Raw genomic sequence first — 70,873 nt, 5'->3', positions numbered from 1 at the left:
GACCACAACTGGTGGGGTGGGGGGGGGGGATGGGGGTGCGGGGCTGGTCGTGCCCGTGCGCTCACAGCGTCTCCTCACTGCGGGCGCTGAGCAGCAGGTCAGTGAGGGCCCCCCCCTCTGGGGCCGGGCCGCCGCTCTCGCTGCTCAGCGTGCTGCCTGCCCGCGACCGGTACGGCGGCAGCTCGGGCTGGCTCCCAGGGTCCGTGAGGTCTGTGGGGTACGGCGGAGGTGGCAGGTCGTACCACGGTGGCCTGCTGGGGAGAGGGGGAGCGAGGAGAGAGTGAGACCACCGGCACCCGGCGCTGACAATCTCTGGATATAACAACAACAACAATAATCCTGGCATTTGATACAGCTCATCCTCCGCTCCACCCTCGGCGGCCGTGCCTTCAGCCACTATGCCCCGAGGCTCTAGAACTCCCTCCCTCAACCCCTTCGCCTCGTCCCCGGCCTTCCCCATCTTCAGGTCCCCTTCCCCCTCCCCCTGGCTCGGCCTCAGGCCGCGCCATTGTCAAGTGCTCCGAGATGCCGCCCGGCGTGGAGGGCGATATAAGTGCACGTTGTTGTTGTTGTTATCATCATATTTTCGAGAAGTCTCAAAGCGCTTCACAGAAAATATTGTAAAGTGTAGGGACTGTGTATTTTGGGGGAGAAACACGACAACCAATTGTGTACAGTGATGTCCCACAAACAGTGGTGGATCGAGTGATCCATTTTTGGGGGAAGGGATCATTGGTACGGAGTGAGCAAACTTGCCTGAGCTTTCAAATGCTCAGCGACGCCGGCTCCCAATTATCTACAGTAAACTGAGGTGAGGTCTGAAGTCCTGGAGCTTTGCAGTGAGCTCCCAATGATTGAACTCACACTCTCTCTCGCCTCAGAGTCAGAAGATTACGGGATAAAGCCCCCCCCCGCCCCCTCCCACGTCAGGACTTTGAGCTCACAGGCAGTCTAGGCAGATGCTCCAGTGGCGTGCTGTGGGTGGGGGGGGGGAAGGGGAGTGTCACATTGTCGGAGATGCCAAAAGACACAGTCACTTACACTTTACAGTGAATCCTGTGAAGAGCTTTGAGATATCCTCCTGACGTGATTATTAATAACAACAACCTGAGGTGCCGGCTGCCTGTTCAGGTGGATGTTAAGGAGAACGGTGAAATGGTGGATGTTAAGTAAGTTAAGGGGAGTTTTTTCTGGGGGTGATGAGGGGAGGATGAGTAGTGAGGGTTGCGAAGGGAAGGAGGAGACGAGGGGCGTGAGGGAGGAGCGGAGGGGATAAAGGGAGAGCGGGTTGTCCATCGCTCTGAAAGGCTAACCTGAGTGAGGGGGCGCTGTATAAATGCAAGTTGTTGCTGCTGTTCTTACCTGTGTTCCAGCACAGCCTGGGAGTAGGAGGGCGGCTCCTCTTGCAGCGGCGGGTGCTGGCGGTAGAAGGAGCCGGCGAGCTGGATGCCACGGGCCGGGGTGTAGGTGACGGTGGCGGTGTGGGGGGGCTCGAGGATGACGAGGCGGGAGAGCAGGAGGGGGTGCTGGAGACGCTGCAGCGGGGGGGGCACGTCCCCCAGCACCCCGCTGCTCCGCTTGCGGTGGTGATGCAGCATCATGGCCAGCAGCGCCACCAGCAGCACCAGGACCACCGAGCTGCCGATGATGGCGAAGATCACACTGGGATAGTACGGGAAGCGGAGCTCCGAGGGCCCGGGGCCCAGAACACCGTCTGGGAAGAGAAACACAGCCACAGCGTAGTAACAACCACCATAAAAATCATCCTGACGGTTGATATCACACCACCTTATGTTGCCGATCAGCGGGGAGTCCTGCAGCCCAGCGGTTAGAGCTCTCGCCTCGCGAGCGAGAGGACCCGGGTTCGATTCCCGGCCGGGGCGAAATATTGGGCAGGTTTCCTTTCTCCACACGCCTCTGTTTACCCAGCAGCAAGTAGCTGGTCGATTGTTGGATCGCTTTTCCGGGGGGAATAATTCCTCCAAAAAAATAAATAATAATAAGGTGGTCACTCAATCCACGGCTGTTTGTGGGGACGCTGCCGTGCGCAATTGGCTGCCGGGTTTCGCCCACAAAGTATACACTTGATTCACTTTACAGTATATGCCATAAAGCGCTTTAAGAGGTCTCGAAGACGTGATAAGGCGCTGTATCAAATGCGAGGATTATTATAATTTGAGTCCTCCCCAGTCCCAGCCCCTGTGGGACGCTGCTTTGCTTCACGCCTCTCATGAATTTTGATTGCGCTAATTACGCCCTCAATGGAGAATTCTAAACAAATTAGTCATCGTGGGAAGCCTGACATTTAAGCCAAATCTTTAGCTTTCAAACATTTTTGTGCACTCACAGAACGAGTGGTCCCCTGGGCACCACAGCCCCTCACCCCACACTTCACCCAAACCACCGTCTGCTCCAGTTTATCTGAAGCTCAGTTAAATCTCTCTACACTGTCCGTCCACACTCCCAGGTCAGTGACAGCACAGGTTAGTAAAGACACACTAAAGCTCCCTCTACACTGTCCGTCCATACAGGAGTAGGGCTCATGTCAGTGACTGGTGTGTGTTCTTGCCTGTAACTCCAAGTGTCACTCACGCCCAGTGCTGAGTGTGACAGGTCGTGGAGGCAGACTGTCTGCTTTGAGTGTAATAACTCAGGGGCTCTGGGAATCACAGCGGAGGTCAGGAATTATAGGATTATCACTACTGTACCTCTTCCTCTCTCACTCCTCCCTCCATCCCTTTGTCTCCCACTCCCTCCCTCTCGGTCTCTCCCTGTCCTCTTCTGTTATCACCTAGTGCCTTTTTGGCAGTTTTACCACAGTAGTGTGTGTGTGTGTGGGGGCTGGGGGTGGTGAGGTGGTGGGGGGGGGGGGGTGGTTGGTGCCTGGCGGAGCGGTATGTGTGTAGCACAATGTGAGTGTGTGTGTGGGGGGGAATGTGCTTGTGCACATTTGTTGGGGTGGGGATGGAACGCTGTGCTTGTGGAGGGGGAGCGCAGTTGCGTGTATATTGGGATGAGGGTGGGGATGGAGCAGTTTATGTGTGTGTGGGGCTGTGTGTGTGTGGGGGGTGGTGGGGAGGCAGTGTGTTTGTGTGGGGGTGAAGGTATGTGTGTGTATGTCTGGTGGGGGTGTGGGCAATGTCTGTGCGTGTGTGTGTGTATTGGGGAGGTGAAGCAGTGTATTTTTGTGTGTGTGGGAGGGGGGGGGGTGGTGGGGGGGTGTCAGGGTCAGGAAGGGGGGAACACAATCCTTGTTTCTATGGGGATGGCCTCGAGCCTCCTGTTTTTGCCGCACATTATCTGAGCCACTTACTGCAGCTCAATGGCTATTATTGTGCAGAGAAATAAGAGACCTTCACAACTCGGGACACAGCCATGAATGAGGGTAATAGAGCGTTTTAAAGGGATTGGCGCGTTGCCAACACAGAGAATAGCTATCTGTATAATGCCTGAAAGGCACAAGAGCCGTAACAAAGCAGTCACCAGTTTCCATGTGTAACTGAGACCCTCAGATTCTCAAGGTCTTAGCCCGGAGACCATCGCCTTGGAATGTAAGTAGCCCAGGAGAGGGCGTGAGGAGGTAAGAGAACAAGAGGGAATGTGTAACTGGGGGCCTGAGAGACAGGAACACGAGGAGCGAGTCCTGGCCGAGTGCTCCCCCTCCCACCCCCAACCCGTCCACTGAGATCAACTAACAGCACAGAGCAGCGTTACTGTGTAATGTGTAGTGACTGTGTAGAACGTATAGTGACCTTTGGGAACTCCATCCCACAATCTCTTCACCCTGTTCCCTCCCTTGCCTCCTTCGAGGCCAGTCTCAAGACCCTCCTCTTTGACCGCACATTTGGCCACCCTCTTACCCACCCACCTTCTCCAGCCTCTGTGATCCCAACCCCCAGCTCGGGTCCGAATCCCTGACTGTCACTGTGCAGAATGTGTAGTAACTGTGTGTGATGTGCAGGGTCTGTGTGTAATGTGCAGCAACTATGTCTAATGTGTCGTGACTATGTATTGTGTAGTAACTGTGTAATGTGTAGTGACTGTGTCAAAGGTGCAGTGACTGTGTATAATGTGTACTGACTTTGTGAAAGATCTAGCGACTGTGTGAAATGTGTAGTGACTGTGTAATGTGTAGTGATTGTATAATGTGTAGTGACTGTGTGCAAGGTGTACCTGGGGGTCCCTCGCAGCTGTCTTCATCGCTGTCGTCCCGACAGTTGTCCATCCCATCACACACAAAACTCTTGTCGATGCATCGTCCGTTCTTACAGTTGAAGCGGGTAGTGGAGCACAGGAGGGGGTTTGCTGCTGCGAGACACAGGAACAGACATCACACAACACAGGCAGCCAGTCACTACACATGGGGGCGACGGTATGGGGCTCTCGAGGCGGGGGTCACGATGATGATGTTTGGATTGATCGCTGAGTGAAGTCTGGCTTGCTCCATGTCCCCTATCCGGCCCACCCCACCATCGATGGTTGGGCCTTCAGCCTCTTCTGCCCCCATCCCCTGGAATTCCATCCCATATTCCCTTCACCTCGCTCCCTCCGTTGACTCCTTCAAGGCCCGTCTCAAGACCTTCCTCTTCGACCGCGCCTTCGGCCACCCTCCTACCCCTACCCTCCCTGCCCTCCAACCTCCCTGATCCCAACCCCCAGCTCGGGTCCAAATCCCTGACCCTTCCAGTGCCTTGGGACGTCCCCCCAACATGAAAGGTGCTGTGTAAATGTCATTTGTTGTTGTTGGTGGTGAAGGGGTGATGGTGTGGGTGTGGGAGTGACGAGGTGGGGTCTCTGAGCGGGGGTCACTCACTACAGTTATCCTCATCGCTACCGTCCGGACAGTCCTCGAAGCCGTTACACCGGAAGCGGCCGATGATACAGTGGAGGCCACTGGCACAGGGGAAGAAGGTGGGGGGGCACTTAGTGCGAATCCTCGCTGTCGGGGAGAGACACACGGATTCAGAGCCAGGAGCCGAGTGTGTCAGCAAATCAGCTACACCAACCCCAGAGCCAACCCGACCCCTCCCTCCCCGGTCTCTCCCTCCCCAGGCCGGTCCCTTCCTCCCCAGACCTGCCGCACCTTCTTGGCCCTGGCCCCTGGGTCCCTCGCCCAGCCCCTCTCCCCCCAGCGCCTTCCTCTCTCTAGCACCTCCCTCCCTGGCACGGCCCCTCTCTCCCAGCCTGAGTCCCTCCCTCCCTAATCTGGCTCCTCTCTTGCCTGGCCACTCCCTTCCTAGCCACTCTCCTCCCGGCCACTCCTCTGACTGGCCGCACCCCAGTCTGGTTCCTCCCTCCCAGCCTGGTCACACCCCCAGCCCGGACACACACCCATCCCACCCACCTGGTGGGCCGGAGGTGCAGAGCCAGTTAGTGGCTGGGGCTGGCTGGCACATTGGTGACCTGGTGACCAGCCAGTCCATGAGAACCACCCAGGAGATCGCCAGGGGCAGGAAGTTCCCAGGCGACGTTCTGGAACTCAAATCTGCCCGGGAAAAAAGGGGGAGTGAGTGACTCACGGCATTTCTGTTCATCGCTCCCGTCAAAGCAGTCGGGAAGGCCGTCGCACTGCCAGGCTCCCGGGATGCACGTCCCGTTGCTGCAGGCGAACGTCCCAGGAATGTTGCACTTATCACTCCCGTTCCTGACCGGAACAAGCTGGCTCTCTGTGTAACAACAGGAAGAGGCCATCAGTCAGTCACCCCTCTCCACTCCCCCAGGTACGTCCCTGATGCCTGGGTGTGGGACTTTCGCTGTGCGCAAATTGCTGTCTGCCATGCTCGCCCACAAAAACAGTTACTACACTTTACACTGAAGCCTGTGAAGCGATTTGAGACGTCCTCTCGAGACGGAAGGTGCTAGATCCACGGTTTCTTGCTATTATCATTTACAGATAATAACTATCCGATATTATCAGAGACAGAGCTCTTTCAGATAACAGATTTTTATTATCGCCCACAAAATGAATAGTGAATTCACTTTACAGTATATTCTGCGAGGCAACTCAACACAATATCAAATGCAAAGATTATTATGATGATGTTATCATTTAAGAGGGCAATCAGAGGCTGGAAGGGGTTGAGGCTGGTTCTAGGGCTGATCTAATTTAAAACGTGGATAGATTTAAGATGTGGATAGATATTTGTTGAGTAATGTTATGGGCATAGGCGAGTAATTAGAGTTGAGGTACAGATCAGCCATGATCAAATAGAACGGTGGAACAGGCTCGAGAGGCTAAATGGTCTAACCCTGTTCCTATGTTCCTAAGCAGTTGAGAAGGTTTAATAAGAACGGTAAGTGATGTAATGAATGGCTGGCAGCTAGGCTGACTGTGCGCTGGGAGTCCGAGAAGGATGGGCTGAAGCGGGCAGAAGGGTCTGCTTTATCCGTTGCTCAGAGAGCTGTCCTCAGGAGAATGAGAGCTCTCGCTGTGTAAGCAGGGGTGCTGGGTTAGGCAGACAGGAACAGTGACAGAGGCTAGCATCCAATGCTGGCAACCTTGGTGCATCAAAGAGGCTTGTGTTAGCCTGACCCAGTGAAGGGAATTTCTATCTTCTGGTGTCCTGGCCAACAATCTTCCAGATAAAAATTGGTCACTGACTCCATGGCTGTTTGTGTGCGCAATTGGCTGCCATGTTTCACCCACAAAATAATACACAAATGCAAGGATTATTATTATTGTTGTGAGTGATCCCAGCCTCTGGGGAGGATGTGCAGCCTGTGGTGACTGTGACACTGTTTCCCATTGTTTCCCAATGATCCCGTCATTGAGCCGAGCTCCGCACCAGGAATCACAAGCGGCAGCCTCGGGCAGGACATGTCACATTAACGTCAGCCCATTACGTGGGGTCAATGAAAGCTTCGCAGTTAGGAGAACGAACATAGAATTCTGCAGTGGAGGGTTTTGTGGAGAGAGTTGTGCCAGAGCCTTACAGAGCAGGAGCTTCACTAAGAACATAAGAATTTGCTAGGCGAACAAAGACCACGGTCACTGCACTTTACAGTATATCCCGTGAAGAGTTTTGAGACGTGTTAACAAAAGCGATCTCCCAGAAAGTGATCTGCCAATCGAATAACAACTGGTTTCCTATTTACTGCAACGTGAACAGAGGTGTGTGAAGCAAGGAAACCTACCTCATCTTTTGCCCCGCCCGGGAATCGAACCCGGGTCCACTCATTTGCGAGGCCAGTGCGCTAACCACTTTGCTACAGGAATCCACACACAATAAGGAATCCTATATTCTCTCTCTCTCTCTCTCTCTCTCACTCACTCACTCCATCAGTATCTCCCATGCTGAATGTGCCCCACACTCACTGGCTATGTGTAAAGTTGTTCACTGTAATCTGGGCACTCGGAGCTGTCACAGAAGTTGAGCATTCTCCAGGTCGCTGTGTGTCTGATATTTGCAAAGCTCACAGAATCCAGGAACACAGCAACAGGGAATTGCTGGCAGCTCGGACAAACTGTGCCTGCAAAGCATATTGGCCTGTCTCATGGGATCACTCCACATGTCACAGTGTGGGGCGTGATGGAAACTCGCCTTCTAAACAGCCATTCATTCTCTCCTCACTGAGCGACTGTGACACTGTGCTGTGTGTTACTGCCTGAGTAGGTGGGAGAGGGGAAAGGAGAGAGGGGGGAGAGGGGAAGGGAGAGAGGGGGGAGAGGGGAAGGGAGAGTGGGGAGAGTGGAAGGAATGGGAGAGAGGGGAGGGGTGGGGGGAAGGGACAAGAGAGAGAAAGTGGGGAAGGGATGGGAGGGAGAGCGGGAGAGGGGAAGGGAGTAGTGGAGAGGAACTATACAGAGATCTCAATATAATTGGTTGCCCCACAAAATATACAGTCAATCCACTTCACAATATATTCTGTGAAGGGTTTTAAGACATCTCAACGATGTGATAAGGCGCTATATCAAATGCAAGCATTATTATTATCTCTTACAGAGAGATGGCAAAGGCACGATAGGCTGAATGGCCTTCTGTGCTGTAAAATAGATTCAAATGTACGATTCTATTTTAAGTAGAAGCCACACTTTGTGAGGGCACAACATCAAGTTTAATACATTAAAATGTAACTGGCTGTGTAGGCCTGCCCCCTTCTGTATAATAATAATAATCCTTGCATTTCATATAGCGCCTTATGACATTTTCAAGACGTCTCAAAGTGCTTCACAGAGTGTAATGTAAAGTGAATTGACCGTATGTTTCGTGGGCAAAACATTATGCACAGCAGCGACCCACAAACAGCCGTGGATTGAGTGACCAAATTATTAATATTTTTATTTTTCTGCCAATCGACTAACGATCAGGTTCCTACAGAGGCCTCTGGAGTAAGGAAACTTGCCAAATATTTTGCACTGCCTGGGAATCAAACTCACCCACTACCCCACCCACAGGAACTAAACACTGCCATAATCTCAGCCTCACACCTGGCTCTGCCCTGCCACCGAGGAACCAGAATAATAGTAATAACAATACAACAAGATTGGATTTGTACAGTGCTTTTCACATTGAGAGGATAGCCCAAGGCGCTGATTTACTATAATAATAAATATCAGTCTCTATAATGTCAAAATGTCCCTAAGTGCTTCACGGGTAACTGCTGTCAAGTGTAGTGACTGTATTTATAGGCAAACATGGCCTTTGTTACAGGGACGGCCAGCCACACGGCCTCAGATTATTAACCACTCAGTCTTCATACCCGTGGTTCCTGACCAGACTCTCACCTCTCCAGTGCGGTTACTCTAACCACCACTGAGTAACACCACTAGTCACTGAATAACCACCATTAGTCACTGAGCAACCAGCGCTAGTCACTGAGCAACCACCGCTAGTCACTGAGTAACAAGCGCTAGTCACTGAGCAACCACCGCTAGTCACTGAGTAACAAGCGCTAGTCGCTGAGCAACCACCGCTAGTCACTGAGCAACCACTCAAACCATAGTTATGTGTGTGAATCACTGGCTAACCACACACGGTAACCACAGGAAATCCTGACACTGAGCTATTAAAACAGGTTCAATGAACGTAATAAAAACTAAACTGACTGATTGATTGTACAGCACTAATAACAACACTTATACCGAGTGTCTCGGTATAATTCCCATGTAAGTTAACATGTTACAGTCTGTCACATTCCCATATATGTTATAGTCAGTCACATTCCCATATATGTTATAGTCTGTCACATTCCCATGTATGTTCCTGTATGTCACAGTCTCACCTGGGAAAGCACAGGCCTTGGGCTAAGAGGCCTTTGCCTGTGTGTACAGTACAGTAACAGGGAGTCTTTGCTACTGTCCTGTCCTGTGCTATGTATAACAAACCCCACTGCTCGGTTTAGGCAGAACTCAGCCACAACTCGCACCAAACCTCATGAGAAAGTGAGGAGTCGCCTCAGCCAAGCGCAGAGAGAGAGAGAGGGGGGGAGAGGGACAGGGAGAGGGAGAGAGAGACGGGGAGACAGGGGGAGAGAGAGAGAGAGAGACAGGAAAGGGAGAGAGAGAGAGAAGGAGAGGGAGAGAGGGACAGGGAGAGAGAGACGGGGAGACGGGGGGGGAGAGAGAGACAGGGAGAGGGAGAGAGAGAGAGACAGGAAAGGGAGAGAGAGAAAGAGACAGGGAGAGGGAGAGAGAGAGAGAGACAGGAAAGGGAGAGAGAGAGAGAGAGAGAGAGAGGGAGAGAGAGAGAGACAGGGAGAGGGAGAGAGAGAGAGAGACAGGAGAGGGAGAGAGAGAAAGAGACAGAGGGAGAGAGAGAGAGACAGGAAGACAGAGAGAGAGAGAGAGAGACAGAGAGAGAGAGAGACAGGAAAGGGAGAGAGAGAAAGAGACAGGGAGAGGGAGAGAGAGAGAGACAGGAAAGGGACAGGAGAGAGAGAGAGAGAGACAGGGAGAGAGAGAGACAGGAAAGGGAGAGAGAGAAAGAGACAGGGAGAGGGAGAGAGAGAGAGACAGGAAAGGGACAGAGAGAGAGAGAGAGAGAGACAGGGAGAGAGAGAGACAGGAAAGGGAGAGAGAAGAAAGGGAGAGAGACGGGAGAGGGAGAAAGAGAGGGAGAGAGAAAGACAGGAAAGGGAGAGATAGAGACAGGAAAGGGAGAGAGAAGAAAGGGAGAGAGACGGGAGAGGGAGAGAGAGAGAGACAGGAAAGGGAGAGAGAGAGACAGGGAGAGGGAGGGAGAGAGAGAGGGTGAGAGAGGCGGTTGGTAGTGGTATAAAATCGGCAGAAACCACAACAAGTGGTGTCTGTGATTAGTTTAGTGCCGCGGGTTACGGGCTGTGGGAATGGACCGAGAGGCTGGAGAGCACCGGGGCCTCGGGAGGGGAGAGGAACCGTGATCAGTGTCACTGGGTAACACAACCACACCGCACACAGACAGACACACACACAGACAGACACACACACACAGACAGACAGAACACACAGACAGACACAGACAGACACACACAGACAGACAGAACACACAGACAGACACACACACAGACACACACACACACACGACACAGACAGACAGACACACACAGACAGACAGACACACACACAGACAGACACACACACACAAAGACAGACACACAGACAGACACACACACACAGACAGACAGAGACAGACACACACACACAGACAGACAGACACACAAGACACAGACAGACAGACAGACACACACAGACAGACACACACAGACAGACAGACACACAAGACACAGACAGACAGACAGACACACACAGACAGACACACACAGACAGACAGACACACAAGACACAGACAGACACACAGACAGACACACACACACACAGACACACACACATCATTAATGTGGTGGGAAGAGAAAGAGCGGCTAAAAAAAAAGCACAGCGACGGGAACCCCTCTCGGAGGCAATAAGACTCGCAATAAAGTCTTCAGAGAAAAAGGGAGAGGGATCTGTGGGGACGAGGAGCCGTTTATAAGGTCTCTCTCCCCCTCTATCGCTCTCTCTCTCTCTCCCCCATATGCGCTGTAATGTCGCGACCACCGCGGCTACATTTTGCTACAGTGTTGCCCGAGGCCCGGGGGGGGGGGGGGGGGGGGGGGGTCGCTACAGTGTTGCCCGAGGCCCGGGGGGGGGGGGGGGTCGCTACAGTGTTGCCCGAGGCCCGGGGGGGGGGGGGGGGGGGGTCGCTACAGTGTTGCCCGAGGCCCCGGGGGGGGGGGGGGTCGCTACAGTGTTGCCCGAGGCCCCGGGGGGGGGGGGGGGTCGCTACAGTGTTGCCCGAGCCCGGGGGGGGTCGAGTCGCTACAGTGTTGCCCGAGGCCCGGGGGGGGGGGTCGAGTCGCTACAGTGTTGCCCGAGGCCCGGGGGGGGGGGTCGCTACAGTGTTGCCCGAGGCCCGGGGGGGGGTCGAGTCGCTACAGTGTTGCCCGAGGCCCGGGGGGGGTCGAGTCGCTACAGTGTTGCCCGAGGCCCGGGGGGGGGGGTCGCTACAGTGTTGCCCGAGGCCCGGGGGGGGGTCGAGTCGCTACAGTGTTGCCCGAGGCCCGGGGGGGGGTCGAGTCGCTACAGTGTTGCCCGAGGCCCGGGGGGGGGGTCGCTACAGTGTTGCCCGAGGCCCGGGGGGGGGGGTCGAGTCGCTACAGTGTTGCCCGAGGCCCGGGGGGGGGAGTCGAGTCGCTACAGTGTTACTACCGTTTTGTATCCATTTTTGTATCGATCACTGACTTCACTCACCCACTGAGGCCACGAGAATGTAGAGCGGCCACATGGCACAGCCCGCACTGGGCTACAGGCAACAGGGACGGTCACCCCCCCCCCCTCAGCCTCTGCCCCCCCCTCCCCCCCTCTACCCCCCTCTACCCCCCCTCCCCCCCTCTGCCCCCCCTCGCCCCCCACCCACACCCAAACACACAACAAACTTTTCTGCTGTCAGAGCTCGGACCCCCCTCCCTCCCTCCCCCCACCACCACCAACTCCTGTCTCTATCTCCCACTGTTCTCTGTCTCCCTCACCCCCACCCCCTCCCTGTCTCCCCCTCTCTCTCCCCCACCCCCACTCTCTCTCAACACCACCACCCCCCCACCACACACTCTCTCTCACCACTCCCTCCCTCCCTCCCCCCACCGTCCCCTCTCTCTCCCCCCCCCACTCTCTCTCAACCACACACCCTCCCCCACACTCTCACCACTCCCTCCCTCCCCCCCCACCGTCCTCTCTCTCTCTCTCTCTCTTTCCCCCTCCCCCACACTCTCTCTCCCTCCCCCACACTCTCACCACTCCCTCCCCCCCCCACCGTCCCCCTCTCTCTCCCCCCCCACACTCTCACCACTCCCTCCCCCCACCGTCCCCCTATCTCTCCCCCCCCCCCCCCCCCGGATCGACACACTCTCAGCCCCTCTCCTGCTGTCAGAAACCATGAACCACCGCGGCTCAGACGGGAGGGACGAGTCTCTCAGCACAGCCCCAGTCTGCGGAGAGCGAGAGTCACAGAGGGAGAGAGAGAGGGAGGGAGAGGGGGAGAAAACTTGGGAGAGGATACACACAGAAGGGGAAGAGGGGAAAGAAGGACACAAGACAAAAAAAGGGAGAGAAACTGAGAGACAGAACAACACACACACGGGGGGTGGGGGGGTGGGGGGTGGGGGGAGATGTAGAAGCTCAGATACAAACCGATGCAGAGAGACACACAGAGAATGAGACAGATATAGAGAAACAGACTCGGAATCACAGTGACAACAACAACAATAACACCAAATTATATTTGTATAGTGCCTTTCGTGGCAGGAGGACGTCCTGAGATGCTGAGACAGACAGACAGACAGACAGACAAAGACAAGGACAGTTCCTCGCGGACAGCCCGGATGCTCAGCTCTCAGACAAACGCTTCTACAGATCCCAAAGCGCTTCTCAGAATGAGATTGATGAGAAGTGAATGCTGATATAACAACAACAAATTATATTTGGATAGCGCCTTTCCCGTCAGGAGGATGTCTCAAGGCGCTGGACAATCATTGTTTCCGACCTGAGCTGGGGGTCGGGATCAGGGAGGGTGGAGGGCGGGGGGGGTGGTGGTTTGGGAAGGAAGGTGACCGAGCGCACGGTCGAAGAGGAGAGCCCTGGGACGGGTCTCGAAAGAGGCAAAGGTGGGGGCAAGGTGGAGGGCCTGCGCGATGGAGTTCCAGCGGGTGGGGGCAGAGTGGCTGACAGCCCGCCAATATAGAGCAAACCCGCCCTCTAATCTGTGCCAGCGAGCTCCCACACTCAGCGCTGTGCCGAGCAGCTGAAGTCGGAGTAATTTGGACAAGCAGCAGAATAGGAAGCAGGAAAATCCCAGAGAAATCCATGGTTAAGCGAGTCGCCATCTGGCGTGAAGTGCGGTATATAAATGCAACTTGTTTTTCTGTCAAATACCCTAACCTGGCAGATGGTTGGGGGGGTGAGGGAGTTGTCTCTGTCCATTGACCTGCATCAAATAGCACTCAGACAGGACCTAATTAATAATAAACCTTTCATTTAATACAGCTCCTTGTGGAGACATCTCTGTGCTTCACAGGATATACTAACGTGTCAACTGGAATGACTGCGTGTTTATAGGTGAACGCAGCAGCCAGTTTGCACACAGCAATGTCCCCCAAACAGCCATGGAGTGAATGAACAAGTTTACCTTGGGGATTGCTGGCCAGGAAACCTTAGGGCGACAATAGAAGCAGAAAATATTTGTTTCAAGAACAAATTAGATTCAGAGAAACTCCCTTCTCTTTTCGAATAGTGTCACGGGATCTTTAACTTCCACCTGAACAGGCAGATGGTGTTGGCAGGAGTCAAGGTTTGGGGATCCCAGAGTTGGGATAACTGCTTGAGTCTAAAGAACTAAAGCAGTTCTAAAACAACACAGATTGGCATTAATTGGCGATGTCATCCACAGATGGGTAAACTTCCACATGTATGCGGATGACACACAAATCTACCTTGCCTGCTCCAGCATCGATTCCAGGTCTGCCAATGTTCTATCAGCTTGTCTGGCAGACATTATGGTCTGGATGGGTGCCACCTTCCTGCAGCTGAATGTGGACAAGATGGAATCCATTCTCTTTGACTCCTGTCAACGTCTTCACTTCTGTGGATCTGAACTCCTCAACCTCCCCAGATTTTCCCTCAGACTCACCAAACCAGTGCGCAATTTAGGCATTTGGTTTGACCCCCATCTGTCCTTTCTTCCCAACATCCGGTCCCTGACCAGGACTGCCTTCCTCTACCTCTGCCATTGCTCGCCTCCGACCATAGCTTATCCCAAAGGCAACCAAAATCCTCGTGCATGCCTTTGTCACCTCCCACTTGGATTACTCCTTGACAATCTCCCTAGCTCCACTATTCAAAAAATCCAACTCATTCAAAACTCTGTTGCCGGCACACTGACCTGGACCAACTCCAAACCCCCATCTCATCAGTTCTGGCCCAGGCTCCACTGGCTCCCCAACACCAAATCGATCGACTTCAAGATCCTCACAGTTGTGTTCAAATCCATTCACTCCCTGACACGTCCCGACCTCTCCGACCTCCTCACTCCCCAATCCACCACCCGGCGCCTCCGCTCAACTGGCACCGGCCTCTTGCTCATCCCTCCCCCCCTCCGCTCCACCATTGTAGGTTGCTCCTTCAGCCACTATGCCCTGAATCTTTGGAACACTCTCCCTCAATCCCTCTGCCTAGCACCCCCCCTCTCCCCTTTTTCAAATCCCCCCTGAAAACTTTCCTTTTTGACCTTGCTTACAGTCACCCCCCCACCTCCTGCGACTTGGGAGTCAGGCTCCGCCACTGTTAAGCGCTCTGAGACGCTACCCTGTGTGGAGAGCACTATATAAGTGGAAGTTGTTGCTGCTGTTGTTCTTGATATCGTTGTCTGGAAAGCTTTCCCACTGTTTGTCCACGCTAGGACCACCCTACCCATTAGGGCATTGGCTCGCAGGTTTAACAGGAGCTGAGTGGGAGGATTCCCTGCCTCCAGTGACAGGTCTGCCATTCCATAAACATAAGAATTGGCTAGGGTGAAAGAAGACCAAGGTCCATCTAGTTCGCCTTCCCCCATCCTGGTGGTCACTTGACATGTCGTGTCCCAAACTATATATTGTATCCTGAGATATTATTTTCTAGCGGAAATCTATCTAATTTGTTCTTGAAACAAACAACATTTTCTGCTTCCACTGTCTCTCGCTGGGGAGCCTGTTCCATATGTTTACTGCTCACTCACTGAAGTAGTGTTCTGAATTTATTCCCCTTCAATCACAAGTTGTGTCCTCTGGTTCTACTATTCAGTACAAGGTAAAACAGCTTATCATGGCCGACAGTATCTAATCCCTTCAGAATCTAAAAGATTATAATCATATTGCCCCTTGACCTTCACTTCTCCAGCATGTACATGCCCAGTTTATCTAAATCACTCCTCGTAGTCCAGGCTCTCCATCCCCTCAATCATTTTGGTAGCCTTCCTCTGTATTCTCGTTGTGATATCCTTTTTACATTGTGGTGACCAGAACAGCGCATGGTATTTCAAGTGATTTATAAAGATTTATTATTATAAATAATAATGATGATGGTTCAGACTGTATAGAGTTACTGTACAGAGTGAAGATATGGAATTGCTGTTTGTTTGGAAAGGAGAGGGTTAATGGCCGGCTGCCTGTTGAGTCTCAAACTGAGGCGGATGCTGATTGCTTGTTCCATTTCCCACCCGCTGAGAACACTGATTTCTTCAGGAACAGATAACATGTTGTGAAACGAGGCCACTGGAAAGCTCACAATTTGTGACAGCTTTTTGGAACATTACAGAAAGAGTGCGAGCGGTTCCAACATCCAATCGTGTGAAAAGGCCCGAATGATGAGAACAGCCCAGGAGCACTCCATGCACAGGACTCCTCTTATTCAGAGAATCGTTGTCATCTCGATTGGCAGAACATGAGTGGATCCCCGTGGCGTAGTGGTTAGTGCACTCGCCTCACAACCGAGAAGACCTGAGTTTGATTCCCGGGCAAGTTTTCTTACTCCATACCCCTGGCAGTAAGTAGGAACCCGGTTGTTAGTCAATTGTTGGATCAATCTCCCGGAGTAATAATCCCCTAAAAAAAAATAATCCTTGCATTTGATAATGTGGTTTATCACATGTTCGATGCGTCCCAAAAGCGCTGCACGGAATATACTATAAAGTGAATTGACTATATGTTTTGTGGGTGGAGTGCGGCAGCCAATTGAGCACAGCAGCGTCCCACAAACAGTCGTGGATCGAAGTGACCAATTTATAATTTTTTAAAAAAGGAATTATTACCCTCGGAAAAGCAATCCGCCAATCGACTAACAACCGGGTTCCTTCTTACTGCTAGATATACCCAACATTTCGTCCTGCTGGGAGTCGAACCCAGGTCTCTCACTTGCGAAGAGAGTGCTCTAACTACTGAGCTACAGGATTCCACATAGCTATGGCCCCTTATCGTGTCTTCGAGATGTCTTTAAGAGCTTCACAGCATATACTGTAAAGTGATTTGACTGTATATTTTGTGGCTGATGTGGCTGTGGAACCCTGCTGCATGCAATTGGCTGCCACATTTATCCTACAAAATACACAGTCAATTCACTTTACAGTATATTCTGTGAAGCGCTTTGAGATTTCTCAACAATGTGATAAGACGCTATATCAAATGCAACGATTATTATTATTATTACAAGTGGTGCGGTAATGGTTGGAGACAGTGAAACCTGTCTTCTCAGGGGTCAGATATCTGGTAGCAAAACAGCTCAAAATACACAGTATCGAGACAACAATAACTTGTATTTATTATAGCTCCTGCCCTTCACGCTGGGTTAGCGAGGCTCCTTCAGTAAAAGGGTCTTTGGGTCAAGAGAGAGACAACCGTGCCCCCCTGCACCCCCACCCCCATAAAAGGGGTCCTGACAGTGAGCGGTTAACGTTACGAGCTTAAATTAAGTGTTGCTATGGAGCCCACTTCCTGCTACCCAGTTTAATGGGACTGTAATGAGGCTGGGAGTCAGATGGCAATTGCACTCAGGGCATTGTTTGGTTCGGGCTGGAAATTTGAGAGAAATATGTTGCTCCATTGTGCAGGCTGGTGTAACATGAATGCTGCCTTGTGGTGAGAGGCCTCGTGTTACTGTTAGGTCATCGCGTGGAGAGGGGGAAACGTTATTCATTATTCATTCATTATTCATGGAACGCTTCCCAAAGCTTCGAGCCAATAACATTGCCCCCAAACTCTCCTCACTTTCCCGCTCCCCGTGACTGAGCCAGAATGGGGAAAGCCAGCACCCAGCTCCCTGATTAGCCCCCACAACACTGTCAGGAACAGAGAAGGAGTTTCTCCCACTGACCTGGCTAACATCAACCACTTGCATTTATATAGAGCCCCTCACGGAGGGTAGCATCCCAGAGCACCTGACAGTGGCGGAGCATGATGTCAAGCTAAGGGAAGGGAGGAGGTGACCTAGTCACGGTCGAAGAGGAAAGTCTTCAGGTGCAATCTGAAGATGGGGAAGGAAGGAAGGAAGCAAGGAAGGAAGGAAGGAACGGGCAAGGCGGAGAGATAGAGAATGACACTTTCAGAATTTCAGGGCATACTGGCTGAAAGTGCGGCCACTGATGGTGGAACGGAGGGCACAAGAGACATGCAGGAGGCCGGAGCCCCGAAGCCAGTTGAGTGGAGGCAATAGGTAGTGGGTTGAGGAGTAAGTAGGTCGGAGAAATAGGGTAGTGTCAGGGCGTGAAGGGATTTGAAAACCAACAAACCCCCCTCCCACCCCCTGGATACACTAGCCATTTTATTGCTCAATGTGGACTTTGCTGAGCTCAAAATGGCAGCTACATATATGATATAGGCTCAATATCACATTCTTCTCATTGTTGGTGTTATTATGCATTCATTTGACGTTGGGCTTTTAGAATGCTGTAAACAAAGTTATACATTGAATATCTGGCCTGAGTGGGGTGAGGGGAGATTACTCCCTGGGCAGAGTAACTGGGATAACACCGTTAGCAGATAGACAGAGACACCCACGCAGACAGGCAGAGATACACACACAGATAGACAGAGGCACACACAGACACAACACACACAGACACCATCACACACACATTCACACAGACACACACGCATAGCCACACACAGTCACAGACACAGTTACACACAGATGGAGAGCAGGAACAATATGTCTTTATATCAAAGCTCAAACTAGACTCTTACAAGATGAATGATCGCTTCAGTCACTCTTTTGTGAGGGAAAAGCTGTGTCCTTCACCGCGGTCTGTCATTGACGAGAGCTGCTTAGCGGTTCATCATCAGCCACTTCTCAGCCACTGACTCCAGTCACTGAGATCCAGCCTCAATTGGGAGGCAGGGTGAGGGGAGTCTGGATAGGGAGCTCCTGAATTGGGATTTGAACCCACAAGCGTCTGATATTAATAATAATAATAATCCTGTACCTTATCACTTGGTTGAGATGTCTCAAAGTGCTTTAGAATATATTGTTAAGTGGAGTGACTGTATATTTTGTGGGTGAAAGAAGTAAAAGCTTTTACCGCTGAGCCAGGCTGACACCACACTAACCCTGGCACTTTACACAGCAATGCACTTATTAACGCACTGTGCTCGCTCCCTCCTGAAATCCGCTTTGTCCGGGCCACAGCAATGTGATGTGATGCACAGAGTCATTAATGCTCAGGCAGGGATCCGTGCGTGAATGTCACCTGTCACCTCACAGCGAGGGTGTGTGTGTGTGTGACTGAGTGTGAGCATCAATCTGTCAGTGATGCACATCCAGCCCAGGGTAACCAGAGCATTACATCAGGCACTGTGATAGCCACTCTCATCGCCTTGAGCCTCAGTAACGAAGGAAAGCAGCGGGGCGGGGTGGAGGGGGTCTCTGAGCTCTGCTGGCATAACCTGCTAATGCTACAGGGACCCCTCCAGTCCATTTACTGTCACGCTGAGAGCTCTTTAATCACTAACTGCTCAGCTCATGGCAGCCAGCTCCACAGGCATCTGGGGGCGGGAGGGAGGGGGAACTCTCTGCCCAGCTCCTAACCACAGTGGCTGTGTGAAAACCGGCCGCTGGATTGTGCCGTTTCTCTACAAATAGAGTCACCACGCTTGACGGTAAATAATAATAATATAATAATCCTTGCATTTGGAACAGCACCTTATCATGTATTCGAGGCATCTCAAAGTGCTTCACAGGATAAAATAATAATAATCCTTGCATTTGATATAGCGCTTTTCACATCTAGATGTCGCAAAGTGTTTCACAGAATATACAGTAAAGTGAATTGACTGTATATTTGTGGGTGAAACACGGCAGCCAATTACACACAGCAGCGTCCCACAAACAGTCATGGATTGAAGTGACCAATTTATTATTGTTTTTATTCTTGAGGGACTATTATCAGGCATGTGGAGTAAGGAAACTTACCCAAGGTTGTGCCCTGCCGGGAATCGAACCCAGGTCTCTCGCTTGCGAGGCGAGTGCTCTAACACTGAGCTACAGGATTCTACACTATAAAGTGAATTGACTGTATATTTTGTGGGCGAAACGCTGCAGCCAATTGCCCACAGCAGTGTCCCACAGTCCTGGATTGAGTGACCATTTTATTATTATTATTTTGGAGGGAATATTACCCCCGGAAAGTGATCCGCCAATTGACTAACAACTGTGTTCCTACTTACTGCTAGGTAAACAGAGGCGTGTGGAACATTGCCCAATGTTTCAATCTGCCTAGGAATTGACCCAGGTCCTCTTGCTTGCGAGGCGAGCGCTTTAACCACTAAGCTGCAGGAATCCACACCCGGCCCTTTAATTTGCCACGAGCGTCCCCAGAGGAAATAACAGGTCTATATAGAAGTGGAACAATGATGGAAACACAGCTAGAGGGAGAGAGCGAGAGACGGGAATAAAAGGAGGCTGGAAAAAAAAACTAATTAGAATTCTTTTCAAATCTTCCTGTAACAGAGCGTCTCCAGGATTCTGCCTGTCCGTCTGGAAGCTGTTTGACACAGAGAAGGGGTGAACGTGAGGGCCGATAGGGTCCATTGTGTTGGATCTGAACTGATTCACTAAATCCCTTCATCATTCGCACACCCCAGCGCTACTGTAGCTCCTCACACTGGGAATTCATATGTTTTGAACACTCTCAAGTGCTCTGGGGCGCTACCCTGTGTTGAGGGGCGCTATTTAAGAGCAAATTGTTGTTGTTGACTTCCTCATAAAACAATCCGCCTGTCTATGGTTCATACCAAGGTCCCTTAGTGTAGTGGTCAGCGTGCTCGCCTTGCAAGCGAGAGGACCTGGGTTTGATTCCTTGGCGGGTCGGGACGAAACCTTAGGGATTCTTTACCCACACGCCTCTGTTTACCTAGTAGTAAGTAGGAACAATTGGCTGCCACGTTTCTACCACCAAAATACGCAGTCAATTCACTTTATAATTCAACATTGATTTCAACCACTTCAGACCTTTACAGCTACAGCTCCCATCTTCTCTAATCCTTTCCTCCCCCACACACCCCCTCTTCTATCCAAATCCATTCACTCCCTGGCACCTCCTTACCTCTCTGACCTCATCACACCCCAATCCACCACCCAGCACCTCCGCTCGACTGGCATCAGCCTCCTGCTCGTCCGTTGCACCCTCCGCTCCACCATAGGAGGTTGCTCTTTCATCCACTACGCCCCGAAGCTCTGGAACACTCTCCCTCAATGCCTCCGCCTTGCCCCCTCTCTCCCCTTTTTTAAATCCCGCCTGAAAACCTTCATTTTCAACCCGGCTCAGAGACAGGCTCCGCCACTGTTTAGCACTCACCGCACAGCTGATCTGCAGCTTGTTGCTAAAGTTCAGTCTCTTCTCAGCCTCCCTGGAGCCCAGTGCTGGTATCACCAGCAGACAGGATTACAGGGAGGAGTGAGCTGTGGGTCTTATGGAGACACAGTTCTGTGTATTTAGAGGCTGGTGACTGTTATTTATTTGGAAATGTAAATTCAGTGGCTCCTTCTTGCTCCCGAGGGCACAGTGTTAAAGTGTGTTAATGAGTGATTCCCTCACACACACAGCAGCTCTTGCTATTCTCAGCAGTGCAGACTGCTGGCCCTGTGCTGGGGGGAGTGTGTTCTTACAGGCGTTGTCCTTTGGGCGAGACTTTAAACGAGAAAGGTGCTATATCAAATGTGAGGATTGTTATTAGAATAATTGTGAAGCACTTTGAGATGTTTTGTTGTGATTAGGCGCTGTATCCAATGTGAGGATTATTATTTATTATTATCAACAATTATGAACAATGATTTTTTCACAGGCGCCACACACAAAGCACTTCTCATTTGGCTGGAAGGTAGAGAGCAGAAACCAGTGTTAAGTTTAGTCATCTCAGTAAAAAGGCACAGAAGACCAAACACCAACTTTGATTTGTGGAGTCCTGTAGCTCAGTGGTTAGAGCATTCACCTCGCAAGCGAGAGGACCTGGGTTTGATTCCCGGGTGGGACGAAACGTTGGGCAATTGTCCTTACTCCACATGCCTCTGTTTGCCCAGCAGCAAGTAGGAACCTGGTTCTTAGTCGATTGGCAGGTCATTTTTCCTTGAATCCAAAGTCGAGGGGATCCACTCAGCTGCCTCTGCCTTTCTGTTTATTTCCCCCTCCCTATCTCCTCCTCTCACCCTGGTCCCTACCCATCCCTCCCTCCACGCCTTCAAACCCCTTAATTTTTTTATAATAATAGTAATTCAGTCACTCAATCCACGACTGTTTGTGGGACATTGCTGTGTGCAATTGGCTGCCACCCATCGGCAGATCTGGCTGGACCTTACCAAATCTTACCACTCGGCCCTCGCCTCTGCTAAATCGTTGTTCTACTCCAAGACAATCTTGGAGGCCAAGGACAACCTCAGGCTCCTCTTCATCACCAACCGGCTCCTCCATCCACCTTCTCACACCTCCTCCATCCTCACCTCCAATGCCAACTGCGAGGCGATGCTGGACTTCCTTGAATCCAAAGTCGAGGGGATCCACTCACCTGCCTGTGCCTTTCTGTCTATTACTCCTCCCTATCTCCTCTTCTCACCCTGGTCCCTACCCATCCCTCCCTCCACACCTTCAAACCTGTCTCCCAATCCTCTCTCACCACCACTATAACCCGCATGAAACCGACCATCTGCTCCTTCCTCTCCCACCACTTACTTCACGAACCCTCTAATTCTGATTCTGTGCCGCCCACAGCATAGAAACAGCCCTGGTCAAAGTGACAAATTACTCTGTCCATCCTTTGCCTCCTCATCCTCCTTGACCTCTCTGCTGCCTTCGACACCGTTGACCACTCTCTCTTCCTCCACCGCTTCTTCTGTCACCTCAACCTTCATAGTTCTGTTCTTGAATGGGTCAGATTGTGCTTCTCACACCGCCTCTACTTCATCTTCACTAATGGTTTCTCCTCTCTCCCCCGCGCTGTTTTGTGTGGTGTTTCTCAGGGCTCTGTCCTTGGTCCCCTTCTTTTCAACATCCATATGCTCCCTCTTGGTGATATCATCCGCAGACATGGGGTCAACTTCCACATGTATGCGGATGACACCCAACTCTACCTCTCTGCCTCCACCCTCGACTCCAGGACCCACTGCTGTGCTGACAGAATGTCTGTCAGACATCAAGTCCTGGATGAGAGCAAACTTTCTTTAGTTGAAAGTCAACAAAACCGAGGTTCTCCTGATTGGCTCCCGTCAGCGCCTCCACACCTCAGGCCTAACAGCATCACCATCCAAGGATGCACACTCCACCTTACTGAGCCAGTCCAGAACCAAGGTGTCTTGATTGACCCTCAACTATCCTTTCTACCCCATATCCATGCCATGACCCACTCTGTCACCCCCTTGCACAATGTCGTCCGGCGCAAAACACTGTCTCAGACCGTAGGCCGCCGAAACCCGCATACATGCATTCATAACCTCATGGCTTGACTATGCAAACTCCTTCCTAGTCGGTCTCTCTAACTCCTTTGTGCATAGGCTGCAGATTATCCAGTACTCTGCAGCTCATGTCCTCTCCTGCACCAGGCTTTGTGACCCTATCAACCCCATCCTCGTCCGCCTCTACTGGCTTCCCATCACTCAGAAGATATAGTTCAAGATCCTGGTCCTTACTTTCAAAGCCCTCCGTGGCCTTGCTCCCCACTACCTCTGTGACCTGCTAACACCATACCAAACTGCTCCATCCCTCTGCTCAGCGGGCTCCGGCCTGCTTCACATCCCCCGCCTCGAAAACCCCACCATTGGTGGCTGTGCCATCTGCCACTCTGCTCCACCCTCTGGAACTCCATCCTGCAGTCCCTCCATCTCACCCCCTCCCATGCCTCCTTCAAGACCCATCTCAAGACCCTCCTCTTCAACTATGTTTTCGGTGCTATATCAATTGCAAGGATTACTATTATTATTTGTTATCTGGACACCGAGTGATTCACAGGCAGTAAAGCAGCGACGTAGGAAGAATTAATCCCTGAAATTCAATTCAGCGAAATTTCCATTTTGTTCGCCTCCGCTACCGAATGGCATTAAAGCCATGTTTGTATATTCCTGACAGCGCTTATCTCGCTGAGCGCCACCACACAAATAAAGCACACAGACAGGCAGTGGAGTCAAAGGAATTTTAAAAATAGAGTGAGGATTAATTAAAATAAGTTCCAACAGGGCTCCAGGCAACACAATGCAACACATCGCATCTCAGCACACACTGTATGAGGAGCGGGGGTGATAAAACGGTGTGAACAAGTTCCTCAGTAAAGTATGTCTTGTCAGCCCCCACTCCCCTCTCGCTCTCGCCCCTGCTCCCTCCCTCCTCCCCCCGACCCCACCACCTCCCCCACCTTCTGTTACAGTCATTGTCTCCGTGTGGGAGTTACCACAATGAGGAACCAAGAGGTTTAATGCTTTTTTTCCCCTACAAGAAGCAACATCGTTCATCATTGCCAGAGACAACAGGTTTCACAACCCCAAACCCTTCCAAGAACCCCTCCCCAACACACCCCTCCCTCAAGAGCCCCTCCCCGCACAACCCTCCCCGAAGAATCCCACCCCCACACAGCCCTCCCCAAGAACCCCTCCCCCACACCCCCCTATAAAGAAACCCTCCCCCAAACACCCCTCCCCCCAAGAGACCTTCCCCTACCCAAACCCCCCAAGAGACCCTTTCCCCCACTCACAAACACCCCCCCAACCCCCACCCCAAGAGACCCTCCCACACACTCCGCCCTCACCCAATCCCCCAAGAGACCCACACACCCCTCCCCCACACATGCACCAACACCACACCCACCCACCACACCACCCCAGAGACCGCACCACAGATACTCCTATAGACTCCAGACTTCATCCCCAGACCATCGCAAGCTTTGGCTCTCATCAACCTGAGCCTAATACTCCCTGGGGTGAGGTGAGCTGGGTGCAGGGAGAGAGTGCAAGTCCATTCCACACACAGGATTTCCCCATGTGTGGGTCACACTTATATGTGAAACTCTCTGTCTGGTTGTTAAGCATGGTAATTGGCTTCCATGCACCCCAGCGCCTTGGGCCGTCCTCCCACTTGAAAGGCGCTACAGGACGTCAATGCAATTTGTTGTTGTTGTGTCAGATACCACGCTGACCAAACACCACACTGATCTGAAAGTGTATCACAGGCTGTATGTGCCTGGTGGGTGCTGCAACGTGGCAAGACTGAATCGGCTGGTTGGTGAACAGTAAAGGTCGCTGCTGTGAGTGGCAAGGGGTCTGGGGAGGGGTCTGGGCGGGGGAATCTGGGGAGGGCCGAGGGATCTGGAGGTGGAGGTGTCTGGGGGCGGAGGGAGAGGCGTCTTGGGGGGGGGGGGGGGCAGGGGTCTGGGGGAAATGGAGGGGGAGGGGTCGAGGGGTGGAGAAGGGTCTGGGGGGGTCGGTGAGGGGGTCTGAGGAGCCTGGAGGAGTGGGGTTGGTGTGGAGGCTTTATTCAGGGCAGACACACCAACCCATCTGCACGCGATAGACAGGCATGGAATGCCGTGGAGCGAGATTTAAAAAACTAAATAACTATAATTAATGAGCAGATAAATAGCAAGATCAGGAATGTCCTAGGACCTGAGTTGTCAATCTTTCACCCAACCCCCCCCCCACCCCCACCCTCCCCACCTGAAACTGAGAGGAGACCAGTGATCAGCGTTCAGGAATTTCCGGGTTTCGAGGCTTAAACACGCACTTGACATCTTCCAGGAAGATGGGAAAAGCAGCCAATTCAGAAATCCCTGCGGAGATACAGAGTGGGAGTGAGACGTTTGGGTGAGAAGGAAACACGCCATCGCCCTCGGACTGACCGCTCCCCCAAACATTCCCCCACCCCACGCACTCCCTGGGTACTGCTGCCCACCCCCCCACATACACACTCCCCAGGTATTGATTCCCCATCCTGCCCCCGCCCCTCCACCCCCACACACATACTCTCCAGGTAGTGATACACCCCCACAATGAACCGAACGGATTCCCCCCTCCCCCACTCTGCGTGCACTCACTCAGTCCCCTGGAGACCCCTCCCCTCGCTCACCTGACCCACACGCCAGCCTCTTCTTCATGGCCCGGTGGCACTGGGGTGCCCAGCGGACCCTCCGCCCCTCCCTGGATGAGGGGGCCCATCTCGGTGTACGTTACCCCTGTGGGGAGAGGACAGCAGGTTAATTAACCCAACACACGTCATGGAGTGTCGCGTAGCTTAGTGGTTAAGAGCGCTTTCGTCACAGGCGAGAGGATCCGGGTTCGATCACTGAGGAGGGAGGGCAAAACCTTAGGCAGAGACAAGAGAGTCTCCTTACTTTCCTTACTCGCCTTAGTTTCCATACTCCACACACACGCCTCTGTTTACCCAGCAGTAAGTAGGAACCTGGTTGTTAGTCGATTGGCGGATCACTTTACGGGGATGATAATCCCTTCAAATAAATCCACGACTGTTTGTGGATACTGCTGTGAGCAATTGGCTGCCCACAAAATATACAGTCAATCTAGTTTACAGTATATTCTGTGAAGCGCCTTGAAACATCTCAATGACTTGATAAGGTGCTATATTAAATGCAAGAAATATTATTTATGAACACACAGCGAGGCCAGTCTGTCCACACCGTCACCGAGGAGTTGTTGCTGCCCCTTTAAGGAGCGAGAATTGGTTGTTAAGTGGGACAGTAGCTGCTCAACGAGTGCCAAGTGCGATCACACAGCTCACACTCACAGCTCACACACAGCTGAAGATTGTCAGCTGCACTCGGTGCTGGCAGACTGTGAGCGGTTGGGTGGGTGGTGGCGGGAGTGGGAGGTGCTACACCCTGTCCTCAGTTTGCCCACAAAACACACAATCAATTCACTTTACAGTATATCCTGTGAAGCGCTTTAAAATCGAAGACGTGATAAGGCGCTATATCAAATGCAAGGATTATTCTTATTCTTATCTGATACCCACCCCGGCCTCCGCTAAGCAGCGATCAGAGGCCCCAAATTCCATTCAGTCCCAGCCTTTGAGGCTGCTGTGAGGTTTAAGATCGGGCAGAATTGGGGAAGATGTTTCGTTCTGAAGCCGTTTGTTTCCGCATCCGGAGAAACACTTTCCAAATCAGGGCCGAAATATTTCCTACAATTATGTGTCACCTTAAGCCAAAATAACACCGAGAAGGGGGACGGGGGTGGGGGAGACAAGGGTGGGGGGGTGGGGTGTACCCAGTGACCACTGCCTATGATGCAGCCAAAGTAAACCAAATCCCCAACGTGCGGTTTGAGCCCAAGCTTCTGACCCAGAGAGAGCAGTGCTATCAACGTGACACGAGATTGACAGGTGGTTAGGAAGTGTGTGTTTAACATGTAAATGCAGCTGTCTGTCTCGCGCACTTCCCTGGCCTTCCCTCTGCCAGGCTAATCACAGCCCAGCCACAGGCAGCGGCAGAGAGGTTCTGTGTAATACATTTACACATGTCGGACACAGCTCCACCGAGTGTGAGCAGAGCACGGTATTCAGTGCAAACTCCGCTTGTCCGTGCGCTACTTTTTCTTTGGACAGGCGGGTGTGTGACACACACGGCAACTCATCACCGTGCTGAAGAGTCTCCAAACCAAACTGAGAATTCCACGCACCTCACCTCCACATGGAAATCCCAGAGATATATTGTTGGAATGGAACGCGCTCTCTCTCCCTGGAGCGATGCATCCTCACACACCCACATACACACACACACGCACCCACACACACACGCACACACACACACACGTGAGGGAGGTAATAATAATGATAATCCTTGCGTTTGATATAGCGCATTATCACATCTTCGAGAGATTCAAAGAGCTTCATAGAATATACTGTAAAGTGAATTGACCGTGCACTTTGTGAATGAAACGTGGCAGCCACAAACAGTCGTGGATTGAGTGACTAAATTATTAAATATTTTTTATTCTTTATTTAATTTGAAGGGATTATTACCCCAAGAAAGTGATCTGTCAATCAACTAACAACGGGGTTTCTACTAACTGCTAGGTATCTGGGTTAGTGGGCTGTATGTGCAGTGTAAGGATGTTGGCAATGTGTTGTGTGTTTGAGTGCTGACTCTCAGCCCCTTTAACCACGGGGAGGAAACAGAGACCAAGCGTTGTTTCCTGTGTTTCTATTTCAACAGCGGCTACATTGGGAGCTGTTTACCCATCAGCAGGGATGCTCAGGCCTGAGGTTCTCATGGCAACAGGCAGACAAGGCTGCCCATTTGGGTTTAGATTGTGAAACGCTAATGAACCAGGATTCTCCGCAAAGCGCAAGGCCACAGGGCATCTGCGAGCAACCAGAGAAACTGCACACAGGAGCTGCTGAGAGGCTGGGAGCTCAGCCCCAGTCACAGGGAATTATACACGAGAAATTTGATTGAACAGGAGGGTATGAGATGAGGCCTGTTTATCCTGTCTTAATGTGGAGATGGCTCCCGGGTGTCCAACACTCAATCTGTCTCTGTGCAGCTAACATAATAATCCTTAATAATCCTTGCAACTGATTTAGTGTCTTATCACATCTTCGAGACATCTCAAAGCGCTTCACAGAATATACTGTAAAGTGAATTGACTGTATATTTTGTGGGCAAAACCCGGCAGCCAATTGTGCACAGCAGCGTTCCACAAACAGTCATGGATTGATCGACCAAATTTTTGTTTTTGTTTTGAAGGGATTATTACCTTCGGGAAAGCGATCTGCCAATCGACTAACAACCGGAGTCCTACTTACTGCCAGGTAAACAGAGGTATGTGAGTAAGGAAACGTGTCCAAAGTTTCGCCCTGCCCGGGAATTGAACCAAGGTCCTCTCGCTTGCGAGGTGAGAGCTCTAACCACTGAGCTACAGGACTCGATGTAGTTCTTGTGAGTGACTGACCCACGGCCCCAGTTAAGTGTGGTATGTGTGTGGTGGGGGGGTGGAGAGCTCCTCAACATGGTTAATAGATTGAATGTGTTGCTGGGGACATGAGGAGTTTCAGAGCCTCAATTATTCATCGCCATGCGATGCTAATGTTACAGCTGTGAGCACAGCTCCCACTCAGAGCCACCAGGATGGGACGCTGACAGAGCCATTCGGTGTGGTTTGGTGAATTATTAACGTGCCATGTGGTGGCTGTCCATTCCCAGTCACATAAGAATTAGGAGCAGGAGTAGGCCATTCGGCCTCTCGAGCCTGTGCCCCGCCATTCAATAAGATCATAGCTGATCTATTCTAACTCCACCTCCCGCCTTATCCCCATATCCCTTAATCCCTTTATCCACAAGAAATCTATCAATCTCAGTCTTGAATATGTTCCTTTGGGGTAGAGAATTCCATAAAGTCACTACCCTCTGAGTGAAGAAGTTTTTCCTCAACTCAGTGCGAAAGGGCTTACCCCGAATTTTAAGACTGTAACTCCTGGTTATAGTTTCTCCAACCAGTGGAAAAAGTCTCCCACTGTCTATTCTGTCGGGCTCCTTAATAATCTTATAGGTTTCTGTAAGATCACCTCTCATTCTTCTATATTCTAGAGAATATACCCCTAAATTGCTCAACCTATCCTCATAACTGATCCCCCTCATTCCCGGTACCAACCCAGTGAATCTACGTTGTACCCCCTCGAGGGCGAGTACATCCTTTATAAATAAGGAGACCAAAACTGCACACAATACTCTTGGTGCGGTCTCAGGGCCCTATACAGTTGCAGTAAGACTTCACTACTCTTATATTCTAACCCTTTTGTAACAAATGCCAACATACCATTAGCCTTCCTAATTGCTTGTGTACCTGCAAACTAACTTTTTGTAACTGGTGTACAAGGACACCCAAGTCACTCTGAACGCTGACACTATCTTGTCTCTCCCTTCCTAAAAAATAATCTGCTCTACGGTTTTTGCTTCCTAGATAGATGACTTCACACTTCCCTACATTATACTTCACCTGCCACCTATTTGCCCACTCACCTGCCTATCTATATCTCGTTGCATTTTTTTAATGTCATCCTCGGTGTTTACTCTCCCTCCTAGTTTAGTGTCATCTGCGAATTTGGATATATTAAATTCGATGTCCTCATCCAGATCGTTGATGTAGATGGTAAATAGTTGAGGCCCAGGCACTGATCCTTGTGGCACTCCACTAGTCACATCCCACCAATTTGATAAGGACCCATTTATCCCTACTCTTTGTTTTCTTCCCGTTAGCCATCCTTCAATCCATGCTAATATATTCCCCTTAATTCCATGGGCCCTAATCTTGTGGATCAACCTTTTATGCGGCTCCTTATCGAATGCCTTTTGGAAATTGAAATACACTACATCCACTGATTCCCCCCGATCTAATCTACTTGATATGTCCTCAAAAAAATCTAAAAGATTTGTTAAGCATGACTTCCGTTTTGTAAAGCCATGTTGACTCTGTCTAATCATATTGTGATCCTCTAAGTATCCCACTACCATATCCTTAATTTTCCTACCACTGATGTCAGACTAACTGGTCTATAGTTCCCCATCTTTTCTCTCCCACCCCTCGTAAATAGTGATGTGACGTTTGCCATCTTCCAATCAACGGGAACCGTTCCAGAATCCAAAGAATTTTGGAAGATCAGACACAATTCAAATTCGAATTCAAGATCCTCACCCTCACCTACAAGGCTCACGGCCTTGCTCCCTCCTACCTCTCTGACCTACTATCCCCCTACCTACCCGCCCGTACCCTCCGTTCCTCTGGCTCCGGTCTGCTGCACATCCCCCGCCCCAACCGCCCTACCATCGGTGGCCGGGCCTTCAGCCTCTCAGCCCTGAGTCTCTGGAACTCTATCCCCAGTGCCTTCGCCGCTTCCTCCCTTTCCTCCTTCAAGGCCGGTCTCAAGACCTTTTTCTTTGACCGTGCCTTCAGCTCCCTTCTCGACTCTCTACCCCCTCCTCGCTCCCTCCCTTCCCTCCCCTCACCCTGACCATTTCTCCAATGCTCGGGTCCTGACCCAACTGTACAGCGCCTTGGGACGTCCTCCCGACGTGAAAGTCGCTCAATAAATGGAATCTTGTTGTTGTTGTTGTTAATTCCTCCTGTCTCTGCCTGTAATGGACCCACATTTACTTTTGCTAGCCTATTCCTCTTAATGCATTTATAAAAACTCTTACAATCTGTCTTAATGTTCCTAGCAGCTTGCCCTCATAATCTATTTTCTCTCTCTTAATGAGCTTTTTGGTTTTTCTTTGTTGGTCCCTAAAACACTCCCAGTCCTCAGGTTTGCTACTCTTTTTGGCAGTTTTATAGGCCTTTTTTTTAGTTTTATATTTTCTCTAACTGCTCTAGTTAGCCACGGATGAACTGCTTTCCCTGTGGTATTCTTATTCCTCAAGGGAATATGTGACCACTGAGAATTATGCACTACATCTTTAAACATTTGCCATTGTTGGTCTATTGTCATATCCATTAATCTAATTCCCCAGTCTATTTTAGCTAATTCTTCCCTCATACCTACAAAGTTAGCTTTATTTCAATTTAAGACCCTTGCTTCGGATTTGACTACATCACTCTCTAACTTAATACTAACTTCTATCATGTTATGATCACTCTGCCTTAGAGGAGCCTTAATATCTATATTACCGACTAGCCCTGTTTCGTTATACAAGGTCTAGGATGGCCTGTCCCCTCGTTCGTTCCTCAGTGTACTGTTCCAGAAAGCTATCTCTCATACACTCTATAAACTCCTCTACCCTACTTTTGCCGATTTGGTTTTCCCAATCTATATGAAGATTGAAATCACCCACTATTACTGTATTACCTTTGCTACACGCTCCTCTAATTTCTTGATTAATACCCTGCGCTATGCTGTGATCACTGTTTGGGGGTCTATAAACTACTCCCACTAATGTTTGCTGCCCCTTGTTATTTCGTAATTCTACCCATACCGTCCCTATATCCTGGTTATCTGATTTGAAACCCTTCCTCTCTACTGTTTTTATTCCATCCTTTATTAACAAGGTTACCCCCTTAACAAGGTCACTCCTCCACCTTCCCCGCCATATATGCTCAGCTTAACATTGGTGTATCAGACCCCGCCCTGTGTGAGGTTGGGGGGGCGCAAAGGGTGAGAAGGAGATTGGAAAGTGGACTGTGAAGGGTGGAGGGCACTTCTGATCAATGGCAAGCTATGTGGTTTTAGCTGGTTAGACTCCAGTGGTTACCCCAACACACACTCTGCCACCAAGCCTTGGTTCTTGCCAACTTGCACCGAATAGTATTACCCCTTCAAATTTGTTTAAGCAGCGAGAGAGTGTGTGCATTCCATTCCAACAATCTACCTCTGGGATTTCCATGTGTAGGTGAGATGCATGGAATTCTCGGCTTGGTTTGGCTACTCTTAAGCAACGGTGATGGGTTTCCGTGTGTGCCAGACACCCAAAAAAAATCACTCCTAACTGAGAGATGTTATTCTCAAATCGTATGGATCATCGTAAAGGTCACATTTGGGATATGGGGGTGAAACCTTAGGCAAGTTTCCTTACTCCACACGCCTCTGTTTATCTAGCAGTAAATAGGAACCCAAGTTGTTAGTCGATTGGCGGATCGCTTTTCCAGGGGTAATAATCCCTTCAAAGTAATAATTTGGTCACTCAATCCACAACTGTTTGTGGGACACTGCTCTGCGCAATTGGCTGCCGTGTTTTGCTCACAAAATTATCGGTCAATTTACTCAACAGTATATTCGGTGATGCTTTTGAAACATCTCGAGGATGGGATAAAGCACTATATCAAATGCAACAACAACAAATTGCACTTATATAGCGCCCTCCATGCAGGGTAGAGTCTCAGAGCGCTTTGCAGGCATTATTATTATTATTATAATTATTATAAACCTTGCAAAGCGCTCTGAAACGTTACTCTGCATGCAGGGCTCTATATAAGTGCAACAAAAATAGAGAGAGCTGGGAAAACTCAGCAGGTCAAGCAGCGTCTATGGAGAAAGTGAGTCAATGTTTGAAATCCACAACCCTTTGTCAGAACTGGTATATAAGTGCAAGTTGTTGTTGTTGTTGGGGCTTCAGATATACTCAGATGTCTTCATGTGATTCCTTTATACCGAATCCCAATAGTTTCCAAGAGGACAGGAATCAGATCTTGTGGGAACAGAATTCCCGAGTGAGAAAGGGTCCCAGTTATTGGGAGGTCGTACTGCAGCCAAAGTCAGCCTACAAACAGAAACTCCATACCTGGGTTTGGCTTCCCCATCCTGCAAAGAGAGAGAGAGAGAGTCAGAGAGAAAGAGAGAGAGAGAGGGAAAGAGTCAACAACAACAACATTTGTACAGCACCTTTCACATCAGAAGAACATCCCAAGGTGCTGGAGAGAGAGTCAGAGAGAGAGGGGAGGAGAGAGAGAAAAAAAGTGAGAGAGGGGGAGGGAGAGAGGGAGAGAGAGAGACAAAAGAGAGAGTCGGAGGGAGATGGGGAGAGAGAGACAGGGAAAGAGAGAGTATCAAAGAGACAGAGAGTCAAAGAGAGAGGGAGAGAGACACACACATATAGTTTGTCAAGACACATTCTGGGTACAATAAATTTCCGATAACCCGATCCTGACTTAACTGGTCACTACCACTTAAGTCATCATTGTTGTCAATATCCCAGCCACATTTATTTAGGTATTTATGTGCATGCCTAACTCGCCCACACTCCTGATAACTTGTCACTACTGAGGCCCGTTTCCCTTGGAGCAACGAGTTATCAGTTTACTGTATTTTACAATCTAATTTCTCCACCTGACCTCCCCCTTGCCTGCACCCCCTAACCTACCTGTCCCCTCCCTTGCCTAATCCCCCCTCTCCTCCCCATCAGCTCCACCCCTTGCCTCCCCCTCAGCCCACTTCATCTGCTGCCCCCTCACCCTCACCTGGCCGATGACTTGTGGCTTGAGCAGCGCCAGCTGGTTGAAGGTGTTGAGCTGGTTGGTGATCTCCTCCATCTCTTCGGTCAGTTTGCCCATGGACACGTTGATGTCTGCAATTAGCTCGGCTACGTGTGCCGTGGCCACCGCCTCCTGCAGGTCCACCATGTGCAGTGCTTTCCTCTCCTCCTCCCACAGCAATTGCCTGATCTTAGCAAACTCCTGCTGGACACACTCAATCATCTCTTCCTGTGTCACCTGTCAGAGAACAGCAGCCAGTCACTACACAACCCAACCTATCACTAGCACAGCCACAGTCATCACCAACACAACCTGTCACCAACATAATAATAAATAATAATCCCTGCGTTTGATATAGCGCCTTATAACTGAGGAGCTTTCAATGACCCCACACAATGAGCTGATGTTAATACCCTGTGACATGTCCTGCCCGAGGCTGCCGCTTGTGATTCCCGGTGCGGAGCTCGGCTCAGTGACGGGATCATTGGGAAACAATGGGAAGCAGTGTCACAGTCACCGCAGGCTATACATCCTCCCCAGAGGCTGGGATCACTCACAACAACAATAATAATAATCCTTGCATTTGATATAGCGCCTTATCACGTATTCGAGACGTCTCAAAGCGCTTCACCAAAATACTGCAAAGTGAAGTGAATGTATATATTTGTGGGTGAAACATGGAAGCCAATTGCACACAGCAGTGTCCCACAAACAGCGGTGGATTGAGTGATAACATTTTTTTTAGAAAAGGATTATTCCCCCTGGAACAGTGATCCGCCAATCGACTAACAACCGGGTTCCTACTTATTGCGAGGTAAACAGAAATGTGTGGCGTAACGAAACTTGCCAATATTGTTGTTGTGGTGGAGTGAGGGTGGGATCCACTTCTAACTCTCTGTGCACAGGAGATGTGTTTAAGCCATTGCAGAATGGCTAATATGCTAATAGCTTTCTCTGGGGAGAGGGGAGGCAGTCAGGCTGTCAGGCTGTCAGTAGCGGATGACAAGCTTAATTGAAAGTCGTGTTACACTTGCTGAAATCAGCCACTCACTCAGCCAACACACAGCCCAGTCACACTGACACCCAGCTCACTGCTGAGCTCTCCAGGCCTCTCACTGACCTGGAAGTGTGGACAAACGGCGTGGAGAGAGAGCTTTACTCTGTCTATAACCCGTATGGGTGTGAGGGTTGAGGAATGTGAGCCTGTGGTGAGGGGGGAGGAATGTGAGGGGGAGGGGAATGCGAGGGGGAAAGGTGAGGGGGAGGGGAATGTGAAGGGGAGGGGAATGCGAGGGGGAAAGGTGAGGGGAAGGGGAATGTGTGGGGGAGGGGAATGCGAGGTGGGGGGGGGTAACTTACGTGAGGATCCTGACTCTTTGCCCGCAGGCGATCCACCATCCCCGTCATGGCAGACTTCATGTCAACAGGGGGTCGGTTCTGCAAGAGAGGTGAAAGGTTACACTTTGGGTATGACGTGTCCGGGTGTGATCAGGTGAGGACAGTGGGGGTGTAAACTCCACCCCCACACACACAGTGAAATAATCTGCCAACGTTCACTGCCAGGGCTCAGGGTGACTGATTGCCCCGGGGTGGGCAGTGGTGGAGAGGTTATGGAGACAGCACCTCAGGAGAGGAGAACATTGGCTGAAAGACAGCTAATAGAATGATATTGTCTGAATTCTGCGGTGTGATAGGCAGAGCTGTCATATCCTGCCACACACATGCATCACACACATGTGTGTGTGTTACACATGTAATAGGGAGAATGATCACATTCTGTGTCATGTGTGTGACATATATGATAGCCAGGGTGGTCAGATTCTGCCTCACGTCCGTGTGTGTGGGAGACACGTGTGATAGGCAGACGGTCACATAGTGCCAGGAGCTGGGCTTGAAATGGGCTTGAGATTGGCAATGGGTTTCTAAATCACACAGTGATGGTATAGGGGAGGAGTATCAGTGGGTCCAAAGCTGTGAGTTACTGGAGTTCTGTAGCTTAGTGGTTAGAGCACTCAGCTCACAAGCGAGAGGACCTGGGTTCGATTCCCGAGCAGGGAGAAACCTTAGACAAGTTTCCTTACTCCACACGCTTCTGTTTATCAAACAGTAGGAAGGAACCAAGTAGTTAGTCAATTGGTGGATTGCTTTTCCGGGAGTAATAATCCCTTCAAAAAAATTAAAAGTAATGACTGTTTGTGGGCCTCCGCTGCACATTTCAATTCACTTTACAGTATATCCTGTGAAGCGCTTTGAGACATCTCAAAGATGTGATAAGGCACTATATCAAATGTAAGGATTATTATTATTATTGTTATTACTGAGGGGCTCTAACTGACCACTGATCTCAGACTGTCACTCTACAGTATGGGCAGGAATGGAGTCTAAGGGGTGAGGTTTGATGGGTGAAGTTTATAGAGTACAGTTTAAGGAAACCACTTTATTTGGATCAACACATCAGATGATTAGAGCAGGTGTGGTGATACAAGTTCCCTTTACTTTCCTTGTAGACTGTGTTAAACTCAGATCGGTTGAGATCTCAGTTAAGACGCGGTCTGGGGTGTGCGATGAGTGAGGCCTGTGTGTTGATGTGTTGTGTTCAGGAAGCCAGGGAATTGTCACTGTCTGCCACGAGATACTAATAATAATCCTTGCGTTTGATATAGCGGCCGATCACATCTTCGAGCCGTCTCAAAATGCTTCACAGAATAAAGTGCGATGACTGCGTATTTTGAGGGTGAAACGCGGCAGCTAATTGCACGCCGCTGCGTCTCACAAACAAGTCACGGACTGAGCGACCGAATTATTCTCATTTACATTTTCTTGAAAGGACTATTACCCCCGGAAAAGCGATCCGCCAATCGACTAACAGCCGGGTTCCTACGTACTGCCGGGTGGACTTGCCCAAGGTTTCACCCTGCCCGGGAATCAAATCCAGGTCCTCGCACCCGTGAGGCGAGTGCGCTAACCACTCACTGCCCTAACAGGACTCCGCAGATGCCCCTGAACTTACTTTGAAAGCCACATAGGCTTCGTCTAAGGTGATGAGCTCATGCTGCCGGTGTGGCCCCACAGCGCACAGCACACAGATAATCTTCTCATCGTCTTTGCAGTACAACGTGATCTCCTGATTGTGCTCTGGGCATTTCTTCCTCTCCCCTTTCTTCTCTTCCTCCTCGTCCTGTTGGGAGCCGGAGCCGGAGTGGGGCCCCTCCTGTTGCTGGTTGCCCGGGACCCCCTCCTCTCCCTCCCCCCGGGACCTGGGGGTCACCGCACCAGCGGGACCCGCCTCGGCCGCCCTGAAGTCCCGGAGGCCGTGTTGGCTGCTGGACGGTTTGGCGTCGTGCTCCTCGGCGTGGAGTTGACAGAAGGACAGAGCGCAGGTGTCGCACACCTTGAGAGCGGTTCGAGCCTCGTCGGGTTCGCACACATCGCACGATCCGTCCGGAGGCAAATCATCCCCGGACTGGGGAGCTCTGCAACTCGCCATCACAGTCCCCGCGGCACCGCACCGGCGGAGGGGCGACAGGTAACGCTGTACCGGCGGAGAGGCGACAGGTAACACCGTATCGGCGGAGAGGCGACAGGTAACACCGTACCGGCGGAGAGGCGACAGGTAACACCGTACCGGCGGAGGGGCGACAGGTAACACCGTACCGGCGGAGGGGCGACAGGTAACACCGTATCGGCGGAGGGGCGACAGGTAACGTTGTACCGGCGGAGAGGCGACAGGTAACACCGTATCGGCGGAGAGGCGACAGGTAACGCTGTACCGACGGCAACAATGTATCGACCGCAACAATGTATCAACGGCAACACTGTATCCAACCGGGACCCAAGATTCCAGCGGCAGTGACCACTTGGGGCAAAGGCGGCAACAATGTATCCACTGCACTGGGCTCAGGCCACAAAGTATCGACTGACAGCGTTTCCGGCAACAATGTCGTCTCTCTCTCTCTCTCTCTCCCCGAGACTCTCTCTCACTGTCTGTCTGTCTGTCTGTCTGAGCCGCTGTCTCCCCGACTACGATCCCGGTATCCCCGGCAAGTTTCCAGCCCTGTTACAGGAAGCGGAAAGGTTGAGCACAGACAGACAGGAGAGGCTGTGGGGGTGGGGGTGGGGGGTGTGGGGGGGGGTTTCAAGCTGCGATCTTAATCCCCCCTGAAAAACATCTCACCACCACTTACTTCCTGGTTTGCTAACAGTAGTTTTCTCTCTCTAACCCTAACCCAGGAAGGCCCTGTGTGACAGACAGCGGCTGAACTCACCCACATCCGGACTGGCAGGAAAGGCAGGCGATTGGATAAACAAATGATCATATCAAATTAAATAAAATGGCTTCTAAAATGGATCGGAATAAATGTCTGGCGGAGGGAAAGCAGGTCCTGGTCTGGGAAAGTCTGACGTGTAGTGGTTAGAGCACTCGCCCCGCAAGCGAGTGGACCCGGGTTCGATTCCCCGGCAGAGAGAAATCTCAGGCAAGTTTCCGTACTGCGCGCGTCTCTGTTCCCCAGCGGTGAGTAGGAACCCGGTTGTTAGTCGATCAATGGATCGCTTTTTCGGGGCTAATAATCCCTTCAAAAAAAAAAATGATTTGGTCACTCAATCCACCACAGTTTGTGGGACATTGCTGTGGGGACTTGGCTGCCGCATTTCGCCCACAAAAAAACATAAGTCACACTTCACAGTAATAATAATAATAATAATAATCCTTGCATTTGATATAGCGCTTTTCCCGTCGGGAGGACGTCCCAAAGCGCTTCACAGAACACACTGTAAAGTGAATTGACTGTATATTTGTGGGCGAACGCGGCAGCCAATTGCGCACAGCAATGTCCCACAAACAGTCGTAGATTGAAAATGACCAATTTATTATTGTTTTTGGTTTTGGAGGGATTATTATTAGGCTCTGTGTGGAGTAAGGAAACTTGCCCGAGGTTTCGCCCTCTGCCTGGAATTGAACTCAGGTCTCTCACTTGCAAAGCGAGTGCTCTAACCACTGAGCTACAGGACTCCACAGTATATTCTGCGAAGTGCTTTCAGACGTCTTGACGACATGATAAGGTGCTTTATCAAATGTAAGGGTTATTATTGAAGTTTTGTAAAGTTAGCTGGAGGCAGGGTGAGCATATTTTATGAACCAAATCCGGGGAACACGTATATATTAAACCATTGCCCTCACTACTATCCCTGATGCTGGCAGGTACTGGAGAAGCCTGTTGGATTAATGACTATGTTTCACTCATCATAGAATCATAGAATCCTACAGCATAGAAGGAGCCCACTTTTTGAAAGAGCTATCCAACCAATCCCACTCTCCTGCTGTTACTCCACAGCCCTGCAACATTTTCCTTTTTAAGTACATATCCAATTCCCTTTTGAAAGCTATTATTGAACTGCTTCCACCACCCTTTCAGGCAGTGCATTCCATACCATAACAACTTGCTGGTTAAAAAAATTCTCCACATCTTCTCTCTGGTTCTTATGCCAATTATCTTAAATCTGTGTCCTCTGGTTACTGACTCACCCAACCGAGGAAACAGTTTCTCCCTATCTACTCTATCAAACCCACCATAATTTTGAATTCCTCTTTAAATCTCTCCTCAACCTTCTCTGCTCTAAGGAGAACAATCCCAGGCTCTCTAGTCTCTCCACATAATTGTGATCCCTCATCCCTGGCATCATTCTTGTAAATGATGAGTGTCTCTGTTTCAGAATGTTATTACTCTTGCTCAGGTTTGTGGCTCAACTCAAGAAGGGCTAATTTGGCCCCAGAGACACAACACCTCATCCAGGGACTGTCCCTGGAAATCAGGGACGTATGTGGTCACCCTAGTCAGAGGGCAAGACATTTTGAGAGATGTCTCTGCCCCCACCTCACTCTTCCCCCAGTCCATCATTGCAGAAACCCCTCCTCATCCCCTGCACTGTGCTCCAGCACTGTCTCTCAGATCTGGGACCCTATTCTGCGTGAGGAGCTCTATACAAATGCAAGTTGTTGTGGTTGTTGTTGAAACTCATCATCCACCATTCCCTCACCTCCAGGAGAGATTTCTCCAGTGCTCCACTTGCTGGACTCCCCAGCTCCACCCTTTACCTCTGGCAGAGCTGACCCCACATTGATCCAACAAACCTCCTCACTCCATCACCTGGTCCTCGCTGGGCTCCACCGGACACTTGGAGATCGTGTGGTGAGGCTCAAAAATTCGACTTATTTTCAGCCTGTGAGACCCAATCATCTTTATATATGTCGCCCACAACATATATATTCAATTCACTTTACAATATAATCTGTGAAGCGCTTTGAGATGCCTTAAAGATGTGATAAGGCGCTATATATATGGTAGCTCAGTGGTTAGAGCACTTGCCTCGCAAGCGAGTGACCTGGGTTCAATTCCCGGCAGAGTGAAATGTTGGGCAAGTTTCCTTACTCCACACCGCTCTGTTTACCGAGCAGTAAGGAGGAACCCGGTTGTTAGTCGATTGGTGGATTGCTTTTCCAGGGGTAATAATTCCTTCAAAATAAATAAATAAATAATAAATTGGTCGCTTCAATCCACCACTGTTTGTGGGACCTGCTGTGCCCTAATAGTTGCCGCATTTCACCCATAAAGTATAGTCAATTCACTTTAAAGTATATTCTGTGAAGCGCTTTCAGGTGACTCGAAGAAGTGATAAGACGCTATATCAAATTGCAAGGATTATCATGACTCTTATATTAAAAACGAAAGGATTATTATTATTATCTTCAAACTGAAGATCAAGCAGAACTGCAGGATATTCTTCGTTTTCTTTTAATTTTGCACATTTCGCGCACAAAATACAGTCACTCCATTTGACAGGATATCCTGTGAAGCGCTTTGAGATGCCTCAATGATGTGATCGACATCTCCCTGTGTGGAGGGCGCTATGTAAGCGCAAGAGGCTGTTGTGATAAGGCGCTATATCAAATGCAAGGATTATTATTATTATTTTTAATTTTGATTTTTTAATCAAATTTTTTAATTTCTTTTTGGGAGCAGTGGAATAACAGCTTCCAAATTCAGACACTCGCTATGAATACCTCCACCCGCCACAATTCTAATTCTGTGCAATCTTAGTAGATTTCAAGATTTCCCACCACAACAACAACAAGATTACATTTGTATAGCGCCTTTCACGTCAGGAGGACGTCTCAAGCCACAGATCAAACATAATCATAAAATTAGAGCTAGGCCATTTAGGAGTGAAATCAGGAGGCAGTTTTTTACCCAAAGGATAGTAGAAATCTGGAACTCTCTTCTCCAAAAGGCTATGGATTTTGGATCCTTTAATATTTTCAAGACAGAGGTGAATAGATATTGGTTAGGTCAGAGTATCAAGGCTTATGGGGCAAGGGCGGGTAATTGGAGTTGATGTACAGATCAGCCATGATCTGACAGAATGATGAAACAGGCTCGAGGGTCTGAATGGCCTACTCCTGTCCCTGTGATTCTATTGTAATGATCTGAAACAGTCTTAGACTCTGGGGAAGTTTGTTCGTCAGGTAATCCAAACCAGCCACCAGCTCTCATGTTCTGAGCTGCAACATGAGAAAGTAATTTGCACAAACATCTGCGGGGAACCTGCGGCTGGGATTCCTGTCTGCATTCCTGGGCTGGGGTCAGGGTAACCAACAAAGAGCCGTCCTGCTCAGGCATGTCTGCTGACTTAACTAAGATTCCACGGCACATCTCAACACCAATCAAGCCAGACTTCAATGATTATATATAGAGTGAGCAAAAAGGATTTGTGCAGGGTCTGCTCACCTCTGTGACCTGTGGCCCAATCCAGTCCACGCTGATGGAGTGAAGCTTTCTCTCTCTCTCTCTCTCGTATATCTGAACCAGGGCACCAGTTCAGGCTGTATTTGGCCTCAGTGTCCCAAGCTTAAGGAGAGGAAATCAACCTGAGCCCCCAGTACTCTCACTATCCATTACATAAAAAAATGTGGTCACTCAATCCATGATTGTTTGTGGGAAACTGCTGTGTGAAATTGGCTGCTGGGGTTCCACCCACAAAATATACAGTCAATTCACTTAACAGTATATTCTGTGACGTGCTTTGAGACATCCGAAGGCACTATATCAAATGCAAGGATTACTATCTGAGAGTTTCTATTGTCAAATTACAGTTTTAGCAGATTAAATAGTAAATGTATGAAACAGACTCCCTAGGGAGATGGTGGAAGCAGAAAATGTTGAGTCTTTCAACAACAAATTAGATAGATTTCTGTTAGGAAATAATATCTCGGGATACAATTTATAGTTTGCGACATGCCATGTCAAGCGACAGCCAAAATAGTGGAAGGTGAACTGGATGGACCTTGGTCCATGGAATCTTGTTGTTGTTGTTGTCTTCTTTCATCAGCAAATTCTTATGTTCTTATATATTCCAGCTGTATCCCCAAGCCTTGGCTCTCACCAGCCTGCATCTAATTCTCTATAGAATTATACAGATATAATTATATCTGTCTATAATTATACACAGGGAAATTGTGGAGTCCTGCAGCTCAGTGGTTAGAGCACTCGCTTTGCAAGTGAGAGACCTGAGTTCAATTCCAGGCAGAGGGCCAAACCTTGGGCAAGTTTCCTTACTCCACACAGAGCCTAATAATAATCCCTCCAAAACCAAAAACAATAATAAATTGGTCATTTTCAATCTACGACTGTTTGTGGGACATTGCTGTGCGCAATTGGCTGCCGCGTTCGCCCACAAATATACAGTCCATTCACTTTACAGTGTGTTCTGTGAAGCGCTTTGGGACGACATCCCGACGTGAAAAGCGCTATATCAAATGCAAGGATTATTGTTATTATTATAGAACACTCACCTCGCAAAAAAGAGGTTTGATTCCTGGGCAGGGCGAAAGGTTGAGCAAATTTTCTTACCTCACACACATCTGTTTACCTAGAAGTAAGTAGAAATCTGGTTGTTAGTCAATTGGTGGATTGTTTTTCCAGGGGTAATAGTCCCTTCAAAAATAAATAAAAATAATAATTTAGTCACTCAATCCACGACAGTTTATGGGACTCTTCTGTCATCCGAAGACATGGGGTAAACTTCCACTTGTCTCTTCTAGAGGCTATAATCCGGGACAAAATAAATTTTCACTTGGAAAAATATGGGTTAATAAAGGACAGCCAACATGGATTTATTAAAGGCAAATCATGTCTAACAAACCTGATAGTTTTTTGATGAACTAACGGAGAGGGGGATGAAGGTAGTGCAGTTGATGTAGTTTATATGGATTTTCAAAAGGAGTTTCATAAAGTGCCATATGAGAGACTTGCAAGCAAAACAGAAGGCCATGATATTAAAGGGACGGACAACATGGATACAGAACTTGCTGGGAGACAGAAAGCAGAGTATGGTGGTGAACGGTTGTTTTTCTGATTGGAGGGAAGTGTGCAGTGGTATCCCTCAGGACCACTGCTCTTTTCGATCTATATAAATGACTTGGATTTGGGTATAGGGAGTACAATTTCCAAGTTTGCAGATGATACTAAGTTAGGAAAAGTAGCAAATGGTGAGGAGGATAGTAGCAGACTGGAAATGGACATAGACAGACTGGTAAAATGGGCAGACACGGGGCAGATGAAGTTTAATGTGGAGAAATGTGAAGTGATGCATTTTGAGCATCTCGTCTCTGGACGAGAGACAACTTTCTTCAGCTCAACGTGCGAAAAACCGAGGCCCTCCTGATTGGCTCACGTCAGCGCCTCCGCACCTCAGGCGCTGACACCATCAGCATCCAAGGCTGCACTCTCCACCTCTCAAAGCCAGTCAGGAACCTCGGCGTTTTGTTCGACCCTGAGCTGTCCTTTCTCCCTCACATCCGCACCACAACTGGCACCGCCTTCCATCACCTCCGGAATATCGCCAGATTACGGCACTACCTCACCCCTCACGCCGCTGAAACCCTGGTTCACGCCTTTGTCACCTCAAGGCTGGACTATGGGAACTCTCTCCTCGCCGGCCTTCCCGCCACCTCCCTCCACGCTGCAGGTCATTCAGAACTCTGCAGCTCGTGTACTGTCCCGCACCAGACACCGCGACCACATCACTCCCACCCTCGCTCACCTCCACTGGCTCCCCATCCCCCAGAGGATTGATTTCAAGATCCTCATCCTCACCTACAAGGCCATTCACGGCCTTGCTCCCTCCTACCTCTCCAACCTACTATCCCCCTACCTACCTGCCCGTACCCTCCGTTCCTCTGGCTCCGGTCTGCTCCACGTCCCCGCCCCAACCGCCTACCATCGGTGGTCGGGCCTTCAGCCTCTCAGCCCCGAGGCTCTGGAACTCCATCCCCAGTGCCTTCGCCGCCTCCTCCCTTTCCTCCTTCAAGGCCGGTCTCAAAACCTTTCTCTTTGACCGTGCCTTCAGCTCCCCTCTCGACTCTCTTCCTCCTCCTCGCTCCCTCCCTTCCCTCCCCTCACCCTGACCATTTCCCCCCTCCTCTCTCCCTCCCTCCCTCCCCTCACCCTGACCATTTCCCCCCTCCTCGCTCCCTCCTTCCCTCCCCTCACCCTGACCATTTCCCCCTGCTCGGGTCATGACCCAACTGTGCAGCGCCTTGGGACGTCCTCCTGACGTGAAAGGCGCTCTATAAATGGAATCTTGTTGTTGTTGTTGTTTGAGAGGAAGAATGAGGAGAGGCGATATCAGCTGATGGTATAATCTTAAAGTGGGTGAAAGAACAGAGAGACCTGGGGGTTCATATAAGGAAATCTTTGAAGATGGCAGGACACGTAGATAAAGCTGTTAAACAAACATATGGCACACTAAGCTTTATAAATAGGGCATAGAATACAAAAGTCAGGAAGTTATGATGAACCTTTATGAAACACTGGTTAGACCTCAGCGAGAGACTGTGTCCAGTTCTGGGCACCGCACTTTAGGAAGGATGTCAAGGCATTGGGTGGGTGGGTGCAAAGGAGATTTCCCAGGATAGTACCAGGAATGAGGGACTTTAGTTATCAGGAGAGGCTCAAGAAGCTATGATTATTCTCCTTGGAGCAGAAAAGGTTAAGAGGAGATTTAATAGAAGTTTTCAAAATGATGAGGGGATTCAATTGGGTGAAGAAGGAGAAACTATTTCAACTGGCAGGTGTTTCAATATCCCAAGGACACCAACAAATAGTTGTTAAAAGAAATAGAGGGGAGGTGAGGAGAAATTGTTTCACACAGCGAGTTGATTGGATCTGGAATGCATTGCCTGAAAGGGTGGTGGAAGCCAATTTGATAACAACTTAAGAGAGAAGTAGATAATTATTTTGGGAGAACAAGTTTCCAGGGCCATGGGGAGAGAGCGTGGGAGTGGGATTGAATTGGATAGCTCTTTTCAAAGAGCCAGCACAGAATGATGGGCCAAATACCCTCTTTCTGTACTGTATAATTCTGATTCTATGCGTGTGGATGTCACATAAATCTACTTCTCCTCCTCCAGCTGTGAATCCAGGTCCGCCGATGTTTTGTTGGCTTGTCTGGCAGACATCAGGGTGTGGATGAGTGCAAACTTCTTACAACTAAATGTTGTAAGACAAGACAAGATGTTGTAAGACAACACTCCTTGGCTCCGGTCAACGTCTTCTGTCCTCCTCAACCTCCCTGGCTGATCCCTTAAATGATGTACCAGTGCGCAACCTAGACATCAGGTTTGACCTACAACTGTCTTTCCTTTCTAGATCTGGTCCCAACAGGACTGCCTTCCTCCACTGCTGCCACACTGCCAACCTCCGACCATACCTTACCACAGACCCAGCCGAAACCCTTGTCCATGTATTCGTCATCTCCTGACTCGTCTTTTCAAATAACTCTTCGTCAATCTCCCCAGCTCCACCATGCGCAAGATCCAGCTAATCCAAAACTCTGCCGCCTGCTTACTCACGTGCACTAATCTCCGTACCCCCATCACACCAGTTCTAGTCAGGCTTCACTGGCTCCCTAATGCTGAATGGATCGATTTCAAGATCTTCACACTAGTTTTCAAATCCCTTCATGCCCTGTCACCTACCTCTCTGACCTGAAACCCACTGGCCACTACCTCCATTCGACTGGCTCCGGCCTCCTGCATGTCTCTCATACCCTCCGTTCCACCAGCGGTAGCCGCGCTTTCAGCCAGTATTCCCCCAAACTCTGCAATACTCTTACTCTATCCCTCCATCTTGCCCCTTCCTCTCCCATCTTCAGGTCGCGCCTGTAGACCTTCCTCTTCGACCGTGTCTAAAGTCATCTCCCCCTCTCCGTGGCTCGGGGTCGTGCTCCGCCACTGTCAAGCGCTCTGGGATGCTACCCTGTGTGAGGGGTGCTATTTAAATGCAAGTTGTTGTGCGTAATTGGCTGCTGCGTTTCTTCCGCAAAACATAAAGTCAATTCACTTTACAGTATATTCTCAGACGTGCCCTGACCAAACTTTCAGGCAGGCAAAGAAAAAGGCAAATCTTTGTTGAATTTTATTTTCCACAGATGATATTTTAGTCAACCGATATCTTCGTACAATGATCTGTCTGCTTTAAAAACATAGAAACATATAAACCAAGAAAATAAGGTGCACAAGGGAAAGACTGTACAATTCTAATGATCCCAGAAAATGTCATTTTGTATCTGATGTGAAACACGTATGTAGATCTACACGTGGTTTCCTCCTGGGTGAATGAGGTGTCAGTTTTGCACACCTGAGACCTGAAATCACCCAGTCCCAGCCTCGAGACCATTCATCTTGGAATGTAAGATTGAGCAGGGTTGTGAAACTTTCCTAAACTCCACCTTGGAATTTATTTTTTGGGGTCAGCCTGGCGCAGCACTCTCGTCTCTGAGTCGGAAGGTTGTGGGTTCAAGCCCCACGTCAGGACTTGGAATCATATAATCCAGGCTGACCACCAATGTAGTGGTGGGGTGTGTTGCATTGTTGGCGGTGCTGACCTTCGGATGACATTAAACCGACGTCCCATCTGCCTGTTCAGGTGGATGTTAAAGTTCCCACGGCACTATTCGAAAAGAGAAGGGAGTTTCTCTCCCATGTCCTGGCCGACAATACTCCAAACAAATTTGGTCACTCAATCCACGACTGTTTGTGTGACACTGCTGTACACAATTGGCTGCCACGTTTCGCCAACAAAGTATATAATCAATCCACTTTACAGCATATTCCGTGAAGCTCTTTTGAGATGTCTCGACGACATGATATATAAAATGCAAGGATTATTGCAATAAGTTTAAAACCAATGGAAAACAGGTTGTTGTGCTGTGCACAAATTGGCTGCAGCGTTCACCTACAAATACACAGTTTTGCAGTAAAATCTTGTGAGGAGCTTCGAGACACCTCAATGATGTGATAAGGCGCTGTGTCAAATGCAAGAATTAGTATTAAAATATAAAACGAGTTTCCAAATTCACACCGAGTGGAAGGATTTTCCACAATTGCGCCCAATCGACGATTTAGGAGGGCGGTGGTCTTACAAGCTAAGAATAGGTGGAATTTCAAGCCTCGACTGTCTTGTTTGACATGAGGGTGAAGGAAAAGGTGAATATAACAGTGAGAGAGCTAAGGCCAGAAAGGTAAGAGTGAGAACAAAATAACTTTTGTATCTTCTGTACAAAAGACGGCTGAAACCTGTGTCAAACATGATTCATACCAATTACAGGCATTCAGTCCCACATCCTGACTTTGCAGCAGACCGTCTCAAACCTGTGCCCTGGCATTGCTTGAGGCATAAAAGACACGCGAGTCAGAGTGTATTTATATATACATATAAGAATCTTATTCTGTTTGCATTACAGCTTCGCTTTGACTACTCTATAATTTTGGCTCTCACCCCTCAGTTCTCCTTTCAAACCTAATTGCATGGTAACATACATTTTACAAGTCGCTGCTACACAGCACTCAGTGTGACACTGAGATTCAGCTCCTCTCAGTCACAGCCAGAGCTGTGCTCTGAACCCTCACCTACTCTCATCTCTTTTTTTTTTGCCCAGCCAGGTGTCTGGCACACGCGGAAACCCGTCACCGTTGCTTAAGACTATCCAAACCAAGCTGAAAATTCCGCGCATCCCACACGGAGATCCCAGAGATAGATTGTTAGAATGGAGTGCGCACTCTCTCTCTCTCCCTGGAGGGATGTTTCCTGGTTACCTAATTCCAGGGAATATTAGGTGCAGCTTGACAGGAACCAAGCCTTGTGGGGACCCCAGGGTGTGTGTTGGGATAACGGCTGGAGTCAAACCAGCTAAAACCGCATAGCTTGTCATTGACAGCGCTGTCTGGCAAGCTTTCCCACTGCTTGTCCAGCTAGGACCACCCTACCAGTTAGGACTTTGGAGTGCAGGGTTAACGAGCTGAGTGGGAGTATTCCCTGCCTCGAGTGACCGACACATACACACACACACACTTCCATGTGCGATTAGTGGACAGTGTCAGAGCCCCAAACACCACCCTCCATTCACGATAAACACAAACCGGGTATTAAATGTTGTGACTGAGGCACCGCTCTCTGAGATCTGAATTACATGTTTTATTGTGCGAGTCTGACTTTTACATCACTTTTAGTGTGAGTGCGTTTGGGAGTCTTTATAGAGGTATAACCGTAGAGTCCTTTCCACACGCGCTGATCTTTTTTAATGTGAGAAGCTGATAAACAAGTCTCTTTCTTCCGAGCGGATTGTGTTGTGGGAGTCTGGGAGCTGGCACTGTATCAGAGGCTGATCTCCATACACAGATTGCTATCACATTCTCTCTTTGTCCAGTCGAGTGATGTAATGTCACGAGGCAGCAAGCAGCGCTGTTTAGGATTTTATCATGCGGAGGGGGTTAGTGAGGAGAAATTCCACAACTTCTGAGCTCTCAGGCAACCACTGCTCAGAGAGATTGGTGGGGGGGGGGAGGTGCGTCAGGTCAGATGCAACTCAAGTAATAGTGGGGGCGAGGTCAAGGTCGGCGGGGTGCGGTGTGGGGGGGGGGGGAACCATTTATCTTAAAAAAAACACGTTTAATGTCACGTAAAACTGGAGAAATTCCTAAATCCATGCTCAATTTGGAAGCTGGCTTAATTAAAACTTAAAAGGGAAAAAATTCCCAATTCTCTCGATGGTCGAGAGAATTTTCCTGCAATTCCAGGCAATTTCCCCCCAGAGCAAATTGGACCAAATGTGTCAGTCAGGCTGTGGGAACATCACAGGTTACATTTCGTAGGACACTGCTGTGCGCAACAGACTGCCACTTTTCGCTCACAAAATACAAAGTCAATTCACTTTACAGTACATCCTGTGAAACGCTTTGGGACATCTTGCCGATGTGATACGGCGGTATCAAATGCAAGGACTTATTTTACTTTATATTCTTATTATAGTGCCGTGTGAGTGTGTGGCTCCTTTAAATCTACAGCTGCCACACACAATAGCCAACGGCAGATGAATGCGCTCTCTCCCTCCCTTCCCTCCTTTTCAAATGCTAATCCACCGATTGTTCCTGTTAAACCCTCTGGTTCCCCTCCTCATTCTTCCCACACTGTCAAGTCTGCAGCAGGTGGAAATGTCAGGCTTCCAACCGTACCGAACCGAACCAAGCCAGACCAGACACATTCTAAAATAGAAATCACTTTTTTTTTGTTTGTTTTCCCTTTTTTGAAAAGACACCTTTGAATAAATCGCTTTATATACAGTATATTAAAAAAAAACTCTTAAAGGGGCAGTGTAATTTTCTGAAAGGAACATCTGGTTTGCGACCTCCCATCGCCTCGTTCTGCCATGTGCAAGAATTCCACAATTTCTGAGCGCGCTCGGACTTGACGACACTGACAGAAATGGTGGAAATTCCCTTCTCTTCAGTTCCGCACTTCAAAGGAGACGGCGGATAAAGTCTTGGGCCCTCAACTATCAACTCAAACCAGCATTGTTCATAGAATCAATAGAATTCAATCATACCGTGTGCTCACTTGCCTCGCCCTGCCTCCAGCCTCTAACTTCACCAGTCTCAAGCTTTTCGCTCACAAAATACACAGTCACTCCACTTTACAGCATATTCTTTGATGCGCTTTGAATGCAAGGATTATTAAAATTATTATAATAATCAGCTCTGTTTCCACCGGTACAACGGTAATAATCCTTCCATTTGATATAGCACCTTATCACGACTTTGAGATATCTCAAAGCACTTCACAGAATACACTGTAAAGTGAATTGACTTTTGTGGGCAGTAGCGGTGACGCACCAGTGTGTGTATGTGTCTCTGAAAAGCGAGAGACACACACACTGATGCGCCATAGCTGCTGCTTTCAAAGGGTTAACCCCCCCCTCCCCCCAGATTCTGAAATCACCTCCAGGTGGTGTTATTGATGGGCTGTCAGTCAGGCGGCGAGAGCAGGTCACTGTCCCCTGGTGAGGGGAACAGCTCAGCAACACCCCCCCACCACAAGACTCGATACCTTATCCAAGCGTCAAGGTTACATTGTGAAATGATCACAGCTTTATCCCCGCAATTTAGTAAAAGAGTGATTCTATTAACCCTGTATAACCAGAGTCTGGCTTGGCTCGCTCACACCCTCCTGTGAGACGCTGAGGCCAGGAGGGGGTGAGTTTGCACCCCCCCCCACCCCCACCCGTTGACAGGCTAAGCCAATGAAGCTAGTGCCATTACCGTAGCTAGACACAACCCCCCCATCCCACCATCCCCGCTCTATCGATGCAAGGGAAGTGAGTGGCTGGATCAGAGGCAGGGGTAACACCTGGAAGTGATGCGAGGTATCAGCTAAGACTCTCGGAAAGCAAGTTATTTGCTGGTAAAAGAAAACTAAAGGGTTGGACAGAACACACCAATCACCCTTCAAAACCCAAAGTTTCATCACGTTACAGAAAGCCACAGAGGGAGGGGGTGCGTTGGCTGTCTGAAGGCTTGGCTTTGGGAGCGCTCAGTGGGCGATGCCCTCACCCAAACCCCTCACCTGCCCTCCCCACCCCTGAGCTTCAGAGCACAGCTGATGGCATAAACTCAAGCCCCTGCCTCGGCTTTCCTTGCCCAGTATCTGTCCTCAACTTTGCCCAGAGAGATGGGGGCACCTCACCTCTTCCAACCAGGGAAACTCCCAACGCCAGACACCTGGGACAGTCACAGACCACCTCTCATGGGCTGTATCTGGCTTTACACTGCAGGATGTGTCTGTACACATGATCAGCCCTGCTCTGTAGCACCCGGGCCTGGTCCTCAGACAGGAAGCCCATGTGGGGGGCCAGGGGCTCGCTGGCCCGGTACAGCTCCAGTAACTGCACCGCCATGTTCTGACGCTTGTGAAGTTCTGCCACCCTTCGAGCCGTCTCCCTGCGGAAGACACACAGCGACTTGAGCAACAGCTCGTGGTGCCTGTCCCACATGGGCAGCACGCGGTAGCCATGCACCAGACCCGCCTCGTTGTCTATGAAGAGGAGCACCCCCTGGGGGGTGCGGTGCAGGTTGTGAGTGGGTCTCTCCAGCGCCCGGGGTCCCACTGCAAGCTCAGCACGTTGCTGGCCAGCCGGTCAAAGTTGGCTGTCAGGTAGTCAAAGAGAATGAGATCCGACCATTGAACCAGGTCCCTCAACTCCTCCCTAGTCGCGTTGTCCAAGTCTTCCTTGAGGGGATGGAGGCGTCTCTTGCCGACCCTCAGGGCGTTGGGCGGGACCACCTCGCTGAGGTTGTTGACCCATTGGGTGAGACTGACGATAGTCCTCTCTGCCCACTGAGACCCCTCCACCTCTTGCCTCACCCTCGCCCACTGCTCTGCGTTGGTGTCCACGAGAGAGAGCGCCATGGCTGGCACGTTCCTGATGCCCAGCAGCCTGGACAGGTAGAAGGACAGAGTCTCTCCCAGGATCTGGTCGGGGTTGATGCCATACCTCAGGCAGGCTCTGGTGCCATCCTCAAACCTGGCCAACCTGTTGGGAGTTCTCCCACAGCCCGTCTCCAGGGCCACCAGGCGAGATGTCCGGGCCGCGTGTAGCCACTGCTTGACCTCAGCCTCCGAGTAGCCACTTGGGATGGAGCCGGACAGTCCGTCGCTCCAAAACACGCCGTGTTCAGTCACCCCGGGGCCGGGGAAGGGTCTCTGTCCATCCCCTGCCCCGGAGGGTGAGGTGGAGTCGCTGTGAGCGCTTCTCGGGCTCCTCTCCCCGGGGAAGGACAGCAAAGTGCGAAAAGTTCTGGCGTTGGCTGGAGGGCGCGGTGGGTGGTTCCGGGGCCGGGGAGAGGGGAGGGTGAGCGGTCGAGGGTCCAGGCAAAGCCCCCACAGCCCCAGCAGGGAGAGCACCCCCAGGGCGGCCAGGCGGCCAAGGCGGCCCCTCATAACTGGGACACACCACACCCTCCGAGTCCCTCACCGTCCGCTTTGCCTCTCCTGCAACCAGTAGCCAAAGGTGCCGTCAAACTTGCCAACCACACCGGGCTTCACCCCCCGCGCTCTCTCTCTCTGTCTCTGTCTGTCTCTCTCTCTCTCTGCTGCCTCCTCCTCAGCCCCCGTGTCGGGCTGTCTGGCACTGTCCCTCCTCCATCCCCAGCCCCGGGGTGGGGGGAGCACAGCTTCCTATGGTCGGTCCTCTCTTCGGGAACAGAAACACTCCGCTGGTTCTCCGCTTCGTCTCTCTGTGTCCTCTCTCTCTCTCTCTGTCTGTCTCTCTCTGTCTGTCTGTCTCTCTCTCTGTCTGTCTGTTCCTTGTCTCTCCTCTCTGTCTTCTCTTTCTCTCTCTGCTCGTCTCTCTCTGCTCCTTCTCTCTCTCTCTCTCTGCTCCTCTCTCTCTCTCTCTCTCTGCTCCCTCTCTCTCTCTCTCTCTGTCTGTCTCTCTGCTCCTTCTCTCTCTCTCTGTCTGTCTCTCTGCTCCTTGTCTCTCCTCCGCGCTGTCTTCTCTCTCTCTCTGTCTTCTCTCTGCTCCTTCTCTCTCTCTCTCTGTCTTCTCTCTGCTCCTTCTCTCTCTCTCTGTCTTCTCTCTGCTCCTTCTCTCTCTGTCTTCTCTCTGCTCCTTGTCTCTCCTCTCTGTTCTCTCTCTCGATTCCTTATCTCTCCTCCTCTCTGTCTTCTCTCTTTCTCTCTCTGCTTCTTTTCTCTCCCCCTCTCTCTGATCCTCCCTCTCTCTCTCTCTCTCTGTGTCTTCTCTCTGAATGTATCTCCTCTCTAAGTGTATCACTGTGTATCCACTCGGTCACCACGTGATCAGCGAGGGGCGGGGCCATCATCCGGCCACGCCTCTTCAATGAGCATAGCCCCGCCCACAGCCCCGCCCCTTCCCCTTCAGTTTGGGTTCAGATCAGCCCCGACCCCAACCCCAGCACTGCCCCCAACCCCAACACTGCCCCCAACCCCAACCCCAGCACTGCCCCCCACCCCAACCCCAGCACTGCCCCCAACCCCAGCACTGCCCCCCACCCCAACCCCAGCACTGCCCCCAACCCCAACACTGCCCCCAACCCCAACCCCAGCACTGCCCCCAACCCCAACACTGACCCCAACCCCAACACTGACCCCAACCCCAACCCCAACACTGACCCCAACCCCAACACTGACCCCAACCCCAACCCCAACACTGACCCCAACCCAACCCCAGCACTGCCCCCAACCCAGCACTGCCCCAACCCCAGCACTGCCCCCCACCCCAACACTGCCCCAACCCCAACACTGCCCCAACCCCAGCACTGCCCCCCACCCCAGCACTGCCCCAACCCAACACTGCCCCCAACCCCAACACTGCCCCCACCCCAGCACTGCCCCCAACCCAGGACTGCCCCAACCCCAACACTGCCCCCAACCCCAGCACTGCCCCCAACCCCAGCACTGCCCCAACCCCAACACTGCCCCCAACCCCAGCACTGCCCCCAACCCCAGCACTGCCCCCTACCCCAGCACTGCCCCCCACCCCAGCACTGCCCCCAACCCCAACACTGCCCCCAACCCCAGCACTGCCCCCAACCCCAGCACTGCCCCCAACCCCAACACTGCCCCCAACCCCAGCACTGCCCCCAACCCCAGCACTGCCCCCCACCCCAGCACTGCCCCCAACCCCAACACTGCCCCCAACCTCAGCACTGCCCCCAACCCCAACCCCAGCACTGCCCCCAACCCCAGCACTGCCCCCTACCCCAGCACTGCCCCCACCCCAACACTGCCCCCAACCCCAACACTGCCCCCCACCCAGCACTGCCCCCACCCCAGCACTGCCCCCAACCCCAACACTGCCCCAACCCCAGCACTGCCCCAACCCCAGCACTGCCCCTACCCCAGCACTGCCCCCCACCCCAGCACTGCCCCCAACCCCAACACTGCCCCAACCCCAGCACTGCCCCCAACCCCAACCCCAGCACTGCCCCCAACCCCAGCACTGCCCCCTACCCAACCCCAGCACTGCCCCCAACCCCAGCACTGCCCCCTACCCCAACCCCAGCACTGCCCCAACCCCAGCACTGCCCCCAACCCAGCACTGGCCCCAACCCCAGCACTGCCCCTACCCCAATCCCAGCACTGCCCCCTACCCCAGCACTGCCCCAACCCCAGCCCCAGCACTGCCCCCACCCCAACACTGCCCCAACCCCCAGCACTGCCCCAACCCCCAGCACTGCCCCAACCCCAGCACTGCCCCAACCCCCAGCACTGCCCCAACCCCAGCACTGCCCCCAACCCCAACACTGCCCCCAACCCCAGCACTGCCCCCAACCCCAGGACTGCCCCAACCCCAGCACTGCCCCCAACCCCAGCACTGCCCCCAACCCCAGCACTGCCCCCACCCCCAGCACTGCCCCAACCCCAGCACTGCCCCAACCCCCAGCACTGCCCCAACCCCAGCACTGCCCCCAACCCCAACCCCAGCACTGCCCCCAACCCCAGCACTGCCCCCTACCCCAGCACTGCCCCCTACCCCAGTACTGCCCCCTACCCCAGCACTGCCCCCTACCCCAGCACTGCCCCCTACCCCAGCACTGCCCCTACCCCAGCACTGCCCCCTACCCAGCACTGCCCCCTACCCCAGCACTGCCCCCTACCCCAGCACTGCCCCTACCCCAGCACTGCCGGGCTGGTGCCCCCCCGGGTAGGGTGGAGGGAGGGATCCGCCGAATACCGACACTCAACAAGTGGCTTTCCTTCACAGCAGCGGCTCAGTTCCACCGCCTTATTGTTTTAAAGGATGAAAATACAATTCCATCCGTTTCATCTCACAGCCAACACTTCACACAGCAGCCAGTGTGGGTGTGTGGGTGTGTGTGGGTGTGAGTAGGTGTGTGTGTGTGTGTGGGTGTGTGTGTGTGTGTGAGAGTGTGTGTGTGTGAGTGTGTGTGAGTGGGTGTGTGTGAGTGTGTATGATTGTCTGTGTGTGTGTGTGAGTGTGTGTGGGTGTGTGTATATGATTGTCTGTGTGTGTGTGTGAGTGTGTGTGTGTGAGTGTGTATGATTGTCTGTGTGAGTGTGTGTGTGTGTGTGAGTGTGTATGATTGTCTGTGTGTGAGAGTGTGTGTGTGTGAGTGTGTGTGAGTGGGTGTGTGTGAGTGTGTATGATTGTCTGTGTGTGTGTGTGAGTGTGTGTGGGTGTGTGTGTATGATTGTCTGTGTGTGTGTGTGAGTGTGTGTGGGTGTGTGTGTATGATTGTCTGTGTGTGTGAGTGTGTGTGTGTGTGTGTGAGTGTGTGTGTGTGTGTGAGTGTGTGTGTGTGTGTGAGTGTGTATGATTGTCTGTGTGTGTGTGTGTGTGTGTGTGTGTGTGTGAGTGTGTGTGTGTGAGTGTGTATGATTGTCTGTGTGAGTGTGTGTGTGTGGGGGGGGAGGGGGGGTGAGAGGGGGATGTGGGAAGAACAAAGGTGTGAGATGTCCCGGAGGCTCAGTGTGAGACACAATACAATGTCATCCTCACATTGTTCGCAGTGTCAACAGCAGCTCGAACCCCCCTCTCACCCCCGTCTGACAGAGACAGCACTGATGTCGGGAATTATATATATATGTGTGTGTGTAAGTAAAGGTTTGTGTGTGTGTATTGGGGGAAGGGGGGTAAGGTTTGTGTGTATGTGTTGGGGGTAAGGTTTGTGTGTGTGTTGGGGGTAAGGTTTGTGTGTGTGGGGGGGGGGGGTGGGGGTAAGGTTTGTGTGTGTGTGTGTGTGTGGGGGGGGTAAGGGTTTGTGTGTGTGTTGGGGGTAAGGTTTGTGTGTGTGTTGGGGGGTAAGGTTTGTGTGTGTGTTGGGGAGGGGTTAAGGTTTGTGTGTGTGTGTTGGGGGGGTAAGGTTTGTGTGTGTGTTGGGGAGGGGTTAAGGTTTGTGTGTGTGTTGGGGAGGGGTTAAGGTTGTGTGTGTGTTGGGGGGGGGGTTAAGGTTTGTGTGTGTGTGTGGGGGGTAAAGTTTGTGTGTGTGGGGGGGGGGGTAAGGTTTGTGTGTGTGGGGGCGTGGGGGTAAGGTTTGTGTGTGTGTGTGTGTGGGGGGGTAAGGGTTTGTGTGTGTGGGGGGGGTAAGGTTTGTGTGTGGGGGGGGGTAAGGGTTTGTGTGTGTGTGGGGGGGTAAGATTTGTGTGTGTGTGGGGGGGGGTGGGGGTAAGGTTTGTGTGTGTGTGTGGGGGGGTAAGATTTGTGTGTGTGGGGGGGGTGGGGGTAAGGTTTGTGTGTGTTGGGGGAGGTGGGGGTAAGGGTTTGTGTGTGTGGGGGGGTGTGGGGGTAAGGTTTGTGTGTGTGTGTGGGGGGGTTAAGGTTTGTGTGTGTGTGTGGGGGGTGGGGGTAAGGTTTGTGTGTGTGGGGGGGGGGTGTGGGGGTAAGGTTTGTGTGTGTGGGGGTGTGGGGTAAGGTTTGTGTGTGTGGAGGGGGGGTAAGGTTTGTGTGTGTGTGGGGGGTGGGGGTAAGGTTTGTGTGTGGGGGGGTGTGGGGTAAGGTTTGTGTGTGTGTGGGGGGGGTGGGGGTAAGGTTTGTGTGTGGGGGGGGGGTATGGGGTAAGGTTTGTGTGGGGGGGTATGGGGGTAAGGTTTGTGTGGGGGGGGGTATGGGGGTAAGGTTTGTGTGTGGGGGGGGGTGTGGGGGTAAGGGTTTGTGTGTGGGGGGGGGGTATGGGGGTAAGGTTTGTGGGGGGGGGGGTATGGGGGTAAGGTTTGTGGGGGGGGGGTATGGGGTAAGGTTTGTGTGTGGGGGGGGGAGGGCAGATATTGATATCCAGATGTCCTCTCTACTAAAGCTATTTCTGTCGTCCGATAAACGCGTCTCTAATGATGAAATCGATTAAATTATCTCATTAAATGGTCCTTTAATCAGAGCCTCTGAAATAAATACAACAATCGCAGCAGATCCATAGGGTGTGTCAGACCGTATCGCTCAAATAGTGACCGTATCCTCTCATTCGGTCTTTCCGGTGAGACTGGTCAGCGGCCCATCGCAGTGTGAGCCCGGGGGTCCCGGGGGGGGGGTCCCGGGGGGATCTAGGGGGGGGGGTCCCGGGGGGGATCTCGGGGGGTCACGGGGGGGGTCCCGCGGGGGGTCCCGGGGGCATCTCGGGAGGGGGGGGGTCCCGGCGGGGTCCCGGGGGAGTGGTCCGGGGGGGGATCTCGGGGGGGGATCTCGGTGGGGGGTCCTGGGGGGCTCCCGGGGGGGGGTCCCGAGCTGTGGGTGGGTTTGTCAGTGCGTCTCCTATTCTATTTGCTTCCCTGTCTTCCTCGTCTCTCTTCCCGTCTCCTGCCCTCTCCCTATACCCACATTGTGTTCCCCTCCGGCGTTATTCTCTCTGTGTCTCTCACTCTGCCTGTCCCTGTGTCTCTCACTCTGCCTGTCCCTGTGTCTCTCACTCTGCCTGTCCCTGTGTCTCTCACTCTGCCTGTCCCTGTGTCTCTCACTCTGCCTGTCCCTGTGTCACTCACTCTGCCTGTCCCTGTGTCTCTCACTCTGCCTGTCTCTGTGTCTCTCACTCTGCCTGTCTCTGTGTCTCTCACTCTGCCTGTCTCTGTATCTCTCACTCTGCCTGTCCCTGTGTCACTCTCACTCTGCCTGTCCCTGTGTCTCTCACTCTGCCTGTCCCTGTGTCACTCACTCTGCCTGTCCCTGTGTCACTCACTCTGCCTGTCTCTGTGTCTCTCACTCTGCCTGTCCCTGTGTCTCTCACTCTGCCTGTCCCTGTGTCACTCACTCTGCCTGTCCCTGTGTCACTCACTCTGCCTGTCTCTGTGTCACTCACTCTGCCTGTCTCTGTGTCTCTCACTCTGCCTGTCCCTGTGTCACTCACTCTGCCTGTCTCTGTGTCTCTCACTCTGCCTGTCCCTGTGTCTCTCACTCTGCCTGTCCCTGTGTCACTCACTCTGCCTGTCCCTGTGTCTCTCACTCTGCCTGTCTCTGTATCTCTCACTCTGCCTGTCCCTGTGTCACTCTCACTCTGCCTGTCCCTGTGTCTCTCACTCTGCCTGTCCCTGTGTCACTCACTCTGCCTGTCCCTGTGTCACTCACTCTGCCTGTCTCTGTGTCTCTCACTCTGCCTGTCTCTGTGTCACTCACTCTGCCAGTCCCTGTGTCTCTCACTCTGCCTGTCCCTGTGTCACTCACTCTGCCTGTCCCTGTGTCACTCACTCTGCCTGTCTCTGTGTCTCTCACTCTGCCTGTCTCTGTGTCTCTCACTCTGCCTGTCCCTGTGTCTCTCACTCTGCCTGTCCCTGTGTCACTCACTCTGCCTGTCTCTGTGTCTCTCACTCTGCCTGTCTCTGTGTCACTCACTCTGCCAGTCCCTGTGTCTCTCACTCTGCCTGTCCCTGTGTCTCTCACTCTGCCTGTCCCTGTGTCTCTCACTCTGCCTGTCTCTGTGTCTCTCACTCTGCCTGTCTCTGTGTCTCTCACTCTGCCTGTCCCTGTGTCACTCACTCTGCCTGTCCCTGTGTCTCTCACTCTGCCTGTCCCTGTGTCACTCTCACTCTGCCTGTCCCTGTGTCTCTCACTCTGCCTGTCCCTGTGTCTCTCACTCTGCCTGTCCCTGTGTCACTCACTCTGCCTGTCCCTGTGTCTCTCACTCTGCCTGTCCCTGTGTCTCTCACTCTGCCTGTCCCTGTGTCACTCACTCTGCCTGTCCCTGTGTCTCTCACTCTGCCTGTCCCTGTGTCTCTCACTCTGCCTGTCCCTGTGTCTCTCACTCTGCCTGTCCCTGTGTCTCTCACTCTGCCTGTCCCTGTGTCTCTCACTCTGCCTGTCCCTGTGTCACTCTCACTCTGCCTGTCCCTGTGTCTCTCACTCTGCCTGTCCCTGTGTCTCTCACTCTGCCTGTCCCTGTGTCACTCTCACTCTGCCTGTCCCTGTGTCTCTCACTCTGCCTGTCCCTGTGTCTCTCACTCTGCCTGTCCCTGTGTCACTCTCACTCTGCCTGTCCCTGTGTCACTCTCACTCTGCCTGTCCCTGTGTCTCTCACTCTGCCTGTCCCTGTGTCTCTCACTCTGCCTGTCCCTGTGTCTCTCACTCTGCCTGTCCTGTGTCTCTCACTCTGCCTGTCCCTGTGTCTCTCACTCTGCCTGTCCCTGTGTCACTCTCACTCTGCCTGTCCCTGTGTCTCTCACTCTGCCTGTCCCTGTGTCTCTCACTCTGCCTGTCCCTGTGTCTCTCACTCTGCCTGTCCCTGTGTCACTCACTCTGCCTGTCTCTGTGTCACTCACTCTGCCTGTCCCTGTGTCACTCACTCTGCCTGTCTCTGTGTCACTCACTCTGCCTGTCCCTGTGTCTCTCACTCTGCCTGTCCCTGTGTCTCTCACTCTGCCTGTCCCTGTGTCACTCACTCTGCCTGTCCCTGTGTCACTCACTCTGCCTGTCCCTGTGTCACTCACTCTGCCTGTCTCTGTGTCTCTCACTCTGCCTGTCTCTGTGTCACTCACTCTGCCTGTCTCTGTGTCACTCACTCTGCCTGTCTCTGTGTCACTCACTCTGCCTGTCCCTGTGTCACTCACTTTGCCTGTCCCTGTGTCACTCACTCTGCCTCTCTCTGTGTCACTCACTCTGCCTGTCTCTGTGTCACTCACTCTGCCTGTCCCTGTGTCACTCACTCTGCCTGTCTCTGTGTCACTCACTCTGCCTCTCTCTGTGTCACTCACTCTGCCTGTCCCTGTGTCACTCACTCTGCCTGTCCCTGTGTCACTCACTCTGCCTGTCCCTGTGTCACTCACTCTGCCTCTCTCTGTGTCACTCACTCTGCCTCTCTCTGTGTCACTCACTCTGCCTGTCTCTGTGTCACTCACTCTGCCTGTCTCTGTGTCACTCACTCTGCCTGTCTCTGTGTCACTCACTCTGCCTGTCTCTCTCTATCACTGTCTTTGCCTCTCTATCTCATGCTCACCTGCTCTTCCCCAATCTCTCTTCCCTCACTAACTTACTGCTGTCCCACTCTGTACATCTCACTATTCCCTATATGATTTGTTCTCATACATCTGGGGAAAGAATACAACTTATATTTGTATACTCTATCGCCTTTCACATCGGGAGGACATTTCACAATGTTCAAGAATCTATTCTGTCCTCATGTCCATAAACGGTCACCTACACAAACAATCCTCCTGACGTGAAAGGCTCTGTGTGAGTTAGAGAATGATTGTGATTTTTATTGTGAAATACCCTCCCCACATGGGTAAAGAACCATGTGGGTTAAGAACATAAGAATTTGAGGGCGAAAGAAGACCAAGATCCGCCTTTCTCTGTCTCTCACACTGGGACCGGTCGTTTCCCAAACTATATACTGTTTCCCGAGAGATTATTTTCGAGCACAAATCTATCTACTTTTTCTTGAAACAAACGACACTTCCTACTTCCACCGTCTCCCTAAGGAGCCTGTTCCATTATGTCTGCTACTCGCTCACTGAAGAAGTGTTTTCGCAGATTTGTTCTGAAATGACCCCCCACCCGCTGTTCAGGACAGGATACACGCTGTGCTGGACTGGTCCCGACCTACACTCACATTTTCTTTTCAGTTTGTGAGAGTGTTTACGAAAAAAAAAGGAAGGAGATGAATGTCTTGTGAGGTGTCAGGATGATTTAATGAAGCTGGTGTGTGAGACGCCCACAATATGCAGCGGTGATGGAGCTCACCATCAAATGGACCGGAACTGGAGACATTCAATGAGCTTTGTGAGTGATCATTGTCGTTTCCCAACGCACACAACAACAACAACGACGACAACACATTGCATTTACACAGCGCTGTTCACACGGTGGGTTGTCCCCTAACAGCTCTGCTCCTCCCGCCACACATCACGCCTCAGGTTTGGCTGCACATCTTCAGTGAAGCACCATCAATCTCCCTCCACCCCCAGGGAGGGATGGTTCACTGCAACCTCGTTTATATTAACTGGGGAAGCACAGCCGAGGGAGCGAGTGTGTGCTCAGTGCTGAGCGCACACGCTCCTTCGGGTGAGGTGTTAAACCGAGGTCCTGTCTGCCTGTTCAGGTGGATGTTGAAGGTCCCCTGACACTATTCAAAAGAGGAGTATCTCTCTCTCTCCCCCAGGGATCGGGCTAACAATTCCCCCAAATAAAATTGGTCACACACTCCACGGCTGTTTGTGGGTCTCTGCTGTTATATACAACTGCCATGCCGTGTCTCCACCACAAAATACACAGTCATTGCACTTTACAGAATATCCTGTGAAGCGCCTTGAGATGTCTCGATGACGTGATGAGGTGCTATATGAAATGCAAGGATTATTATTATGATAATGATGACTGTCAGCTCAGGGAGACATGTCCCTGTTGCTGCCGTCTCCAAATCCTCAATGGATTAAACTCCAGCGTTTGATAGGCAAGAAGAGGATTTAGACAAAAGAGTTTAATTTTTTTTAAAATGGAATAAAAACACACACATCAAACCTGTTGTCTCCGGAACTGAAATGAGGGATGATGCGCCATTGTATTGGTTAACCTGCAGAGCTGATTCCACAGTCAATGTTGCTTGTAGTCTGTCTGTACCGTGTAGCTATAACCTCGATAAAACAAGCATTTCTGATAGATTATAGACAGGAGCCAATACACTGCAGTTGCTGGAAATTTGAAATAAAAACAGAAGTTGTTGGGAATACTGTAGCTCAGTGATTAGAGCACTTGTTTCACAAGCAAGAGACCGAGGTTCGATTCCTGGCAATAATCCCTGATAATAATCCCTCAAGAAAAAAACAATAATGAATTGGTTGCTTCGATCCACGACTCTTTGCGCAATTGGCTATCGCATTTCACCCACGAATATACAGTCAATTCACTTTAAGGTCTATTCTGTGAAGTGCTTTGAGACGTCTAGAAAACGTGAAAAGCACTACATCAAGTGCAAGGATTATTATTATTATTACTCAGCAGGTCAGGCAGCATCTATGGAGAGAGGAAAGTGAAAAAGTGGCAGCCAGTTTGTGCACAGCAGTGTCACACAAACAGCAATGGAGTCAGCGACCAATTTTATTTTGGGGGAATGTTGGCCAGGACACTGGGAGAGAGGAACTCCCCTCCTCTCCGTAGATGCTCTCCATAGATCCCGCCTGACCTGTTTAATGTTTACAATGATTTCAGATTATACACAGGGTTTGTGCCACTGAGAAAAAGGTCGCGAGACATAGCGAGAGAAATCAGGAAAGAAAGAGAAGGAGAGTCCGAGGGAGAGTGACAGAGATGTTTTGTTTTGGTCAGCCGGGTGTCTGACACACCTAGAAACCCATCAGCGTTGCTTAAGAATCTCCAAACCAAACTGAGAATTCCATGCATCCCACCTACACATTGGAAATCCCAGAGACATTTACTGGAATGGAACGTGTAGAAATAGAGAGAGAGAAGGAGCTACGTGTTACCTGACTCACCGTTCGCTGCCCATCGCAATGCGAATGGTTTCTATTTCAGTCTTCAGCAAGTGTGGAGCCGTCTCTGGGACTGGCCGGGGGAGCGGCTCTTGACTGCCCCCTGATGTTACAACAATGTTGCTCCGAGGTTTGTGATCACAGAGAGGTTTGGATGAAGAGGGAGTTCGTCTGTCTCATTGATCTCCTCTTCTCTGAACACCCACACCCCTGTCCTCACTCCCCATTGAATACACATTTTGCCCACAAAATGTACAGTCAATTCACTTTGCAGTATATCCTGTGAAGCACTTTGAGACATCCCGAAGACGTGATAAGGTGCTATATCAAATGCAAAGATCATTATTATATTATTACACAAGAGAGCCAGGAACAGAGGAGTTTGTGTGAATGGGTCGGGGGGCAGGTCACGGAGAATATAATATTGGTATGGAGGAGTTGTTTTCACGCTGTAACATTCTATAATAGTCCCATTGCAGCCAGGGTCCTGGCCTCAACCATCCTTCTTGGTAACCAAGGTCCCATCTGCCTGATCAGGTGGACGTTAAAGATCCCATTGGCACAACTCAAAAAGAGAATGAGCCTGGCAGATGATTTCCTCTAACTCTGCGGAAACACTACTTCAGTGAGCTAGTGGTAAATGTATGGAACAGGCTCACTGGAGAAACAGACGGTAGAAGCAGAAAGTGTTGAATTAAATAGATTTCTGGTCGGGAATAATATCTTGGGATACAGTATATATTTTGTGACACGACATGTGCATACGACTGCCAGGGTGCTGGAAGGTGAACTCGATGGACCTTCTTTCGCCTAGGAACAACAACAACTTGCATCTATATAGCGCCTTTCATGCGGGATAGCGTCCCTGAGCTCCAGGAATTAATAATTCCTTTGTTCTCAGGCTGTGCCCTGTTCCACAGTGACTACAGGGTGAGAGCTTCCTCATGTAAACCTTTGTGCTCAGTGACCACCAGGAGTTTTCCACCAGAGCTGATGCCAGTGCTCCCAAGAGGAGAACAGGGAAGCAATAATAGATAATTATTGGAGAGGACAAGTTTGCAGGGTTATGGGGAGAGCGCGGGGGAATGGGATTCATTTGGATAGCTCTTTTCAAAGAGCCGGCACAGACATGATGGGCCGAATGGCCTCCTTACGTGCTGTATAATTCTATGATTCTATGATTCAGAACTCTGAATTCTTGCATTTGCGCCTTATATCTTCTCAAAGCGCTTCACTGAATCTACTCTAAAATGAATTGACAGTATATTTTGGGGGCGAAACGTGGCAACCAATTGCGCACAGCAGTGTCCCACAAACAGTCATGGATTGAGTAGTATGTATTTATTTATTTATTTATTTGGAAGGGATTACCCCTGGAAAAGCGACTAACAACTGGGTTCCTCTTTACTGCTCGGTAAACAACGGCATGTGGAGTAAGGAAACTTGCCTAACCTTTCGCCCTGGCCGGGAATCGAACCCAGGTCCTCTCGCTTGCGAGACGAGTGCTCTAAAGAGTGGGTGGACGGGAGAAGGGGAACAGGAAGGAAAGACCTAGGGTGCGGGAAGTCAGAGGGGGAATGAAGGGCAGGGGGACTCCCCCACCCCACACACTGGCGCAGTCTGACCGCTTCTCAATTATCTTCCTCTTGACGGAATGGAGGGTTCATGGCATGTGTTGCGTGTTTGTACAGAGAGACATTTCCTCTTGGCTCTCTCCCCCTCCAGTGTGCTTTTGTCAATGGAATGTATGGTTTTCCATGTCTGAAAATGTAAGTGTTAACATGGAAACAAGGAGAAAATAGCAACGGTCTGGCTCTCTGTCAGCAACGAGGGAGCAGCCCTCCGCACACGCACTCCCTGGATTTAAAGCTGAGCCCAGGTCCCGAATAATGAGAATAATCACAACAATCATCATCGCATTTGATGTTTCAAGTCTCAACCAGCTTCACTGTGATTTCTTTTACTGTAAAGTGTAGTGACTGTGTGTTTTGTGGGAGAATGCAGCAGCCAATTTGCACACAGCATTGTCCCATCACAACAACAACAAATGACATTTACACAGCATCTTTCGCATCGGGAAGGACGTCCCAAGTTGCTGCACAGTCAAGGACTCAAGCAGAGGGTTGGGATCATGTGGGATGGAGGGCAGGGAAGATAGGGGTAGGAGGATGGCTGGAGGATCGTGAGGGTCTACAAACAGCCGTGAAGTGAATGATTGATTTTACCCGGGGAATTGTCAGCCAGGACACAGAGAGAAACTCACAGGCTGGGACCTCAGTTTAACGTCCCATCCGAAGGTAGGCACCTCCAACAATGCAGGGCTCCTCCATCCCCCTCACCCCAACTACCAGGTCACTGTATTGGAGGGTCAGCCTGGACTGTGAGCTCCAAATCCCAAAGAGGAGGCTTGAACACACAAACTGCCTTTCCTGTTAAATAATAATAATAATAATAATAATCCTTGCATTTGATATAACGCTTTTCACGGCGGGAGGACGTCCCAAAGCGCTTCACAGAACACACTGTAAAGTGAATTGACTGCATATTTGTGGGCGAACGCGGCTGCCAATTGCGCACAGCAATGTCCCACAAACAGTCATGGATTGAAAATGACCAATTTATTATTGTTTTGTTTTGGAGGGATTATTATTAGGCTCTGTGTGGAGTAAGGAAACTTGCCCAAGGTTTCGCCCTCTACCTGGAATTGAACTCAGGTCTCTCGCTTGCAAAGCAAGTGCTCTAACCACTGAGCTACAGGACTCTTCTAATCTTCTAATATATAATAATAATCCTTGCATTTTATATAGTGCCTTACCATGTCTTTGAGAGTCTCCAAGAGCTTCATAGAATATATTGTAAAGTGTAGTGGCTTTATGTTTTTCAGGCGAAACAACAGCAGTGTCCCATAAATAGTCATGGATCAAGTGACCACATTATTATTAGTTTTTTTGAAGGGATTATTATTCCCGGAAAGTGATCCGCCAATTAGCTAATTGCTCAGCTGCAGATGTTTCGAGGCAGATGTGCGATCAACATCTGTTCATTGTCTGGTTTACTGGTGACATCATCAAACAGGTCCTAGAGATGACTGAGCCGGCGGGAGGGAGATGGTGGGGGCCTGAGTCCGAGCTGACCAGGGGTGGTGGAGGGGGTGGGGGCAAACAGGAGAAATTAACAGGAGGGGGCAGGGGACGGGGGGCTTAATCTCAGCACCAGAGCATTCCTCTCAACACCTGACTGATTGTTGAACAAAAACAAAAATAGTTTGGTCGCTCGACTGCTTGTGGGATGCTGTTGTGCGCAATTGGATGCCGTGTTTTGCACGCAAATATACAGTCAATTCACTTTACAGTAAATTCTGTGAAGCTCTTTGAGACAGCTAGAAGTTGTGATAAGACGCTGTATCAAATGCAAGGATTATTAATATTATTGGGAATCCCCTTGGGCTGGTTTTGGTTGCAGGCTGGCGCTGACTGGTTAGAAGCTCAACAATAATAATAATAAGAAGAAGAATTCTTGCATTTGATATAGAACCTTACCATGTCGTTGAGATGTCTCAAGGATATACTGTGAAGTGCAGTGACTGCATTTTGTGGGCAAAAAGCGGCATCAATTTTGCACACAGCTTGAGACATAATAAGGCGCTATAACAAATGCAAGTTATTCTTATTATATCATGATCCCAGGACAGGACAGCTTTAATAAGCAGCCCGAAACCTCAGTCACTATGACGTAATGCTGTGCTGGTGTGAGAGTTGTCTGTGTTTTGGATAGAGTTTTTTTTTCCTGTGGTAGGAAAATATCTGGGGTTCTGTAACATGAACTGAGTGCGACTGAGGCTAGACTGAAGGCAACCACTTGTTGTAACGTGAAATCAGTCGAGAGAGGCTGACAGTGCGAGTAGGATGGTGGGCTATAGCGTCCTGGCTCTGCTTATTCTCCACATGCTCCGTGTTTCAGAGCTACTGGCAGGTAAGAGACAAGTGAGAAATCGCACAATTTCTTTCACAGGACAGAGCGAATGCTGACACACTCACACACAGACACAAAGTTCTGCTCCACACACTAACACTAACGCTCAATGCTTCCAACACGCTGGCTTTTGACACAAAAGTCACCTCGGATGGTGAGTCTCTGTTTGGGGCATTTCTACACCTTTGGCACAAACACAATAGCATCGAAAACTTACCCATTACCCCGTTCAGGTATAGGATTAACTTTAATATTATTAATAATAATGATAATCCTTGCACATTGTTGAGACGCCTCAAAGCGCTTCACAGGATATACTGTAAAGTGGAGTGACTGTGTATTTTGTGGGCGAAACTTTCATTATATTCCAGCTGGTGGATGTTTTACTACAGGTAAAGTGCGAAGGTTGTGTCGGAATTAAACCTCAGCATTTATTGGTCTTAATACTGAGGGTATTGTCTGTGCACTGAACACCACCCAATACTGTACTGTGCCATCAGTCAGTAAGTGCTCTTTTTCGTAACCTGTCTCAGTGCAGCAATACATCAACTAAATCGCTCCATCACTGCTGTTTGCAGGACATCGCAATTGGCTGCTACGTTTCAGCAATCCACTTTACCATATATTCTGTGAAGGATTGTGAGATGTCTCAACGATATGATAAGGTGTTATATCAAACGCAAGGATTATTATTATTATTAAGAGTAAATTCACTAGTGCGGGTGAGTAACCATTTGTCTGCTGCCTGGCTTGTATCAGCTATGCTGGCAGTTACTGTCAGTGAATCTTTAAGAAATCAGCGATTTGAGCACCGCATTGTGTGGCAATTTTCATTTCCAATATTTGTTGGATTTTAATGAGAACGTCCGCAGTTAATCAGAATAATGATAATAATCTCAAAGCGTTTCACAGGTGTTACTGTAAAGTGGAGTGATTGGGTGTTTAAGGCCATGGCTGGTTGGCAGAACAATACATTTCTTTGAAATCAAAGTACTTTTCTTTTGTCTGATTTATTCTCTCTAATCCTGCATATTTTTCCTTTATTCTTTCAGCCTCTCTCACTCCTCTCTGTCTCCCCTCAGTGATCTTGAGCTGCTATGTGCTGGGTTGAGTTGAAATCTCTGGCTCTGTTCTGCCTGGGGACTATTATGGATCAGTTGTTGCTAATTACAAGCATTCCCCTTTTCCCGGATGATTTCTCCAGGCTGTAATAGATTGGCGTGCCCCAACTAAACACCAATTATAAATGACTAATTAAGGGTTGAGGCTGTCAGAGGCAGACTGTGTGTGTCCCTGTGCTGTGAGCGAGGGTGGGACACTTTGAAGTGTGATTTCTGTCAAATTAACACTCGTTTACAGATTTCCCAACATTTTGTCAGATATCAATCTGCTGTAATTTATACGGCTCTGGGGTTTGATTAATTCCCTCCCAGAACTCCATCAGATACTACGAGCAATCACTGCCATCTACATTATTTATAAACCTATTGTGCGGTGGTGTGAGAGCACATAAGTACATAAGAAATGCTAGACGAAAAAGACCAAGGTCCATCTAGTTTACCTTCCTGGTGGTCGCATGCACATATGTCCCAATCCCTATGTACCACATCCCCTAGTGTCAAGAATCAACGCTTTCTGCTTCAACCGTCTCCTTAGGGAGCCTGGTCCACAGGTTCACTATTCGCTCACTGAAATAGTGTTTGGTAGATTTGTTCTTTACCCCCTTCAATTTGAATTTCCCCCCTTCAATTGAAGGCCATGTCCTCCTGTTTTATTATTCAAATCAAATTGAAACAGCCTGTCATGATCTATATTGATTTGCCCCTTTAGAATGTTAAAGATAGCAAACATGTCACCTCTCAATCTTCTCTTTTCTGGTGTGAACATGTCCAATTTACCGAGTCGCTCCTCATAATCCATTCCCTTCCATTTTCTCAATCATTTTGGTTGCCCTCCTCTGCTCCTTCTCGATTTCTCCAATATCCTTTTTGTACTGCAGTGACCAGAACTGTACACAGTCTCTAAGTATGGTCTCACCAATGATTTATACGTTGGTAGGATTACCCCACTATTTTGGTTTGCTATTGATCTTTTGATACATCCCAACATCTGGTTTGCTTTACTCACTGACACAAAGCATTGTTGGGAGAAGCTTCAATTTATTGTCAATCAGGACTCCCAGATCCTTTTCATTTTTCATACATGTTATTTTCCTTCCGTTCAAATAATAGTCCCTTCCAGGGCGAAACTTGGCGGCCGATTGCGCACAGCAGTGTCCCACAAACAGTCGTGGATTGACTAAATGACCAATATTTTTGGAGGTATTATTAACCCCAAAAAAGAAATTAACAACTTGGGTTCCTACTTACTGCCAGGTAAACAGAGGCATGTGGAGTGAGGAAACTTGCCTAAGGTTTCACCCTGCCCAGTAATTCAACCCGGGTCCTCTCGCTTGCAAGGCGAGTGCTCTAATCACTGATGAGGCTACAGGACTCCATTTTGTGAAGCGCTTTGATACATCTCAACAAATAAGGTGCTATAACAAATGAAATGATTATATTATTGTAGTATCCTTTAGGAGCTGATGAGAAATTTGAAAAAATATTCCAAGTTTACTAAATATTAACGGACTTCAGTGAAAATATTCCAGCAAATGTTCAACTGACTATAAATTAGTGTTAGAATCATAGAATAATAATAATAATCCTTGAGTTTGATATAGATACTTATCACGTCTTCGAGACGTCTCAAAGCACTTCATAGAATATTACAGCAAAGAAGGAGGCCGTTTGGCCCATTGTACCTGTGCCAGCTCTTTTTTTTAAGAGGAGTACATGTCAGTGTGAAGCAGACATGTTAAACACTAACATTTGTCCAGCGATTTGGGACGTCCTCCTGACATGGAAGATGTTATCCAAAGTAATTTGTTGTTGTTGATGTAATTTTGTGTTGCTGTACAGCCATCACCCCACTGCCACCCCCGGATTTTGTGGATGGGATCAATCTAGCTGGTAATAATCCCTCCAAAAAATAAGAATAATTTGGTCACTGTTGCAGATTGTTTGTGGGACACTGCTGTGCGCAAAGGACTGCCGCGTTTCGCCCACAAAATACATTAGATCACATTAGAATATACAGCACAGAAACAGGCCATTCAGCCCAACTGGTCTATGCCGGTGTTTATGCTCCACATGAGCCTCCTTCTGCCCTCCGTCAACTAAGCCTTCAAGCCTAACCTTTTATTCCTTTCTCCCTCTCGCACCTCTCTAGTTTCCCATCTGTGCTATTTGCCCCAACAACTCCTTGTGGTGGCATGTTCCACATTCAAAGTGAAATACAAGTCAATTCACTTTACTATATATTTTGTGAAACCCTTTGAGACATCGCGAAGATGTGATGAGGTGTTATAGAAAATGCAAGGATCACTATTATTATTATATATTCTCCGGAGACTCACAGTGAGCGAGCGAGTTCTTCGTTGTTGGGAGAGTTTGATATCCGCTGCCACATACCGGGCAAACTCACTCCCTGATCGTCCAACACAACGCTGTTTATAAAACTGTTTATAAAAAAATAGGCATATTGTCAGGCTGTAGCCTGTCTGAACTCTCACAGGAGGGACCCACGCTCCAGTCTGACTCATGTTTTCATTCCCAGTTTGTTTTGGAAACTGGAAACATTGACTTTTGACGGTAATCATCATCTTTCCCTGAAGGTTACCCTGACCCAGGATTGTCCTTTCACTTTGCTACAGCCTGCACGCAGCCCAGCCTGCACGCAGCGCAGCTTGTACACAGCCCAGCCTGCACACAGCGCAGCTTGTACACAGCCCAGCCTGCACGCAGCCCAGCCTGCACACAGCGCAGCTTGTACACAGCCCAGCCTGCACACAGCGCAGCTTGTACACAGCCCAGCCTGCACACAGCGCAGCTTGTACACAGCCCAGCCTGCACACAGCGCAGCTTGTACACAGCCCGGCCTGCACGCAGCCCAGCCTGCACGCAGCGCAGCTTGTACACAGCCCGGCCTGCACACAGCGCAGCTTGTACACAGCGCAGCCTGCACACAGCGCAGCTTGTACACAGCCCAGCCTGCACACAGCGCAGCTTGTACACAGCGCAGCCTGCACACAGCGCAGCTTGTACACAGCCCAGCCTGCACGCAGCCCAGCCTGCACATAGCCCAGCCTGCACGCAGCGCAGCTTGTACACAGCCCAGCCTGTATAGACAGACATGATGATAAACCAGTGATGAAGGTACCAGTTTGGGGCTTCGTGAATAACTCCTGTTAACTCATTCCGTTCAGCGATTTCACTACAACCTCACAGGTCTGTATTTAGGATTATTTAGGATTGAGAGTTTAGGATTTGTTTGTTCAGCCGGAGGCTCCCCCCAACCCCACCCCTAACTGCCTACTTGTTACTAACAATCACCCTGACAGAAGTCTGCATTTTGGGTGGCGAGCTCAGCAGGTGTCGTTCACTTGTGTCAAAGAGTCAATCTACGACTGTTTGTGGGACACTGCTGTGCACAATTGGCTGATGCGTTTCAGCTACAAAATACACAGTTACTACACTTTACAATATAATTTGTGAAGCGCTTTCAATGACATGATGAGGTGCCATATCAAAAGGATTATTATTATTACTACACTGTTTGTCACATTGCCCGCCTCCGGCTGTGCCTCACAACAAAAGCAGTCGAA

At 50.4% G+C, this 70,873-nt stretch overlaps 4 protein-coding genes across 9 annotated transcripts in view; 1 reads left to right on the top strand and 3 right to left on the bottom strand.

The window, feature by feature from the left end:
* ldlrad3 (low density lipoprotein receptor class A domain containing 3) overlaps positions 1-11,801 on the bottom strand; it is a 12,432-nt gene extending 631 nt beyond the window's left edge. The window contains exons 1-6 of one of the 6 annotated variants that reach the window (XM_042341630.1): positions 11,705-11,801; positions 5,520-5,666; positions 4,814-4,939; positions 4,174-4,308; positions 1,363-1,714; positions 1-254 (exon numbers count right to left, since the gene is read on the bottom strand). The exon at positions 1-254 is cut by the window's left edge and continues 631 nt beyond it. In XM_042341630.1, coding sequence (XP_042197564.1) covers positions 62-254; positions 1,363-1,714; positions 4,174-4,308; positions 4,814-4,939; positions 5,520-5,666; positions 11,705-11,738 — 987 coding nt within the window. In that variant the 5' untranslated portion in view covers positions 11,739-11,801 and the 3' untranslated portion in view covers positions 1-61. The remainder of the gene's footprint in view (positions 255-1,362; positions 1,715-4,173; positions 4,309-4,813; positions 4,940-5,519; positions 5,667-11,704) is intronic. The other 5 variants (XM_042341631.1, XM_042341632.1, XM_042341633.1 and 2 more) reach the window with 5 other exon arrangements.
* Positions 11,802-25,154: 13,353 nt separating this feature from the next.
* On the bottom strand, positions 25,155-37,039 carry trim44 (tripartite motif containing 44). Its single transcript, XM_042341662.1, has 6 exons — positions 36,432-37,039; positions 34,781-34,858; positions 33,407-33,658; positions 32,731-32,750; positions 25,569-25,674; positions 25,155-25,272 (listed from the first exon to the last, which is right to left on the bottom strand). The coding sequence occupies exons 1-5, from the start codon at positions 36,906-36,908 to the stop codon at positions 25,593-25,595; spliced, it is 909 nt and encodes a 302-aa protein (XP_042197596.1). The 5' UTR covers positions 36,909-37,039; the 3' UTR covers positions 25,155-25,272; positions 25,569-25,592.
* A 12,538-nt stretch (positions 37,040-49,577) lies between these two features.
* On the bottom strand, positions 49,578-52,082 carry fjx1 (four-jointed box kinase 1). The gene is given in 2 exon segments (XM_007904842.2): positions 49,578-50,907; positions 50,910-52,082. Coding segments are annotated over 2 exon segments (1,194 nt in total). The 5' UTR covers positions 51,751-52,082; the 3' UTR covers positions 49,578-50,554.
* Positions 52,083-65,942: 13,860 nt separating this feature from the next.
* The window catches only part of LOC103186044 (inactive serine protease PAMR1), a 22,008-nt gene continuing 17,077 nt past the window's right edge, over positions 65,943-70,873 (top strand). The window contains exon 1 of the mRNA XM_042341496.1: positions 65,943-66,168. Within this exon, the coding sequence (XP_042197430.1) occupies positions 66,102-66,168 (67 nt within the window). The 5' untranslated portion in view covers positions 65,943-66,101. The remainder of the gene's footprint in view (positions 66,169-70,873) is intronic.

This window comes from Callorhinchus milii, unplaced genomic scaffold (assembly GCF_018977255.1).
Source record: "Callorhinchus milii isolate IMCB2004 unplaced genomic scaffold, IMCB_Cmil_1.0 Scaffold17, whole genome shotgun sequence".
In the NCBI taxonomy this organism is placed as follows: domain Eukaryota; kingdom Metazoa; phylum Chordata; class Chondrichthyes; order Chimaeriformes; family Callorhinchidae; genus Callorhinchus; species Callorhinchus milii.
The sequence above is the reverse complement of the archived record's forward strand: the minus strand, read 5'-3'. Positions and strand labels throughout refer to the sequence as shown.

Excerpts from the sequence above, each read along its gene's own strand:
- trim44 (XM_042341662.1), bottom strand. The coding sequence starts at position 36,908 with ATGGCGAGTTGCAGAGCTCCCCAGTCCGGGGATGATTTGCCTCCGGAC. Across the intron at positions 32,751-33,406 it reads AGCCACAAGTCATCGGCCAG|GATGGGGAAGCCAAACCCAG; the intron begins GTGAGGGTGAGG and ends CTCTCTTTGCAG. Across the intron at positions 25,675-32,730 it reads GATGGGGAAGCCAAACCCAG|GGGTAACGTACACCGAGATG; the intron begins GTATGGAGTTTC and ends CTCTCCCCACAG.